This window comes from Pristiophorus japonicus, chromosome 19 (genome assembly GCF_044704955.1).
Source record: "Pristiophorus japonicus isolate sPriJap1 chromosome 19, sPriJap1.hap1, whole genome shotgun sequence".
NCBI lineage: Eukaryota > Metazoa > Chordata > Chondrichthyes > Pristiophoridae > Pristiophorus > Pristiophorus japonicus.
The window spans coordinates 57,784,991-57,840,256 of record NC_091995.1 but is presented as its reverse complement, the minus strand read 5'-3'; the positions used below and the strand labels follow the sequence as shown (position 1 = coordinate 57,840,256).

Genomic DNA, 55,266 nt, shown 5'->3' with positions numbered 1-55,266 from the left:
TCGATAGCCAGAACGTCCTTCCTCAGATTATGAGTCCAAAACTGAACACAATATTCCAGGTGAGGCCTCACCAAAGTCCTGTACAACTGAATTAAGACCTCCCTGCTCCTATACTCAAATCCCCTAGCTATGAAGGCCAACATACCATTTGCCTTCTTCACCGCTTGTTGTACCTGCATGCCAACTTTCAATAACTGATGTACCATGACACCCAGGTCTCGTTGCACCTCCACTTTTCCTAATCTAACGCCATTTAAATAATATTCTGCCTGCATGTTTTTGCCACCAAAGTCGATAACCTTACATTTATCCACATTATACTGCATCTGCCATGTATTTCCCACTCACCTAACCTGTCCAAGTCACCCTGCAGCCTCTTAGCATCCTCCTTACAGCTCACACCGCCTCTCAGCTTAGTGTCATCTGCAAACTTGGAGATATTACACTCACTTCCTTCATCTAAATCATTGATGTATATTGTAAATAGCTGGGGTCCCAGCACTGAGCTCTGCGGGCACCCCAAACATTCTGAGAAGGAGCTATTTATCCCCACTCTCTGCTTCCTGTCTGCCAATTAGTTCTCTATCCACGTCATTACATTACCCCCAATACCATGTACTTTAAATTAGCACACCAATCTCTTGTGTGGGACCTTGTCAAAAGCCTTTGAAAGTCCAAATACACCTCATCTCTTGTCCACTCTACTAGTTACGTCCTCAAAAAATTCTAGAAGATATGTCAAGTATGATTTCCCTTTCATAAATCCACGCTGACTTGGACCGATCCTGTTACTGCTTTCCAAAAGCGCTGCTATTTCATCTTTAAAAATTGATTCCAACATTTTCCTCACTACTGATGTCAGGGCAAACGGTCTATAATTCCCCATTTTCTCTCTCACCCCTTTTTTAAAAAGTGGTGTTACATTAGCTACCCTCCAGTCTGTAGGAACTGATCGAGACACTGGGGGAGGGGTGAGTGCAGACACTGGGGGAGGGTTGGGTGTCGACACTGGGGGAGGGTTGGGTGCAGACACTGGGGGAGGGGAAGGTGCAGACACTGGGGGTTGGGTGGGTGCAGGGTAGGTGCAGTCATTGGGGGAGGGGTGGGTGCTGACACTGGGGGAGGGGTGAGTGCAGACACTGGGGGAGGGGTGGGTGCAGACACTGGTGGAGGGGTGGGATCTGCCAATATCAGCGAGTCACCAGGGATCCCAGGATCATTTTCAATGATTTCTATCGGGAATCTAAGCCCAGCCCCGGTACAGGCATCATTTGATTCTGGATCAGCTCTTTTTTGAGAGGCGTGGGTGGCTCTGAAAAGAGCCTTTCGGTTCAGATGTTTACAAGTTGCCCTTTTTATTTACTTTTTGGTCGCTGCTTTCTTAGTCTTTGCTGATTTGGGCGTGGCCTGGCCCTCGGTTTCTCCACCTGTTTTGGCCGCCTTCACCTTTGCGCCTGTGGCCTTCTTGGGGCTCTTGTGCTTCTTCGCCGCCGCCTTCTTCCCAACAGCCGGTGCTTTCGCTGTCTTTTTTGCTGTTGGCGCCTTCTTGGTGCTCGTTTGCTTGGCTGCAGATTTCTTGGCTGCAGATTTATTCAGCATCCTTCCCACTTTCCCCGGGGTTTCCTTCTTATTGACTTGGAAGGAGCCCCGAGGCGCCCGTGCCCTTGAGCTGCTTCAGGGAACCATTTGTCACATTCTTCTTGATACTGAACCTGATCAGGGACCCACGCTTCTCCACATCGACGCCTTTGGCCGCCAGAACCCTGTTTACTAAAATTTGAAATCAAATCAGACTTTCTGTTTAATTCCCGCTTCAGGCCTGAACAGGGCAGCAGGGCGATCCTGTGACGGAAATCTTTGAATTTTACACAAGAGGGACTCTGAAATCCGGCGATGAGAGCGGACACACAAACACAGTGACATTAGTCTAACCCGCCTGCCCCTTTAACACACTCTCGCTCACACAATGCTGAAATCTGCACATTCAGACACAAACTGTTCCCAGATTTACAGTTCCTTGCACAGGTTTTCCTCTCCGCTCGGCTGTGCTGCGGATTCTCGGGTCAGTTGTAGTTTCCCAGCTCAGTAAGTGTTAAACACTCTTGAGGCCGGCGCTCCTCACAGTGTCTGTTCCCAGATTCAGGGGCAGGAGCCAATCACAGCTGTGACTGGTTTAACCATCTATGTTTTAAGTTGTTATATTGTTGAAAATACAAATGATGTGCTCACCGGCCCTGCAGCCTCTCTTTGTCTCTCTCTCTCTTCTCCGAAAACGAGGGACATATAACAGTAATTGGTGTCCTATCCATCCCATACTCAACACCCAGAGATGGCTATCAGAGAGAGTGACAGAGAGATAGACATAGTATCAGTCTTAAACTCCCAAACTGTGTCTCCATATTACGCTCAATAATAGTATCACACTTTCATGTACAGCCTCAGCGGAAAAGACAGAGAGACAGACACAGAATCAGTCTTGCACTTTGTATCAGTGTCTCCAGAATACGCTCAGTAACAGTGCCACACCTTCATGTATTGCACCTGGGAGAGAAACAGAGACATTATCAGTCTTACACCTCGAACTGTGTTTGCACATCACGCTAAATAACAGTATCCGCCTTCACAACCAGTGCAAGAGAGAGCGGTTAGCAACAGAGAGAGGGGAGAGGGCTGAGCGAGAGACAGGAGAGTGCGAGGTAGGGCGGTGAGACACAGAAAGACATGCACAGTATCAGTTCCAGACTGACCTGTGAAGTCCCGTTTTATCTTGAAAGTTCCCATTGGAGAGACAGAAGATGCAGTCTCCTCTCTCACGGATATTGTACCAGAGACAGACACATTATTAATCCCACACTGCGGGACAGTGTCAGAGAGTGAGAGAAACAATGGCCCACATTTAACCCTCACCGGCCTGTTGTAATCTCTGCAATCTTGCAGCTCAGGGCCGTTCGGTATTACTCTCAGTGACCGAGTGTTTTACTCTAATTAAACTGATCTCGGACTGTTTCTGTCAGATATTAACTCCTGCACGGTCCTAGCAAACACTCCCACTACCTCGTCCCTCCGATATTTCTGCAGGATTGCATTGTGAAGACAGGCTCATGGAGAGAAACACTCTGCACGGAATGATCCCAAATTGAGCATCTCCAAGGGACAAGGCTCCCAGCTTTAATCATTCTTTGTCCTTTCCCCCAGGCCCAGTTCTTTTGCTCAGATTCGGATAAAAGTAAATTGGGAAAAGTGCACTTTGATTTTTACAGGTTGAATTATTGCAAAGAGCTGCGCATGCGCGAATAAGCCCCGCCCCCGGTGTCGATTTCCAGCGAGCAGAAGAGCGCATGCGCCCTCCCCTCTCCCAGCCCTGTCTGTGATCGCCATTCACTCAGTGAGCGGAAGAAGATGGTTTAAAACAGCCGGGAATGGAGACACCGCGGCCTCGGGGTAATGCAGCGAGCAGCAGCCTCCTTACAGCAGCGCAGCGCTTTGGGAGCGTGTCCGCAGATGGGCTCAGAGATCGGCATTGAGTACGGGGGAGTCGGGGGCTGTGTGTAAGAGGCAGAGTGGACCAAGAACCAGTCTCAGTGTGTGGTGTCAGTGAGTGGGGGAAGGGAGAGGCCATTCTCGGGCTGTGTGTGGACAGCGTGTGTCCAGGGTGAGGGAGACATTGCTGCTTTCTCTCTCCAAACCAGTAGTGAACGTTCCTTCCTGGTTTAGTTCCGTCGGGGGCTATGTGTAAGAGACAGAGTGGATCAGGAAATTGTTCCGGAACATGGTGTGAGTGGGGGAAGGGAGAGGCCATTCTTGTGCTGTGTGGACAGTCTAAGGTAACAGAGAAAGTAAACCACCCGCTCTTTCAAATCATTGCTGCTTTCTTTCCGCAAATCAGTAGTGAATGTTCCTGATTCAGTTCCAATCTCTCCATGTCTGTTGTTGTTAGGCTGTGTTTCCACTGCTTACTGTCCAACAGTGAGGATGTGGGGAGTTTCACAAAGTGCATCTATTGCAGGCACCAGGAGAGGAGTGTGGGAGAAGATATTTTAAAGACTGGTTATATTGTGTCGGTGAGGTGAGTTCTCCAGAACAGTGTTGCTGGTGATCGAGAGATACATTGTCGTTCCCTCAGATACATCATATTCTCCCCTGCATCCATATCTTAGAACTAATAATGTTCTCGTATTATTGTTCTCAGAGCAAAGTTCTTCAACCAGTCAGAACAAATGTGAGCTTTCTTCCTCTACCCGGAACACAAGGAACAGTGCAGGCAGCTCCTTCTCACACACAGTAAGTAGATTATCACTCACTGAGCGTAGAGACACAGAACTGGCCTCAATCCTATTGTCACAGGCAGCAGAAGCTGTCAGTCCCACAGTGATCCGAAGTGGCAGAGTTACATTGTGAATCTTATAGCCACATGGAGCAGTAGAATCAGATGCTGTTTCACCATTGAAACAGATCACATTGACCGGTACATTAAACACCCACACTCACTTGCCAGAAACTGTCTGGTAGGGAATAAAACACACAATCACCTATCAGAAAAAATGCCAAACAGAAAGTATAAACCACACTCACATATCAGAAGCTGACAGGTACAGAGCAAAAGCCATATTCATGTTTCAGAATCTGATAGATTCAGTATTTAACCCCCCGAACATACCAGAAGATGACAGGTGCAAAATAAAACCCACATTCCTGTATCATAGACTGATAGCATGCAACACACACCTACATATATGAAAATGATAGTAACAATATAATTCGCACTTGCATACCAGAGAGTGACCGGTAAAGTGTAAATCCCATATGCACATATCAGAAAACTGAAAGGCAGTAAGTAAAATTGTTACTTGCATCGCAGAAACTGACAGGGGCAGAGTAAAACCCACACACACACATCAGAACAATGATGGGTAGAAGGCAAAATCTTCACTCACCCTATCAGAGAAATACAGGTAAAAAGTGAAATTGAAACTCACGTTCACATATCAGAGACTGGCAGATACAGAGTAAATTCCACACACTCATAGCAGGAACTGACAGGTATAGTTTAAAACATGCAATCAAATAGCAGTAACAAATAGGTACAGCTTAAACCCACACTAATGTAGCAGAAACTGAGACGCACAAATTAAACCTCAACATACATACTGACAGGTACAGAAAAATACACACGCTCGCATGTCAGAGACTTGGACTTACAGTATAAAACCCACACTCTCACATAAGAGACTGACATATTAAAATGCATATTCCCATAACATAAATTGACAGATACAGTGAAATGCCAATACTCACTTAACAGTAATTGACAGGTACAGGGTAAAGACCTCTCTTCCATACCAGAAACTGACAGGTACAAAGGAAAGCCCACTCTCAATTAAGCAGAAACTGGCAGTTATAGAGTAAGGCCCACAATCACATATCAGAACTTGACTGGTACAGAATAAAACCCAGACTCCCATAACAGAAATGGAGAGATACAGAGAAAGGCCCACACTCATGTACCAGAGACAGATAGATACAGAGTGAAACTCAGACTCATTTATTAGAGACCGACAGATTCAACATAAATACTCGCCTCCACAACAAAAATTGACAGTTGGAATGTAAAATGAATACTCTTTCAGGATTTGGTGGTACACAGTAAAACAATACTAACATACTGGAGAATGATGGGTATGGAGTAGAGCTCACATTCACATAACAGAGATGGACAGATAGAGCACAGAACACACACACACACACCAGGAATGGAAAGATACAGAATTAAACTCGCAGGTAATTACCAGAAATTAACAGGTACAGGATAAAACCTACACACTATCAGAAAATGACATATAGAGTAAAACCCTCATACCAGTCATGGACAGATAGAGTCAAACCCACACTCCCATAACAGACACCCAAAATATAAGAAAATAAGAACATAAGAAATAGGAACAGTAGTAGGTCATATGGCCTCCTCGAGCCTGCTCCGCCATTTAATATGATCATTGCTGATACGATCATGGACTCCGGTCCACTTCCCTGCCCACTCCCCATAACCCCTTATTCCCTTATTGGTTAAGAAACTGTCTATCTCTGCCTTAAATTTATTCAAAGACCCAGCTTTCGCAACTCTCTGAGGCAGCGAATTCAACAGATTTACAACCCTCTGAGAGAAGAAATTCCTCCTCATCAGTTTTAAATGGGCTGCTGCTTATTCTAAGATTATGCCCCCTAGTTCTAGTCTCCCCTATCAGTGGAAACATCCTCTCTGCATCCACCTTGTCAAGCCCCCTCATAATCTTATACGTTTCGATAAATCGTCTCTCATTCTTCTGAATTCCAATGAGTAGAAGCCCAACCTCCTCAACCTTTTCTCATACGTCAACTCCCTCATCTCCAGAATCAACCTAGTGAACTTTCTCTGCATTGCCTCCAAAGCAAGTACATCCTTTCATAAATATGGAAACCAAAACTGCACGCAGTATTCCAGGTGTGGCTTCACCGATAACATGTATAACTAAAGAAAGACTTCCCTGCTTTTATGCTCCATCCCCTTTACAATAAAGGCCAAGATTCCACTGGCCTTCCTGATCACTTGCTGTACCTACATAGTAACCTTTTGTGTCTCGTGCACAAGTAACCTCAGATCCCGCTGCACTGCAGCATTTTGCAATCTTTCTCCATTTAAATAATAACTTGCTCTTTGATTTTTTTTCTGACAAAGTGCATGACCTCACACCTTTCTACATTATACTCCATCTGCCAAATTTTTGCACACTCACTTAGCCTATCTTTGTCCTTTTGCAGATTCATTGTGTCCTCCTCACACATTGCCTTTCCTCCCATCTTTGTATCATCAGCAAACTTGGCTACATTACACTTGGTCCCTTTTTCCAAGTTGTTAATATAGATTGTAAATAGTTGGGTTCCCAGCACTGATCCCTGTGGCACCCTATTAGTTACTGATTGCCAACCCGAGAATGAACCATTTATCCCGATTCTTTGTTTTCTATTAGTTAGCCAATCCTCTATCGATGCTAATATATTACCCCCAACCCATGAACTTTTACCTTGTGCAGTAACCTTTTGGGCCTAAGTTTGTCCCCTCCCCCCCCCGGTTAGAAAGGCGCACCTCCATGAGGTCCGCTGACTTTCTAAAATAAAAGGGGTGCCGAAAAGTTAACTTAGAATTCTCCCTGCTCCTCAGCACTTCTTTGGCCTCGGCGTAGCGCACCATGTCCAGTGAGGGGCAGACTCAGGTCCCGGTGCTGAAAACAGTGCCAGGACCTCTGCACTAGAGTGCGTGCATGTGCAGTAGCTCCTCGCAGCCTGAACCTCTGCAGGCTGTGTGGGAGGGGCCCGAAGCATGCCGCCCCTAGCCCTGACCGAATGGGCTCCACGCCGCGACCTGTCAGGGAACAGTGCCAGCCACATTCAGCTCCGCCACCTCCCCCCTCAATGCCGCGTTCAGCCCCCCCCACCTCCAGAAAATGTTCCTAATTCTGGACTCCCCTGCCTCAGCCCAGCCTCGGTCCGACCTCCGGCCGCCCGACCTCACCCCCTCCCGACCTCGGCCTGAACTCCGGCCACCCGACCTCGGCCCGACCTCCGTCCACCCACCCTCCTCCTGGCTGCCCGACCTCACCCAATCTTGGGACGACCTGCCTCCCTAGCTCGACTGACCCCTGTCCAACCTCCGGCAGCCCGACCGAACCCCCACCAGTGCGACCAAATCCTCCCCCCCCCCCCCCCCCGGACCTTGGGCCGACCTTCCACCCCACCATCCCCCTGCCCCAGCCTCCGGTGGCCCGACTGACTCCCCCGACCTCGGCCCGACCGACGTCCCCAACCTCCAATGGCCCGACTGACAGACACAACCTCTGACCACGCGACCTCCTATGGCCTCGGCTCGACCTCCCTCCCCGGCCCAACCTTGCCCCTCCCCCCGCCCCTTTCCAGCCTCATCTCTGCCTGGCCCAACTCTTCCCCCTGTGCCCGGCCTTGGCCCGACCTTTCCCCCATGCCCCCTTCCGACCTCACCTCTGCCTGGCCCGACTTCCGCCCCCCCCCCCCCCCCCCCCCCCCCAGCCTCGGTCCAACCTCTACCCCCCGCCCCGCACTCAGACTGACTGACGACCCCCCACCCCCCGACCTCCGGCGGCCTGACCGACCCTCCTTGCGTCATACTGCCTGTAGCCCTGGCCAAATGGGTTCCCTCATCGGTGGCCTGCTGCCTTTCCTTCACATAAAGGTAGGACTTCTATTTATTATTTGTTATTGATTGGTTGCTTATTACTTTGGTCTTGGTGCTTTACGTGCAGGGTTCCTTCTATTTTTTTATTTGGTAATTAATTGCTTATTACTTTTTGTGCTTTGTAAGTGTTGGTGCTAGGTGCAGGTCTTCTCAGCTTCCTTGCATTTTTTATTTGTTGTTGAATGCTTATTTTTGAGCTTTATTTAGTGCTTAGTGCTTTAAATGTACTTATGCTTCTTTAATGTTGTTGTGAAGGAGTTTAGTGCTTTGCAAAATCCTCTCTTCTCTCTCTCCCCTTTCCGCACCCGGCCCTGGCTACCTCTGGCTACCTGCGCTGATTTCTTAAGTCTCCGCAAGGTTTTTCTGAGCGTACAAAAGTGGCCACACATGCTAGACTAAGTTGGTTTGGAGTAACTTTTCGCTGGTTAAACTTGCTTAAATGGCCAAAATAGGCGTAAGTGACTGGTAACGCTCTTTTTGGAAAAAAAACTGAACTAAAAAGAAACTGAACTAATTCACTTAAACTGGAGCAAACTAAATGGGGGGAATTGCGATTTTTAAGATTCTCCAAAAAAACCTAGTTGCTCCAAACAATAGGAGCAATTCCTGGGGAAACTTGGGCCCTTTATGTGGCACCTTGTCAAATGCCTTCGAGAAGTCCAAATGCACCATATCCACTTTATTCACCCTGTTAGTTACATGTTCAAAGAATTCAAGCAAATTTGTCAAACATGACTTCGCCTTCATAAATCCATGCTGACTCTGCCTGACCAAATTATGCTTTTCCAAATATCCTGGTACTGCCTCTTTAATAATGGACTCCAACATTTTCCCAACCACAGATGCTAGGCTAACTGGTCTGTAGTTTCCTGATTTTTTTGTCTGCCGCCTTTTTCTGCGAGTGCAGCTCTCAGGCCCCGAGTCAGAGCCGCCGGTTCACCCGCCGCCTGGGCAGCGCCGAGTGCGGTCCCCGGGCAGCGCCGAGTGCGGCTCTCGGGCAGTCCCTGGGCAGCGCCGAGTGCGGCTCTTGGGGCCCTGAGGCAGAGCCGCCGGGCCCGGCACCAGCAAACCCCGGGGGCAGCACCTCCCCCACACCAGGAAAACAACAACTTGCGTTTATACAGCAGGCCCAGCAATTCCCAGCCGCTCTGTGTCAGGGTGGGCGCTGGATGTGGAAGTTGCTCCCTGGCCGCCTGTGTGGGTCAGTTTGAACTGGAGTGGAGAGGGGGAGAAGCTGCTGGGTTTCACCCCCAGTAATTCTGGGCCTAGTGGGACCAACAATTTCCCATGTGGGACTGTCAAGGGAGGTGGTTTCCCTTCCCCGAAGGACAGTACTGACCCAGATGTGTTTTTACAACAATCCGGCAGCTTTCATGGTCACTTTTTTCTAGTGCCGGCCCCACAAATGACCAGATTCATTAAACTCAATTTCACAACCTGCCTTTGTGTTTCTGTGGCTTCTCTCTCACACTCCCTTTTTCCTGTTTGAAATTCACTTTACAGGGTGTTAAAAGGGGAGGATTTGTAGACTGGAAGCTCAAACCAAACATCACCTCAAAATCCGACAGTCACTCGATACATCGGGACTGGAATATCATCAGCTTTTGACCATGGAAGCAGAAGGCACCATTTACAGTGGGGAGAAATGGTACACGTGCTCTGTGTATGGACAAGGCTTCAGGTCATCCAACCTGGAGAGACACAAGCGCAGTTACACTGGGGAGAAACCTTGTAAATGTGGGGACTGTGGGAAATGATTCAACTACCCGTCCCAACTGGAAACACATCGGCGAGGTCATACTGGGGAGAGACCGTTCACCTGTTCGGACTGTGGGAAGGGATTCACTGCATCATCCTACCTGCTGACACACCAGCGAGTTCACACTGGGGAGAGACCGTTCACCTGCTCAGAGTGTGGGAAGAGATTCACTCGGTCATCCCACCTGCTGAGAAACCAGCGAGTTCACAAGTGACTGCAAGGTTTGTTATTGCTGCTGTTAATCACATCCCGGACTCGTTGTGTTCATTCTGACATTTGGGGTTTATAACTCCTGTAACGCTGATGTTAATAACTCCTGTAACTGGGCTGGAGTTTTAATATTTGGGATACAGACACATAAATTAGTGTTGCTTTCAACACATTGCTTTGGATTTTTGACTTTCCCACCTGAGTGTTTAGCATCACCTGGCTGGAGCTGAGAAAGGACAATCTGGGGAGAGGATCTTGCAGGGGGAACAGAACTTTAGCATGGACACAGTTCTTCAGGGCCACACTAAGATCGCCTCATTCTTCTGAACTCCAATAGGCCCAATCTCCTCAACCTATCATCATAAGTCAAACCCCCTCATCTTCGGAATCAACTCAGGAATCTACAGCAGACATGAGCAAGGACCTGAGGCTTATTAAAAGACACATATTTCATTATAGACAAGGTTACACTGGGAGAAATGTTCAGTTAGAACATAAGAACATGAGAAATAGGAGCAGGAGTAGACCATTTGGCCCCTCGGGCCTGCTCCGCCATTCAATAAGATCATAGCTGATCTGATCATGGACTTAGTTCCACTTCCCTGCCCGCTCCCCATAACCCTTTACTCCCTTATCGCCCAAAAATCTGTCTATCTCCGCCTTAAATATATTCAATGACCCCGCCTCCACAGCTCTCTGGGGCAGAGAATTCCACAGATTTACAACCCTCAGAGAAGAAATTCCTCATCTCAGTTTTAATTGGGTGGCCACTTATTCTAAGACTATGTCCCCTAGTTTCAGTTTCCCATATGAGTGGAAATATCCTCTCTGCATCCACCTTGTTGAGCCCCCTCATTATCTTATGTTTCGATAAGATCACACATCATTCTTCTGAACTCCAATGTGTTTAGGTCCAACCTACTCAATCTATCTTCATAAGTCAACCCCTCATCTCCGGAATCAACCGAGTGAACCTTCACTGAACAGCCTCCAGTGCAAGTATATCCTTCCTTAAATATGGAAACCAAAATACGGAGTGCATTACAGGCAAAATGCCGAGCAAACCAGCAGCACACTGGCATCTTAACAGTGTCTCATCGGCCTACAGGCTTTTCTTAAATAGATTTGCTGAGTGGATAGAAACTAATGTAACTCCACTTTTTTAAAAAAGGAGGGAGAGAGAAAATGGGGAATTATAGACCAGTTACCCTGACGTCGGTAATGGGGAAAACGTTGGAATCAATTATTAAAGACTCAATAGAAGTGCATTTGGAAAGCAGTGACAGAATCGGTCCAAGTCAGCATGGATTTATGAAAGAGAAATCATGCTTGACAAATCTTCTAGAATATTTTGGGGATGTAACTCGTAGAGTGGATAAGGGAGAACCAATGGATGTGGTGTATTTAGACTTTCAAACGGCTTTTGACAAGGTCTCACACAGGAGATTAGTGTGCAAAATTAAAGCACATGGTATTGGGGGTAATGTATTGATGTGTATAGAGAACTGGTTGGCAGACAGGAAGCAAAGAGTAGGAATAAACGGGTCCTTTTCAGAATGGCAAGCAATGACTAGTGGGGTACCGCAAGGTTCAGTGCTGGGCCCCCAGCTATTTACAATATACATTAATGATTTGGACGAAGGAATTGAATGTAATATTTCCAAGTTTGCAGATGACACTAAGCTGGGTGGCAGTGCGAGCTGTGAGGTGGATGCTAAGAGGCTGCAGGGTGACTTGGACAGCTTAGGTGAGTGGCAAATGCATGGCAGATGCGGTATAATATGGATAAATGTGAGGTTATCCACTTTGGTGGCAAAAACAGGGATGCGGAATATTATCTGAATGATGACAGATTAGAAAAAGGGGAGATGCAATGAGACCTGGTACATCAATCATTGAAAGTTGGCATGTAGGTACAGCAGGCAGTGAAGAAGACAAATGGCATGTTGGCCTTCATAGCGAGAGGATTTGAGTACAGGAGCAGGGAGGTCTTCCTGCAGTTGTACAGGGACTTGGTGAGGCCACACCTTGAATATTCTGTACAGTTTTGGTCTCCTAATCTGAAGAAGGACATTCTTGCTATTGAGGGAGTACAGCAAAGGTTCACTAGACTGATTCCCGGGATGGCAGGACTGACATATGAAGAAAGATTGGATCGACTAGGCTTATATTCACTGAAATTTAAAAGGATGAGAGGGGATCTCATAGAAATATATAAAATTCTGACGGGATTGGACAGGTTAGATGCAGGAAGAATGTTCCCAATGTTGGGGAAGTCCAGAACTAGGGGTCACAGTCTAAGGATAAGGGGTAAGCCATTTAGGACCGAGATGAGGAGAAACTTCTTCACTCAGAATTGTGAACCTGTAGTATTCTCTACCACAGAAAGTTGTTGAGGCCAGTTCATTAGATATATTCAAAAGGGAGTTAGATGTGCCCCTTACGGCTAAAGAAATCAAGGAGTATAGTGAGAAAACACTATACTGGGGTACTGAATGGGGTACTGAAGTTGCATGATCAGTCATGATCATATTGAATGGTGGTGCAGGCTCGAAGGGCCGAATGGCCTACACCTGCACCTATTTTCTATGTTTCCATGTTATACCAGATTTGTAGGCATGATGCTCTATTCAAATATTGAAGGTTAACGAGAATGCTGTGGGGTACATGCTAAGTCGAGTAGCTGAAAGTGATTAACCGACTGCATTTTGTGTTTAGTGATCCCGGGCTTGTTACCAATACCAGCAAAATCGAAGCCCATGGAATAATGGGGACAGTGGCAGCATGGATATGAAAGTGGCTAAGTGACACACACAAAGTAGTGGTGAACGGTTGTTTTTCAGACTGGAGGAAGTGGTGTTCCCAACGGATCGGTAGTAGGGCCACTGCTTTTCTTGATCTATATTAATGACTTAGACTTGGGTGTACAGGGCACAATTTCCAAATTTGCAGATGACACAAAATTGAGAAGTACAGTGAACAGTGAGGAGGATAGTGATAGATGTTGAAAGACATAGACAGGCTGGTGGAATGGGTGGACATGTGGCAGATGAAATTTAACGTAGCAAAGTTCAAAAGTGATACATTTTGGTTGGAAGAATGAGAGGAAATATAAACTAAAGGGTACAATTTTAAAGGGGTGCGTGAACAGAGAATCCCAGAAGTAAATGTGCACCAATCGCTGAAGTTGGCAGCGTAGGTTGAGAAAGCAGTTACAAAGACTTACAGGATCCGAGGCCTCATGATTAGAGGTAGAGAGTACAGAAGTGTGGATATTAGGATGAACTTGTATAAAATACTGGTTTGGCCTCAACTGGAGTATTGTGTCGAATTCTGGGGCATCATTGTCATCATCATAGGCAGTCCTTCGGAATCGACGAAGACATGCTTCCACTCTCAAAATGAGTCCTTAGGTGGCGGAATAGTCCAATATGAGAGCCACAGTCCCTGTCACAGGTGGGACAGATAGTCGTTGAGGGAAATGGCGGGTGGGACAGGTTTGCCGCACATTCTTTCCACTGCCTGTGCTTGATTTCTGCATGCTCTTGGCGATGAGACTTGAGCTGCTCAGCGCCCTCCCGGATGCACTTCCTCCACTTAGGGTGGTCTTTGGCCAGGGACTCCCAGGTGTCAGTGGGGATGTTGCACTTTATCAGAGAGGCTTTGAGGGTGTCCTTGTAATGTTTCCTCTGCCCACCTTTGGCTTGTTTGCCGAGAAGGGGTTCAGAGTTGAGCACTTGCTTTGGGAGTCTCGTGTCTGGCATGCGAACAATGTGGCCTGCCCAGCGGAGCTGATCAAGTGTGGTCAGTGCTTCAATGCTGGGGATGTTGGCCTGGTCGACGACACTAATGTTTGTGCATCTGTCCTCCCAGGGGATTTGTAGGATCTTGCCGAGACATCATTGGTGATATTTCTCTAGCGACTTGATGGCTACTGTACATGGTCCATGTCTCTGAGCCATACAGGAGGGTGGGTGTTCATGAGCTTGGTCATCAATTTGAGGGCCTGGTCTTCAAACACTCTTCCTCAGGTGGCCGACGGCTGCAGTGGAGGCAGTGTTGAATCTCGTCGTCAATGTCTGCTCTTGTTGCTAAGAGGTTCCTTAGGTATGGGAAATGGTCTACGTGGTCCAGGGCTGCGCCATGATGACTGAGGGGGGAGTGCTGTGCGGCGGGGACAGAGGATCTTTGTCTTACGAATGTTTAGCGTAAGGCCCATGCTTTCGTACGCCTCAGTAAATACATTGACTATGACTTGGGAGTTCAGCCTCTGTATGTGCGCAGACATAGGCATCGTCCGCATACGGTAGCCCGACGACAGAGGTTGGAGTGGTCTTGGACCTGGCCTGGAGACGACAAACTTTGAACAGGTTGCCACTGGTTGTGTAGTTTAGTTCCACTCCAGCAGGGAGCTTGTTGACTGAGGTAGAGCAATTCTGGATACCGCATTTTAGTAAGTATGCGAAAAAATTTACGAGAATGATTCCAGGGATGAGGGACTTCAGTTACGTGGATAGTCTGGAGAAGCTGGGGTTGTTCTCCTGAGACCAGGGAAGATTGAGAGGAGATTTTACAGAAATGTTCAAAATCATGAGGGGTCTGGACAGAGTAGATAGAGTGGGAATAGCTGAAGCTCTTGCAGAGAGCCGGCATGGGCTCAACGGGCCAAATGGCGGCCTCCAGTGCTGTAATCAGTCTCTCATTCAAAGATGATGAAAAGCCTGTTGCCCAAGATGCTCCATCTCCCGGACACTGGGACCCAGTTGGGAACAGAGACCCTGTAGCCCAGTCCACTCTCTGTTCCTGAACCAAGATACTCGTGCATGTGCCCTGATCCCGCCCTGTGCAAGATGGCAGCCAGTGACCCCGCTCACCCGGGCCTGTCACCACGGGGCATGTGGACTCTAATTAATTTGGGGCCTGAGATTTATTCTGTATCTAAGCTGAGCTGTACCTGCCTGGGATTATTTGATGAGACAGTGTAGAATGAGCTGTACTCTGAATCTAATCAGTGCTGTACCTGCTCTGGTAGTGTTCGACAGGACAGTGTAGAGGAAGCGCTTTAATACATAAGAAAAATGACGGACAGGTAAAGATCATCTGGTCCATCAAGCCTGTCCCACACAATTGTGATATATCACAGCATATACACTCCACTCCACCCGAAACCATAAGGTAATGAAGGTGAAAGAGAATGTTCCAGCTGACCGTATATTTCAATTAAGTAGGTTAGGCAGGACCAGAGGCACAAATTTAAGTTGTATAAGGCTAGATCGAGGATAGATATCAGGAGTGGTTCTTTTCCCAGAGAACAGTAGACCTCTGGAACAAGTTGCCCTCTCGTGGTAGATGCAGACACACTGAATTCCTTCAAGCAAAAGCTGGATTTGTTTCTGGCTGCGGTGGAGATTAACACTCTCCATGTGATCTCCTGGGAGAGGCAAAAAAGATTAAAAACAATCCTAGGACAATTTGGGAAAATAAAATCTGGGAAATTCCTCTCCAACGCATCTAAGCGATTGAAACTAGTCCAGGAGATCACTCTGACCATTAAATTTCCTGCTGTACCTACCTCCTGTAAGTGTTAATCTCCGCCACAGCCAGAAACAAATCCAGCTTTTGCTTGAAGGAATTCAGTGTGTCTGCATCCACCACATGAGAGGACAAATTGTTCCAGAGGTCTACTGTTCTCTGGGAAAAGAACCACTCCTGACATCTATCCTAGATCTAGCCTTATACAACTTAAATGTGTGCCCCTGGTCCTGCCGAACCTACTTAATTGAAATAAACGGTCAGCTGGAACATTCTCTTTCACCTTTATTACCTTGTACACCTCAATCTTTTTGCCCTAAGTCTACGCTGCTCTAAGGAAAAGAATCCCAACTCTTTTAACCTATCTTAAGATGCTTTAGACTTGGAATTAGTCTATTGGCTCTTTCCAGAACCTCAATATCACGCACGAGGTGAGGAGATCAAAACTGGACACAGTATTCCAACTGCGGCCTGACTAAGGTCTTGTATAAGGACAAAACAGTACGCCTCGGCTTATACTCAATTGTCCTATGGATACACCCCAACACCCTATTTGCTCTAGCTGTCGCTGCATGGCATTGCTCATGTACCTTTAAGGATGTATGCACTAGAATGCCCAAATCTCTTTCTATCTCCACTATCTTTAATGTCTTTCCCTAGAGGGTGTACGAATGTTGAGTATTTGCCCACATGCATAACACTGAACTTATCTAAGTTATACATAATTTTCCAGTCATGAGGCCAGTCTCCCAACACTTTAAGATCTGCCTGAATCAGATGAGCCTCAGCTGCAGTTCGAGCACTCGCACAGATCTTGGTATAATTTCAAAATTTGCAAATTGTGCCCCCAATCCCAAAATCCAAATCCTTAATAAAAATAGTGAAAGGCAACGGTCCCAACACTGATCCCTGCGGGACACCAATGATGACCGGTCTCCAAACAGATCCAAATCCATCTATAACTGCTCTTTATCTATATCCTGCCAGCCTGTTCTGTATCCAGCTCAATATATTATCACTAATACCAGAGGCTCTGATCTTCTAGAGAAGCCTCTTGTGCGGTACCCTTGTCAAAAGGTGTTTGGAAATCTAAGTAGACAATATCTACTGGGCTTCCCTCATCCATCAACTTTGTAACTTAAAAAAATACATTTAGAGTTGTGAGACAAGAACTCTTTATTATGGGTTGTGGTGTCCCTAATATATCCCTCCCTATCCAAGTATTCATATATTGCATCCCTTATGATTCTTTCAAGCATCTTACCTATTATTGATGTTAAACTAATGGGCCTCTCGTTACCCGGGTCTGCCTTGTCATCTTTTTTAAAAAATGGGGACTCCATTAGCTTCCTTCCAATCTGTAGGATCCATTTCAGAGTGAGCTATTAACCATACAGGTCAGGGGCTTGCACAACACATGTCCCATCTCCCGGAGGGGCTCACACAGCACATGTCCCATCTCCCAGAGGGGCTCATACAGCACATGTCCCATCTCCCGGAGGGGCTCACACAGAACATGTCCCATCTCCTGGAGGACCCTCAGGTGGATATCATCCAGTCCTGCTGCTCTATCTATTTTCAAGTTCTTAATTTTTTCTAAAACAGTATGCTTATGTATGTTAATGTTACTGATAAAACGAGTATTAAATTCTAATATTTGAGCATGATGTTAAAGAGTGAAGACTGATACAAAGTACTCATTAATATTTCCGCCATACTCAGTGAGTCCTATGTAACCTGTCCCCAAACACCCTTCAGTGGCCCAATACAATCTTTGATAGTTTTCTGACTCTTCACATAACTAAACAAGCTCTTCCCATGACTGCCACAGTTGTCCACAATCCTTTTATTCCGAGAGCCTTTTTGCTGATCGAATATCAGCATTCATTTTCGTTAGTTGTTCCTTGTACTCAACCCTATTTATTTGAGTGTTAAATTATTTAATTTATGGAAACATTTCTGTTTACATCTTATTTGTCTTTGTACAGAACCAGTTGGCCACCTTGGCCTTTTCTTACCCCATTTCCTTCTTTTGATTTTGGCTATGTTTGTTTACCACATTTTTAATCGTATTCTTAAAAACTTTCTGTTTATATTCAACACCGGTCGCATCACCACCGAGGAGGGTTGGACAATTTACCTGTTGCAAGTCCTCTGCCATTTTGGAGAAGTTGCCCGTCTGAAATGCGGTCCGAGTTGCAGGTTCTCAGTCCCTTTGGTTCTCCCGGCCAATTGGGACAGTATAAACATAGAAAATAGGTGCAGGAGTAGGCCATTCGGCCCTTCTAGCCTGCACCACCATTCAATGAGTTCATGGCTGAACATGAAACTTCAGTACCCCCTTCCTGCTTTCTCGCCATACCCCTTGATCCCCCTAGAAGTAAGGACCTCATCTAACTCCTTTTTGAATATATTTAGTGAATTGGCCTCAACAATTTTCTGTGGTAGAGAATTCCACAGGTTCACCACTCTCTGGGTGAAGAAGTTCCTCTGCATCTCGGTCCTAAATGGCTTACTCCTTATCCTTAGACTGTGACTTCTGGTTCTGGACTTCCCCAACATTGGGAACATTCTTCCTGCATCTAACCTGTCTAACCCCGTCAGAATTTTAAATGTTTCTATGAGGTCCCCTCTCATTCTTCTGAACTCCAGTGAATACAAGCCCAGTTGATCCAGCCTTTCTTGATAGGTCAGTCCCGCCATCCCGGGAATCAGTCTGGTGAACCTTCGCTGCACTCCCGCAATAGCAAGAATGTCCTTCCTCAGGTTAGGAGACCAAAACTGTACACAATACTCCAGGTGTGGCCTCACCAATGCCCTGTACAACTGTAGCAACACCTCCCTGCCCCTGTACTCAAATCCCCTTGCTATGAAGGCCAACATGCCATTTGCTTTCTTAACCGCCTGCTGCACCTGCATGCCAACCTTCAATGACTGATGTACCATGACACACAGGTCTCTTTGCACCTCCCCTTTTCCTAATCTGTCACCATTCAGATAATAGTCTGTCTCTCTGTTTTTACCACCAAAGTGGATAACCTCACATTTATCCACATTATACTTCATCTGCCATGCATTTGCCCACTCACCTAACCTATCCAAGTCGCTCTGCAGCCTCACAGCATCCTCCTCGCAGCTCACACTGCCACCCAACTTAGTGTCATCCGCAAATTTGGAGATACTACATTTAATCCCCTCATCTAAATCATTAATGTACAGTGTAAACAGCTGGGGCCCCAGCACAGAGCCTTGCGGTACCCCACTAGTCACTGCCTGCCATTCTGAAAAGTACCCATTTACTCATACTCTTTGCTTCCTGTCTGACAACCAGTTCTCAATCCACGTCAGCACACTACCCTCAATCCCATGTGCTTTAACTTTGCACATCAATCTCTTGTGTGGGACCTTGTCGAACGCCTTCTGAAAGTCCAAATATACCACATCAACTGGTTCTCCCTTGTCCACTCTACTGGAAACATCCTCAAAAAATTCCAGAAGATTTGTCAAGCATGATTTCCCTTTCACAAATCCATGCTGACTTGGACCTATCATGTCACCTCTTTCCAAATGCACTGCTATGACATCCTTAATAATTGATTCCATCATTTTACCCACTATAATGTGTTCACTATTGCCCAGATGTTCCTCACACGGAGGCGTGATCCGAGGTCAGGCTCACTTCCAAACACCAGATCCAATCTATGGTTTTCCCCAGTTACTTCATTAACATGTTGTCAGGAAACAGTGCTGTATATTTTCAATAAATCTTTCAGCTGCATTTCCACCAACAGCAGGTAAAGCCCCGTGGCCCTGAATGTCAGAGCAATGACAATAAGCTTCCCTCAGGTCCATTCTCTCTCTCTCCCCCCACACAAGCTGCCTGAGCGGCTGAGTGTTTCCAGCACCTTCTGTCTTTATTCTCTCAAATTGCAACATTGCCGCTGCTGAGCTCAGGGCTGTGTGGGCGGGGCCCTGATGTCACACACGGTGGGCGGGGACATCTCCCGCGTGTTGCCGGGCTCGCGGCGTGACAGTTCAACTGCCGCCGGTTCAAATCAGGAGCCACGTGACCCCCGCGCGCTTCTGCAGAACGCGGGGTGGAATTGCGAGTGGTGCAAGGGGCTGTCAATACCCTGTCTGCAGCCAGAATCATTAATTTATACAGCGAACGTGCGGAGTGGCCACAATGCGCATGCTTGGTGACGCCCTGCCCACACCGACTCCCCGAATACAGCTCGCTTTGCTGCAAACAGTGGTTGGGCAATGTGGGTAAATCGGGGGGGAACTGGACTGATGGTGGGCGGCTGGATCCGGGGCAGAGCGCTTGGCGGGCAGGCGGGCTTAGTGTCCGGGTTAATGGCCGATCGCTTCTCCTGTTTCTGGGGATCTCTCGGTCACCAACACAGCGACAATTCCTGGTGTGAGGCCCCACACTGAGCCCCAGGCAGTGCCCGGGTTTGGGGGGTGGGGGGGAATGTTGTCCTCCCACCGCTGGTATCCCGGTGGGCGGACTCTGCGTGTTGTGTCCCGTGGGGCGGTGGGTGAGTGACGGGCAGACACAGGATGGTTGCCCGGATTACAGGGGCGGGGATCTGAGCTCACAGAAGGTGGGCAGCCGCTCTTCAAATGTGGCGGATACTCGGACAGGAATTGAGAACGAGTTGGATCTTCAGTGTTGGCTCTCCGGACACAGAGAGAGTCCCAGATCGTGTGAGATAGAAACCCGTTCTTAATTAGTGTCATTAACGCCGGGCAATGCTCCAGGAAAGTTGCTGAGTTGTCTGAGCTGAATATATTGTCTGTCAGCTCGCTCTCTGCCTGAGGTGTCACTGAGAGAAAGCAAAACACGAGGGAAAGAAATACAGTTGGAGACTGGGCGGGTGTGTCTTGGATGGGCTTCAGCCAAGAATATAAAGGAATGGGCAGTGATTACAGATAGCGGAGAAAGTCCCCAATATGTGAGCTATTCCTGGAAAATGTGTGGCTGGTATATGAGGATTCTCTAACTACTCACTATAGAATTATTTTTATTTCAATGTTTTGTTTCTACCAATAACTACAGGGTAGGTTAACGTCACACTCTACTTCACACCGTCACTATTGTTCTCATTTTCTGCTTTGCCATATTAGATCTCCCGGTGAATGAAGGAGTGATTAAGAAAGGTGCAGAGCTGGAAGTAAACAGGGATTCAAGACTGAGGAACAACAGCAGGTGAACCAGCCCAGGATTGTGAGAGCACCAATAGAGAGAATTTTTCTGATTCACACAGCTTCCATAAATAGAGAGGGGCGAAAGGTAAGAGTGAGTCCCATTGAATCAGATACACACTGGTCCTGGGGATGGATTGGAGAGAAAGGTTAGAGAGAGTCCCATTGACTCAGATACACACTGGTCATGGGGATGGATTGGAGAGAAAGGTCAGAGAGAATCCCATTGACTCAGATACACACTGGTCCTGGGGGACTGGAGAGAAAGGTCAGAGAGAGTCTCAATGACTCAGATACAAACTGGTCCTGGGGGACTGGGGAGAAAGGTCAGAGAGAGTCTCAATGACTCAGATACACACTGGTCCTGGGGGACTGGAGAGAAAGGTCAGAGAATCCCATTGACTCAGATACACACTGGTCCTGGGGGACTGGGGAGAAAGGTCAGAGAGAGTCTCAATGACTCAGATACACACTGGTCCTGGGGGACTGGGGAGAAAGGTCAGAGAGTGTCCCATTGACTCAGATACACACTGGTCCTGGGGATGGATTGGAGAGAAAGGTTAGAGAGAGTCCCATTGACTCTCATACACACTGGTCCTGGGGATGGATTGGAGAGAAAGGTCAGAGAGAGTCCCATTGGCTCAGATACACACTGGTCCTGGGGATGGATTGGAGAGAAAGGTTAGAGAGAGGCAGATACACACTGGTCCTGGGGGACTGGGGAGAAAGATCAGAGAGTGTCCCATTGACTCAGGTACACACTGGTCCTGGGGACAAATATCAGAGAGTCCCATTGACTCAGATACACACTGGTCCTGGGGATTGACTGGGGAGAAAGTTCAGAGAGAGTCCCATTGACTCAGATACACACTGGTCCTGGGGATTGACTTGGGGAGAAAGTTCAGAGAGAGTCCCATTGGCTCAGATACACACTGGTCCTGGGGTTGGATTGGGGAGAAAGGTCAGAGCATCCAGTCGTGCCCTGGTAACTGCCCCCAAAGGAAGTGGAGTGTGGGAAATTGCACTCCGCTTCCATTGAGGGGTGGTAAGGCCAATTCTGCGGCGGGAGCAGGACTTTCACGCTGGGGGATAAAATTCCCTGCCCCAGAAAGTTACCGCCCCCAAGATGGGAGCCTGTGCGGGGAGGCAGAGGGAAGATGAGGGGAGACGGGGGCGGGGGATGGAGGGGAGAGTGGTGGAGGTGGGGGGTGCGGAGAAACCCAGGGCGGGGGACAGGAGGGGCCACATTGCAGTGGAGGTCTGGGGGGGGCGAAGTGTGTTGGAGGGGCGGGTCTGGGGGCTCTGTGCCTCACTCGGGGAGTGTTCAGAGTGGGCTGGACGGGTTGATTGCGCAGATGGCGGTTGGTGGATGTGGTGTGGTTGGCGTCGCGGGGGCGTGGGTCTGGGGTGGCTGGGACTGGGAGCTCGACATCCGGGGGTGTTCGGCATTTGGGAAGGATTCTGATGGGACGGGGTGGGTTGGGTGCGGGGGGGATGTTCCCGGTGTTGGCAGGGTCCGGAGCTGGGGGGGGGGGGTCACGCTCTGGGGATGGGGGGTGGGCTGTTTGGGGCTGGGATTGGGAGAGACTTCTTCACTCGGGGAGTTGTTGGCCTGTGGGGTTCCCTGCCGCGGAGAGTTGTTGATGCCAGTTCATTGGATGTGTTCGGGAGGGAGTTGGATGTGGTCCTTGCGGCTGAGGGGGTTCGGGGTGGGTGGGGGGAGGTGCTTGGGTGGGTGATCAGCCATGATCTTGTTGAATGGCAGTGCAGGCTCGAAGGGCCAAATGGCCTACTCCTGCACCTATTTTCTATGTTTCTATGAGTCTCATTGACTAAGATACACACTGGTCCTGGGGGACTGGGGAGAAAGGTCAGAGAGAGTCACATTGAGTCAGATACACACTGGTCTTGGGGGACTGCGGAGAAAGGTCAGAGAGAGTCCCATTGACTCAGATACACACTAGTCCTGGGGATTGATAGGGAGAATCGCCCTTCTCGTCTCTTAACAAGTCCGGATTCAACAGACGGATACCTTGGATTAGTTCCAACGACGTTTATTCCAACACGTGTAGAGGTGGTATCTCACTTCTCAGCCACCTGAGAGGATTTCCACCGAACTGTTCAAATTACACCTTAAATTATACAGGTTTTGGCACGAGTGTCCTCATCGACAGACCTTAACAGTGACGTGATTGGTTGTACCAATGCATGATCAAGTGCCCATTTGTTCCCTTCTTCCAGGTGTCACTCGCCTTATATTGTTACATGGTTGTATTAGTTCCTCTTTGGATTTTCTTTATTGCTCCCTTGAGCCCTAGGTCAATGAGTAGTCATCTTGTGGCTCTATTGTGTTTTATGCATACCTCTTGTTTAGCCAACTCAGGGCTTCCACTACAGCCAGATAACATCTTTGATAATGAATCTTGCTCTTCCAATCCCCCCTTTTGGCCCTTGGCTATATGCCCCAAGATAGGCCAATGTGTCTTCCCCTCATTATTTCACCCAAAGGGGAAGTGATATTGTCAGCTTAATCTGTCCATCTGGGTGGCCAAGCCCGTACTTTCGGATGGCTTCTCGTATCTCTTTCCCTTTACACACCATTTACTCATTTTACAGATTTTTCCTTAGATACTAAAGGTTGTTTTCTTCAAAGGCTTTTATGGTGGCCTGAGCTATGGTTTGCATTGCCCGTTGTTTACATCTCCAACATAATTCAGTTAACAATACCATTAAAACCACACATTGCACAATCACCAATACATGGGATATTATTCTTATCCTGCACATTTAGTCTAATGTTCCAAACCCTTGTATACCAGGATTGGTTTGCCAACCTTTCTTTAGTGTCCTTCCCGAGTTTGTCGATCTTCTTCATTAGAATTATGTACTTCTGCCTTTGTTCATGGATGTCCTGTTCCAACTTAGTTTGTTCTTCACTAAGTTTGGGTATATGTCATCCTTGTGGTTCCTCAAAACTTTTATACCCTGCTTTGATAGTGTCCACCACCGTCCCATTGACGGACTCTCCTTTCAATTCCGGATATACGATATATTCCTGAATATCGACTTCGTCTTTTGGCACAAAACAGAAGTCGGTGGTCGTGATAGGGCAGTGGGTAACTTCCCCCCACCATGATGTTAACCGCTGTGGTGCTCACACACCATCCTCCCTTTCCTTGTGAGGCTGCGATCATTTCGGAGTCCAGTGTCAGCGGTGTGACACTCGACACACGTCCTTCTGTTCGGTCGTATCCACAGTCGTTGATATCGAGGTCTGCATGCTCTCGGCATAAAACAACTTGATTATTCTTATAACAATCTTTAATATAGTTACCTTTGGTATTGTTTCCCTTTTTAATTACATACAGGTGCAATTTTGATATCGCATACAGGTCTGATTCCTTATTTCTCCTATATTGCTTACTTGGTCGTCTTGTGGTGTTGATAACACAAACCCTATTATATTCTGAGGTCCGGTTACACACCTGTTCTTGGGGACCCAGGCATGGCTATTCCTCTGGACCTCACAGGCTTGGGTGTCATTCTTGCCCAATGTCCATTCAGCAAATACTTCATTGATTATCAAATCCTGCACCTTCCCTTTCTGGAGTTGTTCTAGGTTATGTTCTACCGTATAGAGCATCCAAGCCCCATATCCCGCACAAACTATCTTGGCCTACATTCTTTTGCTCATAGTTTGCCCTGTCTGGTTTACCAAATTTATCATTTTTGAATGGTCTCGCAATGTATGGGCAACCTGTAGCAGTTCCCGTTATTTCTTGGCTGGCACTCACATAACTTTGCCTGCCTTTCCAGTGGGACATCTTGTTGCCATCCCTTTTTCTTCATTCCCTCAATTAGTTTCATATTTCTATCTGCTAACATTTTCCCTGTACATCCCTCGGGTCCCCAGTCATATTTGCTGGCCATTTCTAAGATCGCTAAGGGTCTACCTTTCCCTTAATGAGCTACTCGTATCTCCGTCGCATCTCCTGACCGATATTTGTTCGTTAGTACCACGGCCCGGTTGACCGCGTTAGAGCCTACTCATACCCCAAATTGTCCTTATTCCTTGGTCTCCGTCCTCCCGGTGGCTCGTTTATTTGTTCTTTCTACAGATTTCCTCCTTTCCCGTAAACAATGTTACAGCTCTAACTTGTAGGTGGTATTTAAAATTACTCACCCCAACAGCTGCCACATAATTTCGGGTCAACTGTATCCTGCCGACTATGCCAATTGATGGGGAGAATCGCTCTTCTGCTCCCTTAACAAGGCCGGATTCAACAGACGGATAGCTTGGATAAGTTTCAATGATCTTTTTATTCCACAACCTTTTTGGACACCCACAACCTTTCGAACTGTTTGATACTCATCAGGGACTGGCTGGCCCCCGTGTCTAGCTCCATTAATACTGGGATGCCATTGAGGAACACTTTCATCATTATCGGTGGCGTCCTGGTATATGTGCTCCACATGAACTCGCTGAACTTCAGCTTCCAGCAATTTTTCCCAGTATTCATTTGGCCTCGTAGGGCTTACATCAGGCCCGTCCTCCTTGTACATCAACCTGGCGGCAGGCTTCCTGCACATACACACCAAGTGACCGCTGACGTTGCAGTTTCTGCAGGTATATTGCTGATACCTGCAAGCTCTGGCTGGGTGTTTGCCTCCACACCTCCAGCATGAGCTGGAGGCCCCGTTGTTGGAAACAAAAGGTCCATTACCAGTCGATCGTCTCTGACTGTCTCTGTAACTGTCCTTAAGCGCACCATTAACAGGTGTTGATGGCCCCATTACTGGTCGCATTGTCCATTGCGATGACATGAATCGCCGTTCAGCTAGCCATTGTCTCTGTTGAATTCCCCCTTTGGGTTCGACTACATGCTTGGGGTATGTCCGATTGCTCTTGTCTGCCTAGAGAACTGTGTGTCGTGTTAACAATGTTGACTCCCTGGTCGTTTGCCGCATTTGAGCCGAGATTTTTGTCATGCATCATTCTGGTTTCTTCCTCCCCTGAGATAAATGTCTGGGCTATCAGAGCCACCGCTTCCAAGGTCAAGTCTTTGGTCTCAATCAGTTTCCTGAAAACCTCAGCGTGCCCGATGCCCTCAATAAAAAAAAGTCTCACAGCATCTCCGCTCTGCATGCATCTGGGAACTTACATAGGCTCACCAGTCACCGGAGATCTACCATGAAGCAGGAACGCTTTGCCCTTCTCGCCGCCAGTGCGTGCAAAACCGGTGTCTCACCATGTGCATGCTGCTCGCCAGTTTAAGGTGTTCCCCGATCAACTTACTGAGCTCTTCGAACATCTTGTCCGCCGACTTCGCTAGCGCTAGAAGGTCCTTCATCAGGGAGTACGTTCTGGATCCACAAACCGATCAGGAGATGAGCCTTGCGTTTGTCGGCCGAATCCTATCCCAACCATTCCTTAGTGACAAAACTTTGCTGTAGTCTCTCAATAAAGTCGTCCCAATCATCACCAACCCAGTATCTCTCTTCTGTGCTGCTAGTGGCCATGCTCGTGTGGTTTAAATCCCAGTTTCTCATCGCCAATGATACGTCCTTACTATACAGTATAAATGCACACGAGGCCCATACTTGAGAGAAAGTCACTCTGTGACCAGTTACCTTTATTACCAAGACCTCAAGTGATGAAGGTGGGTGGAGCTTCCCCTTTTATACCTGAAAGTCCAGATTAGGAGTGTCTCCCTCAAGTTCACCTCCTTGTGGTCAATGTTCTCAAGGTGTACAACTTAGGTCAGCTTATACATGGGTTACAATGATAGTTGAATAAATGACAGTATCTGTCCATCTCTGCTATGTGAATGAGGGTTTTACTCTGTATGTCAGTTTCTGACATGAGAGCGTGGGTTTTATCCTGTACCTGTCAATTTCTGGTTACTGCCTGTAGGTTTCATTCTGTATCTTTCCATTCCTGGTGTGTGAGTGTGTGTTTTGTGCTGTATCTGTCCATCTCTGTTATGTGAATGTGAACTGTATTCCACACCCATCATTCTCCAGTATGTTAGTATTGTTTTATTCTTTACCACCAATTCCTGATCGAGTATTCGTTTTACTTTCTAACTGTCAATTTTTGTTCTGGAGTTGAGTGTTTATGCTGAATCTGCCGGTCTCTGGTAAATGAGTCTGAGTTTTATTCTGTATCGATCTGTCTCTGATATGTGATTGTGGGCCTTTCTCTGTACCTGACAATTTCTGCTTAATTGAGTGTGGGCTTTCCTTTGTATCTGTCAGTTTCTGGTATGGAAGAAATGTCTTTATCCTGTACCTGTCAATTACTGGTAAGTGAGTATGGGCATTTCACTGTATCTCTCAATTTATGTTATGGGAATATAGATTTTAATATGTCTGCCTCTTGATGTGTGAGAGTGGGTTTTATACTGTATCTCTCAGTCTCTGATATGCGGGTGTGAGTATTATTTTGTGCCTGCCAGTTTTTGGTATGTGCCTCTAAGTTTCTGGTATGTTAGTCTGCCTTTAATTTTATTTATTAGTCTAGATGGTTTTATGTTTTACACTGTACCTGTCAGTTTCTGGTAAGTGAGTGTGGTATATAATCTGTACCTGTCAGTCTCTGGCAAGTGAGTGTGGGTGTTTAATGTACCCGTCAGTGTGATCTGTTTCTGTTTCAATGGTGAAATAGCATCTGATTCTACTGCTCCATGTGGTTGTAAGATTCACAATGTAACTCTGCCACTTCGCATCACTGTGGGACTGACAGCCTCTGCTGCCTGTGATAATAGGTTTGAGGCCAGTTCTGTGAATCAGGTGAATTTATTATGGGGAACAAAGAAATGGCAGACCAATTGAACAAATACTTTTGTTCTGTCTTCACGAAGGAAGACACAAATAACCTTCCGGAAATACTAGAGGACCGAGGGTCTAGCGAGAAGGGGGAACTGAAGGAAATCCTTATTAGGCAGGCACTTGTGTTAGGGAAATTGATGGGATTGAAGGCCAATAAATCCCCAGGGCCTGGTAGTCTGCACCCCAGAGTATTTAAGGAAGTAGCCCTAGAAATAGTGGATGCATTGGTAATCATTTTCCAACAGTCTATCGACTCTGGATCAGTTCCAATGGACTGAAGGGTAGCTAATGTAACACCACTTTTTTTTTTAAATGGAGGGAGAGAGAAAATGGGGAATTATAGACCAGTTAGCCTGACATCAGTAGTGGGGAAAATGTTGGAATCAATTATTAAAGATGTAATAGCACCACAATTGGAAAGCAGTGACAGGATCGGTCCAAGTCAGCATAGATTTATGAAAGGGAAATCCTGCTTGACAAATCTTCTAGAATTTTTTGAGGATATAACTAGTGGAGTGGACAAGGGAGAACCAGTGGATGTGGTGTATTTGGACTTTCAAAAGGCTTTTGACAAGGTAGAAAGGCGGTGCGGGACGTCGGAGAGGCCTATAAAGGCCCAGTGACTGAGAGCGGAGGCAGCATCGAGTCGGGAGGCGGTGTGGGACGTCGAGGAGGCCTGTTGGCACAGCTGCAGGGAGAGAAAGCAAAAAAGAAGTAGAAAGAAATCGAAGGGTGATGTCACCGCCAAGGGGGTAAGTGATTGGCTGGTGATTGGTGAGTAGTCTTTTTCTTTTATCAGTAGGTAACCTTTATCATTGTTGTTGCCAAATTAAGTTAATCGAAGGGTTAAGTCATGGCAGGAGAACTCGGACGCATGTCATGTTCTTCCTGTGCTATGTGGGAACTCGGCGATGCTTCCAGTGTCCCTAACGACTACATGTGCAGGAAGTGTACCTGGCTGCCGCTCCTGATAGATCGCATTGTGGCAGTGGAGCTGCGGGTGGATTTACTATGGAGCATCCGCGATGCTGAGGATGTCGTGAATAGCACGTTTAGTGAGTTGGTCACACCGCAGGTAAAGGTTACACAGCCAGATAGGGGATGGATGACCAACAGGAAGAGCAGTGCAAGGAAGCTAGTGCAGGGGTCCCCTGCGGTCACCCCCTGCAAAGCAGATACACCACTTTGGGTACTGTTGAGGGGGATGACTTATCAGGGGAGAGCAGCAGCAGCCAAGTTCATGGCACCGTGGGTGGCTCTGCTGCACAGTAGGGCACGAAAAAGAATGGGAGAGCTATAGCGATAGGGGATTCTTTTGTAAGGGGAATAGATAGACATTTCTGCGGCTGCAATTGAGACTCCGGGATGGTATGTTGCCTCCCTGGTGCAAGGGTCAAGGATGTGTCAGAGCGGCTGCAGGACATTTTGAAGGGGGAGGGTGATCAGCCAATTGTCGTGGTGCATAAAGGTACCTATGATGTAGGTAAAAAACGGGATGAGGTCCGACAAGGCGAATTTAGGGAGCTAGGAGCAAAATTAAAAAGTAGGACCTCAAAGGTAGTAATCTCAGGATTGCTACCAGTGCCACGTGCTAGTCAGAGTAGGAACAGCAGGATAGCTCAGATGAATACGTGGCTTGAGGAGTGGTGCAAAAGGGAGGGATTCAAATTCCAGGGACATTGGAACCGGTTCTGGGGGAGGTGGGACCAGTACAAACCGAACGGTCTGCAACTGGGCAGGACTTGAACCAATGTCCGAGGAGGAGTGTTTGCTAGTGCTGCTGGAGAGGGGTTAAACAATTATGGCAGGGGGATGGGAACCTATGCAAGGAGACAGAGGGAAGCAGAATGGGGGCAGAAGCAAAAGATAGAAAGAAGAAAAGTAAAAGTGGAAGGCAGAGAAACCCAAGGCAAAAAGGAAACAGGGCCACATTACAGTAAAATTCTAAAGGTGCAAAGTGTGTTAAAAAGACTAGCCTGAAGGCTCTGTGCCTCAATGCGAGGAGTATTCATAATAAGGTGGATGAATTCACTGCGCAGGCAGCAAGTAACGAATATGATATAATTGTCATCACGGAGACATGGTTCCAGGGTGACCAAGGCCGGGAATTCAACATCCAGAGGTATTCAACATTCAGGAAGGATAGACAGAAAGGAAAAGGAGGTGGGGTGGCGATGCCAGTTAACTAGGAAATTAATGCAATAGTAAGGAAGGACATTAGCTTGGATGATGTGGAATTGGTATGGGTGGAGCTACGGAATACCAAGGGGCAGAAAACGCTAGTGGGAGTTGTAAACAGACCACCAAACAGTAGTAGTGAGGTTAGGGACAGCATCAAACAAGAAATTAGAGATGCGTGCAATAAAGGTACAGCAGTTATCATGGGTGACTTTAATCTACATATTGATTGGGCTAACCAAGCTGGTAGCAATTTGATGGAGGAGGATTTCCTGGAGTGTATTAGGGATGGTTTTCTAGACCAATATGTCGAGGAACCAACTAGAGAGCTGGCCATCCTAGACTGGGTGATGTGTAATGAGAAAGGACTAATTAGCAATGTTGTGTGAGGCTGCTTGGGGAAGAGTGACCATAAAATGTTAGAATTCTTTATTAAGATGGAGAGTGACACAGTTAATTCAGAGACTAGGGTCCTGAACTTAAGGAAACGTAACTTCAATGGTATGAGATGTGAATTGGCTAGAATAGATGGCGAATGATACTTAAAGGGTTGATGGTGGATAGGCAATGGCAAACATTTAAAGATCACATGGATGAACTTCAACAATTGTACATCCCTGTCTGGAGTAATAAATAAAATGGTGAAGGTGGCTCAACCGTGGCTAACAAGGGAAATTAAGGATAGTGTTAAATCCAAGGAAGAGGCATATAAATTGGCCAGAAAAAGCAGCAAACCTGAGGACTGGGAAAATTTTATAATTTAGCAGAGGAGGTCAAAGGGTTTAATTAGGAGGGGGACAATAGAGTATGAGAGGAAGCTTGCTGGGAACAGAAAAACTGACTGCAAAAGCTTCGATAGATATGTGAAGAGAAAAAGATTAGTGAAGACAAACATAGTCAGTCAGAATCAGGTGAATTTATAATGGGGAACAAAGAAATGGCAGACTAGTTCAACAAATACTTTGGTTCCGTCTTCACGAAGGAAGACACAAATAACATTCCGGAAATATTAGGTGACCGAGGGTCTAGTGAGAAGGAGGAACTGAAGGAATTCCTTTTTAAGCAGGAAATTGTGTTAGGGAAATTGATGGGATTGAAGGCTGATAAATCCCCAGGGCCTGATGGTCTGCAACCCAGAATACTAGAAATATTGGATGCATTGGTGATCATTTTCCAACAGTCGATCGACTCTGGATCAGTTTCTATGGACTGGAGGGTAGCTAATCTAACACCACTTTTTAAGAAAGGAGGGACAGAGAACACTGGTAATTATAGCCTGACATCAGTAGTGGGGAAAATATTGGAATCAATTATTAAAGATGAAATAGCAGTGCATTTCGAAAGAGGTAACAGGATGGATTTATGAAAGGCAAATCATGCTTGACAAATCTTCTAGAATTTTTTGAGGATGTAACTGGTAGAGTGGACAAGGGAGAACCAGTGGATGTGGTGTATTTGGACTTTCAAAAGGCTTTTGACAATGTCCCACACAAGAGATTGGTGTGCAAAATTAAAGCACATGGTATTTGTGGTAATGTACTGACGTGGATAGAGAACTGGTTGGCAGACAGGAAGCAGTGAGTCGGGATAAACGGGCCCTTTTCAGAATGGCAGGCAGTGACTAGTGGGGTGCCGCAGGGCTCAGTGCTGGGACCCCAGCTATTTACAATATACATTAATGATTTAGATGAAGGAATTGATTGTAATATCTCCACGTTTGCAGATGACACTAAGCTGATTGGTGGTGTGAGCTGTGGGAGGATGCTAAGAGGCTGCAGGATGATTTGGACAGGTTACTTGAGTGGCAGATGTAGTATAATGTGGATAAATGTGAGGTTATCCACTTTGGTGGCAAACACACGAAGGCTGAATATTATCTGAATGGCGGCAGATTAGGAAAAGGGGAGGTGCAACAAGACCTGGGTGTCATGGTACATCAGTCATTGAAAGTTAGCATGCAGGTACAGCAGGCGGTGAAGAAGGCAAATGGTACGTTGGTCTTCATAGCTAGGGGATTTGAGTATAGGAGCAGGGAGGTCTTCCTGCAGTTGTACAAGGCCTTGGTGAGGCCACACCTGGAATATTGTGTTCAGTTTTGCTCTCCTAATCTGAAGAAGGACGTTCTTGCTTTTGAGTGAGTGCAGCGAAGGTTCACATACATAGAAACATAGAAAATAGATGCAGGAGTAGGCCATCTGGCCCTTCGATCCTGCACCACTATTCAATAAGATCATGGCTGATCATTCTTTCACTACCCCGTTCCTGCTTTCTCTTCATACCTCTTGATCCCTTTAGCTGCAAGGGCCATATCTAACTCCCTCTTGAATATATCCAATGAACTGGCATCATCAACTCTCTGCGGTAGGGAATTCCATAGGTTATCAACGCTCTGAGTGAAGAAGTTCCTCCTCCTCTCAGTCCTAAATGGCTTACCCCTTATTCTAAGACTATGTCCCCTGGTTCTGGACTTCCCCAACATCGGGGACATTCTTCCTGCATCTAACCTGCCCAGTCCCATCAGAATTTTATAGAAACATAGAAAATAGGTGCAGGAGTAGGCCATTCAGCCCTTCGAGCCTGCACCGCCATTCAATGAGTTCATGGCTGAACATGCAATGTCAGTACCCCATTCCTGCTTTCTCGCCATACCTCTTGATCCCCTTGTAGTAAGGACTACAGCTAATTCCTTTTTGAATATATTTAGTGAATTGGCCTCAACAACTTTCTGTGGTAGAGAATTCCACAGGTTCACCACTCTCTGGGTGAAGAAGTTTCTCCTCATCTCGGTCCTAAATGGCTTACCCCTTATCCTTAGACTGTGACCCCCTGGTTCTGGACTTCCCCAACATTGGGAACATTCTTCCTGCATCTAACCTGTCTAAACCCGTCAGAATTTTAAACGTTTCTATGAGATCCTCTCTCATTCTTCTGAACTCCAGTGAATATAAGCCCAGTTGATCCAGTCTTTCTTGATATGTCAGTCCCGTCATCCCAGGAATCAGTCTGGTGAACCTTCGCTGCACTCCCTCAATAGCAAGAATGTCCTTCCTCAGGTTAGGAGACCAAAACTGTACACAATACTCCAGGTGTGGCCTCACCAAGGCCCTGTACAACTGTAGTAACACCTCCCTGCCCCTGTACTCAAATCACCTCGCTATGAAGGCCAACATGCCATTTGCTTTCTTAACCGCCTGCTGTACCTGCATGCCAACCTTCAATGACTGATGTACCATGACACCCAGGTCTCGTTGCACCTCCCCTTTTCCTAATCTGTCATCATTCAGATAATAGTCAGTCTCTCTGTTTTTACCACCAAAGTGGATAACCTCACATTTATCCACATTATACTTCATCTGCCATGCATTTGCCCACTCACCTAACCCATCCAAGTCACTCTGCAGCCTCATAGCATCCTCCTCGCAGCTCACACTGCCACCCAACTTAGTGTCATCCGCAAATTTGGAGATACTACATTTAATCCCCTCATCTAAATCATTAATGTACAATGTAGACAGCTGGGGCCCCAGCACAGAACCTTGCGGTACCCCACTAGTCACTGCCTGCCATTCTGAAAAGTACCCATTTACTCCTACTCTTTGCTTCCTGTCTGCCAACCAATTCTCAATCCATGTCAGCACACTACCCCCAATCCCATGTGCTTTAACTTTGCACATTAATCTCTTGTGTGGGACCTTGTCGAAAGTCTTCTGAAAGTCCAAATACACCACATCAACTGTTCTCCCTTGTCATGACACCCAGGTCTCGTTGCACCTCCCCTTTTCCTAATCTGCCGCCATTCAGATAATATTCTGCCTTCGTGTTTTTGCCCCCAAAGTGGATAACCTCACATTTATCCACATTATACTACATCTGCTATGTATTTGCCCATTCGCCTAACCTGTACAAATCAAACTGCAGCCTCTTAGCATCCTCCTCACAGCTCACTCCTCCTCACAGCTCACACCTCCACCCAGTTTAGTGTCATCTGCAAACTTGGAGATATTACACTCAATTACATCATCCAAATCATTAATATATATTGTAAAGAGCTGGGGTCCCAGCACTGAGCCCTGCGGCACTCCACTAGTCACTGCCTGCCATTCTGAAAAGGACCCGTTAATCCCGACTCTCTGCTTCCTGTCTGCCAACCAGCTCTCTATCCACGTCAGTACATTACCCCCAATACCATGTGCTTTGATTTTGCACACCAATCTCTTGTGTGGGACCTTGTCAAAAGCCTTTTGAAAGTCCAAATACACCACATCCACTGGTTCTCCCCTGTCCACTCTACTAGTTACATCCTCAAATTATAGAACATTTGTCAAACATGATTTCCCTTTCAGAAATCCATGCTGACTTGGACCAATCCTATCACTGCTTTCCAAGTATGGTGCTATTTCATCCTTAATGATTGATTCCAACATTTTCCCCACTACTGATATCAGGCTAACTGCTCTATAATTACCCGTTTTCTCTCTCCCTTCTTTTTTCAAAAATGGTGTTAGATTAGCAACTCTCCAGTCCAAAGGAACTGATCCAAATTCGATAGACTTTTGGAAAATTATCACCAATGCATCTACTATTTCTAGGACTACTTCATCAAGTACTCTAGGATGTAGACTATCAGGCCCTGGGGATTTATCGGCCTTCAATCCTGTCAATTTCCCTAACGCAATTTCCCGCCTAATAAGGATATCCTTCAGTTCCTCCTTCTCAGTCGACTTTCGGTCCCCTAGTACATCCGGAAGGTTATTTGTGTCTTCCTTTGTGAAGACAGAACCAAAGTACTTGTTCAATTGGTCTGCCATTTCTTTGTTCCCCATTATAAATTCACCCGAATCCGACTGCAAGGGACCAATGTTTGTCTTCACTAATCTTTTTCTCTTCACATATCTATAGAAGCTTTTGCAGTCATTTTTTATGTTTACGGCAAGCTTCCCCTCGTAATCTATTTTCCCCTCTGAATTGAACCTTTTGTCCTCCTCTGCTGTATTCTAAATTTCTCCCAGTTCTCCGGCTTGCTACTTTTTCTGGCCAATTTGTATGCCTCTTCCTTAGATTTAACACTATCCTTAATTTCCCTTGTTAGCAACGGTTGAGCCACCTTCCCCGTTTTATTTTTACTCCAGACAGGGATGTACAATTGTTCAAGTTCGTCCATATGATCTTTAAAGGTTTGCCATTGCCTATCCACCGTCAACCCTTTAACTATCATTTGCCAGTCTAATCTAGCCAATTCGCACCTCATACCATCAAAGTTACCTTTCCTTAAGTTCAGGACCCTAGTTTCTGAATTAACTTTGAAACTCTCCATCTTAATAAAGAATTCTACCATATTATGGTCACTCTTCCCCAAGGGGCCTCACACAACAAGATTGCTAATTAGTCGCCTCTCATTACACATCACCCAGTCTCGAATGGCCAGCTCTCTGGTTGGTTCCTCGACATATTGGTTTAGAAAACCATCCCTAATACACTCCAAGAAATCCTCCTCCACCGCATTGCTACCAGTTAGGTTAGCCCAATCAAGATGGAGATTAAAGTCGCCCATGATAACTGCTGTACCTTTATTGCACAGATCCCTTATTTCTTGTTTGATGCTGTCCCCAACCTCACTACTACTATTTGGTGGCCTGTACACAACTCCCACTCGCGTTTTCTGCCCTTTGGTATTCCGTAGCTCCACCCATACCGATTCCACATCATCCAAGCTAATGTCCTTCCTTACAATTGCATTAATTTCCTCTTTAACCAGCAACGCCACCCCGCCTCCTTTTCCTTTCTGTCTATCCTTCCTAAATGGTGAATACCCCTGGATGTTGAGTTCCCAGCCTTGGTCATCCTGGAGCCATTATTACGTGATGCCAATCACATCATACCCGTTAACTGCTATCTGCGCAGCTAATTGGTCCACCTTATTCCGAATACTCCTCGCATTGAGGCACAGAGCGTTCAGGCTTGTCTTTTTAACACAGTTTGACCCTTTAGAATTCTGCTGTAAATTGGACCTTTTTGTCTTTTGCCTTGGGTTTCTCTGCCCTCCACTTTTACTATTCTCCTTTCTATCTTTTGCTTCTGTCTCCATTTTATTCCCCTCTGACTCCCTGCATAGGTTCCCATCCCCCTGTCATATTGGTTTAACTCCTCCTCAACAGCACTAGCAAACACTCCCCCTAGGACATTGGTTCCGGTCCTGCCCAGGTGCAGATCGTCCGGTTTGTACTGATCCCACCTCCCCCAGAACCGGTTCCAATGTCCCAGGAATTTGAATCCCTCCCTTCTGCACCACTGCTCAAGCCACATTTTCATCTGAGCTATCCTGCAATTCCTACTCTGACTAGCACGTGGCACTGGTAGCAATCTGAGATTACTACTTTTGAGGTCCTACTTTTTAATTTAACTCCTAGCTCCCTAAATTTGTCTCGTAGGACCTCATCCCGTTTTTTTATCTATATTGTTGGCACCTATATGCACCACGACAACTCCCTTTTCAGAATGTCCTACACCCGCTCCGAGACATCCTTGACCCTTGCACCAGGAAGGCAACATACCATCCTGGAGTCTCTGTTGCGGCCATAGAAACGACTATCTATTCCCCTTACAATCGAATCCCCTATCACTATTGCTCTCCCACTCTTTTTCCTGCCCTCCTGTGCAGCAGAGCCAGCCACGATGCCATGAACCTGGCTGCTGCTGCTCTCCCCTGATGAGTCATCCCCCTCAACAGTACCCAAAGCAGTGTATCTGTTTTGCAGGGGGATGACCGCAGGGGACCCCTGCATTACCTTCTTTGCACTGCTCTTCCTGTTGGTCTTCCATTCCCTATCTGGCTGTGGACCCTTTACCTGCGGTAAGACCAACTCACTAAATGTACTATTCACATCATTCTCAGCATCGTGGATGCTCCAGAGTGAATCCACCTACAGCTCCAGTTCCGCAACGCGGTTCGTCAGGAGCTGGAGGCGGATACACTTCCCGCACACGTAGTCGTCAGGGACACCGGAGGCATCCCTGATTTCTCACATGGTACAGGAGGAGCATAACACGTGTTCGAGCTCTCCTGCCATGACTTAACCACTAGATTAACTTAATTTGGCAACAACAATGCTAAAGGTTACTTACTGAAATAGAAAAGAAAAAGAAAAGCTACTTACCAATCACTTACCCCCTTGGCTGTGACATCACCTTTCGATTTCTTTCTACTTTTTTGCCTTCTGTCCCCACTGCAGCTGCACAAGCCCCGCCTTTATAGGCCTCACTCACACTACTCCCGCCTCTCGCCGACTGCCACTGCCTCAGGAACTCCCGCTGGGCCTTTATCGGCCTCACTCACGCTGCTCCCACCTCTCGCCGACTGCCACTGCCTCAGGAACTCCCGCTGGGCCTTTATCGGCCTCACTCACGCTGCTCCCGCCTCTCGCCGACTGCCACTGCCTCAGGAACACCCGCTGGGCCTTTATCGGCCTCACTCACGCTGCTCCCGCCTCTCGCCGACTGCCGCCAGACTGATTCCCAGGATGGCAAGACTGACATATGAAGACAGACTGGATCGACTGGGCCTGTATTCACTGGCGTTTAGAAGAATGAGAGGGGATCTCATAGAAACATATAAAATTCTGACGGGACTGGACAGGTTAGATGCAGAAAGAATGTTCCGGATGTTGGGGAAGTCCAGAACCAGGGGTCACAGTCTAAGGATAAGGGGTAAGCCATTTAGGACCAAGATGAGGAGAGTTGTTAACCTGTGGAATTCTCTACCGCAGAGAGTTGTTGATGCCAATTCACTAGATATAGTCAAGAGGGAGTTAGATATGGCCCTGACTGCTAAAGGGATCAAGGGGTATGAAGAGAAAGCAGGAAAGGGGTACCGAGGCGAATGATCAGCCATGATCTTATTGAATGATGGTGCGGGCTCGAAGGGCTGAATGGCCTACTCCTGCAACTATTTTCTATGTTTCCATGTTTCTATGTCTCTATATTATGCTCAATAATATAATCACACATTCATGTACAGCACCAGCGGAATAGACAGAGAAAGACAGACACAGTATCAATCTTACACTTTGTATCAGTGTCTCCATATTACGCTCAGTAACAGTGCCGCACCTTTACGTATTGCACCAGAGCGAGAAACAGAGATGTTATCAGTCTTGCACCTGCAACACTGTTTCCACATCACGCTAAATAACTGTATCCCGCCTTCACAACCAGTACTGTCATGTATCCAACCAGCATTGTAACCCATGTATAATCTGACCTAAGTTGTACACTGTGAGAACACTGACCACAAGATGGTGAACTTGTGGGAGACACTCTTAACCTGGACCTTCAGATATAAAAGGGGAAGCTCCACCCACTTCCATCACTTGAGTGCTAAGGAATAAAGGACAGGTCACAGACTGACCTTCTCTCAAGCATGGGCCTCGTGTGCATTTATACTGTATAGCAAGGACGTATCAAGTACAAAAGAGAGCACAGAGAAACAGAGAGAGGGGAGAGGGCTGAGCGAGAGGCAGGAGAATGCGAGGTAAGGCGGTGAGACACAAAGACATGCACAGTATCCGTTCCAGACTGACCTGTGAAGTCCCGTTTTTCCTTAAAGATTTCATTGGAGATGTTGTGTATGTATGCATGCCTGTTTACTGTGTGATGTCTGTAACACTGTTGTGCAACACTGAATGTACCCTTACACTGTACACACGTTGCCTGTACACCAGAAAGTGCTGCTGCTGGAGACCTAAGGGTTACCTGCACAGTGCAGGTAACTCAGTATAAAAAGGAACACACAGCTTGTTGTCTGCACTCAGGAGCTGCAAATAAAGGATTACAGGTCTGCACAGTTTAACTATCATACCCTGCCTCGTGGAGTCATTACTTAAGGTGCCTACATACACTACAACTCTTCCACACTAAGCATTTTTTCATTTCCTTATTGTCATGCCCAGGAGAGGTGATCAGTGGTGGGCTATGGGAGGTTGTGGTGAGGGTTGTGGGGTTGCCAGGTGTGACCCTTGTGCTTGAGGCTGGCCTCGTCCATTTCCCCTCCCTCACACACAGACCATGTGGGTGTTACTGTTGTGGGATCCCTCGGGCGGGGGGGATAGCCACAGCAGCAGTGGGTAGTGTGTATACACTGTGATGTGGGCAGGCCACAAGACTGGGTAGGCTCCTTGTCCACCAATTGGGATGAGGGTCAGGTCATCCCAGGGTTTGCCAGGGAAGCTGGAGGGTATTGGCCTAAGGGCAGAAACGCTGCCCCGAGTCCCGCAACCCTGAGTCCGCCACATGGGGCAAACCGGCTGACCCTGTGCTGGCGCTGTGGAGGAAACCACGAGGCCCACTAGTGCCGCTACAAAGACTATGCATGCAAAGAGAAAAGGCACCTTCAAAGGATGTGCAGAAAAAGCTTTACTCACCACATCTCTGATGAGCTGGCTGATCACCGGGGCGCCGACACAGAGGAAGGTGAAGTTGCTCAACCCCTGGAAGAAAAGTATGGAACTCATACCTGCTCCACCGAAAGTTCTCCGTGGACGATGAAAGTAGACATCGACGGGGTCCCAGTTTCTATGGAGAGCAACACAGGGGCGAGCCAGTCTGTGATGAACCAAGCGACCTTTGAAGAACTTTAGATGAATCCTGCCAATCAACCACAACGGCATCCTGTCCAAGCGAAGCTGCTCCCCAGGCCTCCGGGCTCCGGCAATTGACCTCGAACATGGATCCATCGCAGCATCCGGAGGTTCCACTGTCCAGCTCGACTGCCCACAGTACCCCGGCAAAATCTCCGAGACCGAGGATCCAACTCCACTTTCCAGGCTGGGGCAGCACTCCAAGAGGTGAACATCGATGAAAGAAATGGATTCCCAACATCCAGGATCGAATCTGTGGAAGAAAAGAGCACCACAGCCTACCTGCAACAAGACCAGAAAATGGCTGCTGCAGCACAAGCAGCAGAACCTGCAATCAAAATGGCCTCCGCCATGCCAGGAGTGAACATGGAGGAGCATCATGTGACATCGAGCGGCCAATCGGATTTGAAGGCTCCCTTAAAGGAGACCGGTAACCAAAAAAATTTATAGGGGAAGTTTCAACTATTTGAGTACACGGACTTTAAAGCTAAAGATGCCATTAAAGGGTGCAAGTATGAAAATGTATGCAATGTAACCATGAATTGCAATGCTGGTTTAACTAATGTGACTAATGAGATGAATGCAGGTGTCAGTAAGGTTAAGAACAAGTTTATTATGCTTAACAATGATAAAGAATGTGAAATGCCTAATGTAACCATGTCTGTTGAAACCAGAACACCCAAAAGTGATGCAAATGCTAGAATGTATAATGCAGGCTCGACTATGTGTGATCAGAGCCAAGTTGCCAATGGAATCCACCTGTGGGAGACCCCCAAGTCCAGCAGGCTACTTGACCATGTAGCCTGGACCTTTGGAACGAATGTGATGCCCCTTGCAGGACACACACAGCCAGTGGGAGCAGATCCACTACAGGGACAGTGGTCAATGGGCAGCCCAGCCACCACCAATGGCAACCTGCACCAGATCAGCCCTACAACCCCTGGCCACCAGGGCCAATACCAGGAGCATGAGGCCAATACCCTCCAGCTTTCCTAACAAACCCTGGGATGACGAGGAGCCTACCCAGTCTTGTGGCCCAGCCCACAACTACCCACATCACACTGTATACATACCACCCACTGTTGCAGTGGCTATCCCCCCGAGGGATCCCATAACAGTAACACCCACATGGTCCGTGTGTGAGGGAGGGGAAACATACAAGGCCAGCCTCAAGCACAGGGGTCACACCTGGCAACCACACAACCCTCACCACAACCTCCCACAACCCACCACTGATCACCTCCCCTGGGCATGACAATAAGGATATGAAAAATGCTTAGGGGGGAAGTGTTGGTGTGTATCCATGCCTGTTTACTGTGTGATGTCTGTAACACTGTTATGCAATGCTGAATGTACCCTTACACTGTACACACCTTGCCTGTACACCAGAGGGTGCTGCTGCTGGAGACCTAAGGGTTAGTATAAAAAGGAACAGACAGCTTATTGTCTGCACTCAGGAGCTGCAAATAAAGGACAACAGGTCTGCACAGTTTAAGTATCATACCCTGCTTCATGGAGTCATTACTAAAGGTGTCTACATACACTACAGGAGTGACAGAAGATGCAGTCTCCTCTCTCACTGATATTTTACCAGAGACAGACACATTATTAATCACACACTGCGGGACAGTGTCAGAGAATGAGAGAAACAATGGACCACATTTAACCCTCGCTTGCCTGTTGTAATCTCTGCAATCTTGCAGCTCAGGGCCGTTCGGTATTACTCTCAGTGACCGAGTGTTTTACTCTAATTAAACTGATCTCGGACTATTTCTGTCAGATATTAACTCCTGCACGGTCCCAGTAAACACTCCCACTCCCTCGTCCCTCCGATGTTTCTCCAGGATTGCTTTGTGAAGACGAGCTCATGGAGAGAAACACCCTGCACGGAATGATCCCAAATTGAGCATCTCCAAGGGACAAGGCTCCCAGCTTTAATCATTCTCTGTCCTTTCCCCCCAGGCCCAATTCCTTTGCTCAGATTCTGATCAAAGTAAATTGGGGAAAATGCACTTGGATTTTTGCAGGCTGAATTATTGCAGAGAGCTGCGCACGCGCGGATAAGCCCCGCCCACGGTGACGATTTCCAGTGAGCAGAAGAGCGCATGCGCCCTCCCCTTCCCCAGCCCTGCCTGTGATCGCCATTCACTCAGTGAGCGGAAGAAGATGGTTTAAAACAGCCGGGAATGGAGACACCGCGGCCCCGGCGTAAGGCAGAGAGCAGCAGCCTCCTTACAGCAGCGCAGCGCTTTGGGAGCGTGTCCGCAGATGGGCTCAGAGATCGGCATTGAGTCCGGGGACAGTCGGGGTCTGTGTGTAAGGGGCAGAGTGGACCAAGAACCAGTTTCAGTGCGTGGTGTGAGTGGGGGAAGGGAGAGGCCATTCCCGGGCTGTGTGTAGACAGTGCAAGGTAACAGAGAAAGTAAATCACCTCGCTCTTTCAAATCATTGTGCTTTCTTTCCCCAAATCAGTAGTGAACGTTCCTGATTCACTTCCAATCTCACCGTGTCTGTTGTTCTTGGACAGTGAGCAGTGGAAACACAGCCTGACAGTGAGGATGTGATGAGTTTCACAATGTGCATCTTTTGCAGACACCAGGAGAGGAGTGTGGGGGAAAATATTTTAAAGACCAGTTATATTGTTTTGGTGTGTTGAGTTCTCCAGAACCGTGTTGCTGGTGTTTGTCGCTCCCTCAGATACATCATATTCTCCCCGCATCCATATCTTAGAACTAATAATGTTCTCGTATTATTCTCAGAGCAAAATTCTTTAACCAGCCAGAACAAATGTGAGCTTTCCTAAATGTGAAGTCATAACGGGGAACAAAGAAATGGCAGACCAATTGAACAAGTACTTTGGTTCAGTATTCACTAAGGAGGACACAAACAACCTTCTGGATATAAAAGGGGTCAGAGGGTCGAGTAAGGAGGAGGAACTGAGGGAAATCTTTATTAGTCGGGAAATTGTGTTGGGGAAATTGATGGGATTGAAGGCCGATAAATCCCCAGGGCCTGATGGACTGCATCCCAGAGTACTTAAGGAGGTGTCCTTGGAAATAGCGGATGCATTGACAGTCATTTTCCAACATTCCATTGACTCTGGATCAGTTCCTATCGAGTGGAGGGTAGCCAATGTAACCCCACTTTTTAAAAAAGGAGGGAGAGAGAAAGCAGGGAATTATAGACCGGTCAGCCTGACCTCAGTAGTGGGTAAAATGATGGAATCAATTATTAAGGATGTCATAGCAGCGCATTTGGAAAATGGTGACATGATAGGTCCAAGTCAGCATGGATTTGTGAAAGGGAAATCATGCTTGACAAATCTTCTGGAATTTTTTGAGGATGTTTCCAGTAAAGTGGACAAAGGAGAACCAGTTGATGTGGTATATTTGGACTTTCAGAAGGCTTTCGACAAGGTCCCACACAAGAGATTAATGTGCAAAGTTAACGCACGTGGGATTGGGTGTAGTGTGCTGACGTGGATTGAGAACTGGTTGTCAGACAGGAAGCAAAGGGTAGGAGTAAATGGGTACTTTTCAGAATGGCAGGCAGTGACTAGTGGGGTACCGCAAGGTTCTGTGCTGGGGCCCCAGCTGTTTACATTGTACATTAATGATTTAGACGAGGGGATTAAATGCAGTATCTCCAAATTTGCGGATGACACTAAGTTGGGTGGCAGTGTGAGCTGCGAGGAGGATGCTATGAGGCTGCAGAGTGACTTGGATAGGTTAGGTGAGTGGGCAAATGCATGGCAGATGAAGTATAATGTGGATAAATTAAAGGTTATCCACTTTGGTGGTAAAAACAGAGAGACAGACTATTATCTGAATGGTGACAGATTAGGAAAAGGGAAGGTGCAACGAGACCTGGGTGTCATGGTACATCAGTCATTGAAGGTTGGCATGCAGGTACAGCAGGTGGTTAAGAAAGCAAATGGCATGTTGGCCTTCATAGCAAGGGGATTTGAGTACAGGGGCAGGGAGGTGTTGCTACAGTTGTACAGGGCCTTGGTGAGGCCACACCTGGAGTATTGTGTACAGTTTTGGTCTCCTAACTTGAGGAAGGACATTCTTGCTATTGAGGGAGTGCAGCGAAGGTTCACCAGACTGATTCCCGGGATGGTGGGACTGACCTATCAAGAAAGACTGGATCAACTGGGCTTGAATTCACTGGAGTTCAGAAGAGTGAGAGGGGACCTCATAGAAACGTTTAAAATTCTGACGGGTTTGGATAGGTTGGATGAGGAAGAATGTTCCCAATGTTGGGGAAGTCCAGAACCAGGGGTCACAGTCTAAGGATAAGGGGTAAGCCATTTAGGATCGAGATGAGGAGAAACTTCTTCACCCAGAGAGTGGTGAACCTGTGGAATTCTCTACCACAGAAAGTAGTTGAGGCCAATTCACTAAATATATTCAAAAGGGAGTTAGATGAAGTCCTTACTACTCGAGGGATCAAGGGGTATGGCGAGAAAGCAGGAAGGGGATACTAAAGTTTCATGTTCAGCCATGAACTCATTGAATGGCGGTGCAGGCTAGAAGGGCTGAATGGCCTGCTCCTGCACCTATTTTCTATGTTTCTATGTTTCCTCCTCCACCCAGAGCACAAGGAACAGTGCAGACAGCTCCTTCTCACATACAGTAAGTAGATTATCACTGGCAAAGCGCAGCGAGACAGAACTGACCTCAATCCTGTTATTACAGGCAGCAGAAGCTGTCAGTCCCACAGTGATCCGAAGTGGCAGAGTTACATTGTGAATCTTACAGCCACATGGAGAAGTAGAATCAGATGCTGTTTCACCATTGAATCAGATCACAGTGACAGGCACATTAAACACCCACACTCACTTGCCAGAAACTGACATGTAGAGTGTAAAACATATAACCACATAGACTAATAGATGCAAATTAAGGGCAGACATACATACCAGAGACTTAGAGGCACAGCTTAAACCCCCCTACCGCCCCCCCCCCCCCCCCCGCACACACACACCTACTTATCAAAACCTGTCCAGCACAGGATAAAACCCACACTCGCATATCAGAGGCTGAGATACAGTATAAAACTCACACATCAGAGGCCGACATATTAAAATCCATATTCCCATAATATAATTGACATAGTGAAATGCACATACTCACCAGTAATTGACAGGTAAAGACATGTTTTCCATACCAGAAACTGATGGGGTACAAAGTAATGCCCACTTTCAATTAAGCAGAAACTGGCAGGTATAGACTAAGGCCCACAATCACATATCAGAACTTGACAGGTACAGAATAAAACCCAGACTCCCATAACAGAAATGGAGAGATACAGAGAAAGGCCCACACTCACATACCAGAGACAGATAGATTCAGAGTGAAACTCAGACTCATTTACCAGAGGCCGACAGATTCAGCATAAACACTCACCTCCATAACAAAAATTGACAGAAAGTAAAATGAATATCTGTTAGGGATTTGGTGGTACACAGTAAAACAATACTAACATACTGGAGAATGACAGGTATGGAGTAGAGCTCACATTCACATAACCGAGATGGACAGATACAGCACAAAATACACACACACCAGGAATGGAAATATACAGAATGAAACCCACAGGCAATTACCAGAAATTGACAGGTACAGGATAAAACCTGTACTCTCATATCAGAAACTGACATACAGAATAAAACCCTCATTCACATACCAGAGATGGACAGATACAGAGTCAAATCCACACTCCCATACCAGACAACAACAATATTAATTCTATATTCACCTGTCAGTGGATCAGTGAGTGAAAATGGCAGTAACCTATAATCACTGCTCAGTCCCACACTGACACTGCACAGGAGATTGAAAGTGGCAGTATCCATCTTCCACTCACCTGTCAATCAGAATCTGTCACATAGTGCCAGAAAATGAGAGAGGCAGTATCTATCCAACACTCACCTGTCATCAGAATCTGTCACATAGAATGAGAGGAAAATAGGGGCACTATCTACTTTAAAAAAAAACTCACCTGGCAATCCAGCTCTGCCTCACTGTACCAGAGATTGAGAGATGAAATATCTATCCTATGTTAACAAATATATCCCATACTGATAGCAGTATCAGAGAATGAGAGGTACAGTGTCTATCCCATATTCAGCAGTCAATCCTACACTGACACACAGTACCAGAGAGTGACAGTGGCAGTGTATTTCCTATATTCTCCCTCAATCCCACACTGACACACTTTATAAGAGAGTAACAGATACATTATGTACCAGTTAAATTGGTCACACTGTATTAGAGAGAGGGAGCTAAATATCTATATATTGTATTCCACTGACAATTAAACCCTGCCACACAGTAACAGAGAGTGACAGGTACACTATCTATCCTATAGTCAACAACAATCCCCAAACGGAGATGTTTGACTAAAGAGTGAGTGGCAGTGTCTGTCGTATACACACCTGTCAATCCTACACTGACCACAGTACCAGAGAGTGAGCGGCAGTGTCTGTCCTATACACACCTGTCAATCCCACACTGACATACAGTACCAGAAAGTGACAGATAACGTGTCTAGTCTATCCTAATCAAGTAATTTAAAACTGTCCAATTGTACCAATGAATGCCAGAAACAATATTTATCCCTTTTCACCGGACCAGTGAGTGTAGAATTGACCCCAGCAAGAGTCAGCACCTTCAGGGGAGGAGAGGGAGGGGGCCAATGAATGTAGAACTGAACCCAGCCAGAATCAGCACATTCACTGAAGAGGGAGGGGAACCAGTGAGTGTAGAATTGAACCCAGCCAGAGTCCGCACCTTCAGGGGAGGAGAGGAAGGTGGACCCATGAGTGTAGAACTGAACCATTCAGAATCAGCACCTAATAGGGAGGGGAACTAGTGAGTGTAGAACAGAACCCAGCCAGAGTCAGCAACTTCAGAGGAGCAGAGGGAGGGGAACCAGTGAGTGTAGAATTCAACCCAGGCAGAGTCAGCATCTTCAGGGGAAGAGAGGGAGGGGATGCAGAGTGTGTAGAACTGAACCCAGCCAGAGTTGATGATGAAACTCAGCATCAAACAAGAAATAAGGGATGCGTGCAATAAAGGTACAGCAGTTTCCATGGGCGACTTTAATTTACATTTTGATTGGGCTAACCAAACTGGTAGCAATGCAGTGGAGGAGGATTTCCTGGAGTGTATTAGGGATGGTTTTCTAGACCAGTATGTCGAGGAACCAACTAGCGAACTGGCCATCCTAGACTGGGTGATGTGTAATGAGAAGGGACTAATTAGCAATCTTGTGCGAGGACCCTTGGGGAAGAGTGACCATAATATGGTAGAATTCTTTATTAAGATGGAGAGTGACACAGTTAATTCAGAAACTAGGATCCTGAACTTAAGGAAAGGTAACTTCAATGGTATGAGGCGTGAATTGGCTAGAATAGACTGGCAAATGATACTTAAAGGGTTGACAGTAGATAGGCAGTGGCAAACCTTTAAAGATCACATGGATGAACTTCAACAATTGTACATCCCTGTCTGGAGTAAAAATAAAATGGGCAAGGTGGCTCAACTGTGGTTAATAAGGGAAATTAAGGATAGGGTTAAATCCAAGGAAGAGGCATACAAATTGGCCAGAAAAAGCAGCAAACTTGAGGACTGGGAGAAATTTAGAATTCAGCAGAGGAAAACTAAGGGTTTGATTAAGAGGGGGAAAATAGAGTACGAGAGGAAGCTTGCCGGGAACATAAAAACTCACTGAAAAGCTTCTATAGCTATGTGAAGAGAAAAAGATTAGTGAAGACAAACGTAGGATTCCGGTGAATTTATAATGGGGAACAAAGAAATGGCAGACCAATTGAACAAATACTTTGGTTCTGTCTTCATGAAGGAAGACACAAATAACCTTCCGGAGGTACTAGGGGACCGAGGGTCTAGAAAGAAGGAGAACTGAAGGATATCCTTATTAAGCGGGAAATTGTGTTGTGGAAATTGATGGGATTGAAGTCTGATAAATTCCCGGGGCTTGATAGTCTGCATCCCAAAGTACTTAAGGAAATGGCCCTACAAATAGTGGATGCATTGGTGATCATTTTCCAACAGTCTATCGACTCTGGTTCAGTTCCTATGGACTGGAGGGTAGCTAATGTAACACCACTTTTTAAAAAGGGGGGGGGAGAGAGAAAATGGGTAATTATAGATCGGTTAGCCTGACATCAGTAGTGGGGAAAATGTTGGAAGCAATCATTAATGATGAAATAGCAGCGTATTTGGAAAGCAGTGACAGGATCGGTCCAAGTCAGCATGGATTTGTGAAAGGGAAATCATGCTTGACGAATCTTCTGGAGTTTTTTGAGGATGTTACTAGCAGAGTGGACAAGGGGGAAACCAGTGGATGTGGTGTATTTGGACTTTCAAAAGGCTTTTGACAAGGTCCCACACAAGAGATTGGTGTGCAAAATCAGCACATGGTATTGGGGGTAATGTACTGATGTGGATGGAGAACTGGTTGGCAGATAGGAGGTAGAGAGTCGGGATAAACGGGTCCTTTTCAGAATAGCAGGCAGTGACTAGTGGAGTGCCACAGGGCTCAGTGCTGGGACCCCAGCTCTTTACAATATACATTAATGATTTAGATGAAGGAATTGAGTGTAATATCTCCAAGTTTGCAGATGACACTAAACTGGGTGGAGGTGTGAGCTGTGAGGAGGACGCTAAGAGGCTGCAGGGTGACTTGGACAGGTTAGGTGAGTGGGCAAATGCATGGCAGATGCATTATAATGTGGATAAGTGTGAGGTTATCCACTTTGGGGGCAAAAACACGAAGGCGGAATATTATCTGAATGGTGGCAGATTAGGAAAAGGGGAGGTGCAATGAGACCTGGGTGTCATGGTTCATCAGTCACTGAAAGTTGGCTTGCAGGTACAGCAGGTGGTGAAGAAGGCAAATGGTATGTTGGCCTTCATAGCTAGGGGATTTGAGTATAGGAGCAGGGAGGTCTTACTGCAGTTGTACAGGGCCTTGGTGAGACCTCACTTGGTCTCCTAATCTGAGGAAGGACGTTCTTGCTATTGAGGGACTGCAGCGAAGGTTCACCAGACTGATTCCAGGGATGGCTGGACTGACATATGAGGAAAGACTGGATCAACTAGGTCTTTATACACTGGAGTTTAGAAGGATGAGAGGGGATCTCATAGAAACATATAAGATTCTGACGGGACTGGACAAGTTAGATCCGGGAAGAATGTTGGGAAAGTCCAGAACCAGGGGACACAGTCTTAGGATAAGGGATCGGCCATTTAGGACTGAGATGAGGAGAAACTTCTTCACTCAGAGAGTTGTTAATCTGCGGAATTCTCTGCCGCAGAGAGTTGTTGTAGCCAGTTCATTGGATATATTCAAGAGGGAGTTAGATATGGCCCTTATGGCTAAAGGGATCAAGGGGTAAGGAGAGAAAGCGGGAAACGGGTACTGAGGGAATGATCAGCCATGATCTTATTGAATGGTGGTGCAGGCTCGAAGGGCTGAATGACCTACTCCTGCACCTATTTTCTTTGTTTCTATGTTTCTATGAAAATTGGGAGCAGAGGACAAGCTGCCTTCAGACGTGCGATGTGTTTGAATTTCAGGACAGTGAGGGGGAAGAGTGTATGGGGCAGGGATTTACAGCTTTGTAGGAACAAGAGAGGAAAGAATGTTCCATAGAATCTAGAATTGACTGTTCTGAATTTCTGTCCTGTACTTGCAGTAATGATTTTTGTAAAATCCTTTTGCAGGGTATCAGCGGGATTTGCAGCCAGGAAACTCATACCAAACATCACTCAATTCCTCAGGACCTCAATATCATCAGCCTTTGAATGTGGAAGGAGAAATGTTTCTGTTCTGTCTGTGGGAATAGAGTTCAAACATCAGTGTGACTGGACAAGCTCCGAGACACACACACATCCGAGTGAGAGTGTTCCAGTGAACTGACTGTGGAAAGAGCTTTAAGCAGTTACACAGCCTGAAAAATCATCGCACCATTGACAGCAGGGAGAACCCGTACAAGTGTTGTGTGTGGATGAGGCTTCAACTGATCGTCCAACCTGGAGAGACACAAGGACACCCGCACCACGGACAAACCGTGGGAATGTGGGGACTGTGGCAGTGGATTCAATTACCCATCTGAGCTGGAAATTCATCGACGCAGTCACACTGGGGAGAGGCCGTTCACCTGCTTCAACTGTGGGAAGGGATTCACTACCTCATCCGACCTGTTGATACACCAGCGTGTTCACACTGGGGAGAGGCCGTTCACCTGCTCAGAGTGTGGGAAGGGATTCACTCGGTCATCCACACTTCTGAGACACCAGCGAGTTCACACTGGGGAGAGACCGTTCACTTGCTCCGACTGTGGGAAGGGATTCACTGTGTCATCCACCCTGCTGAGACACCAGCGAGTTCATACTGGGGAAAGGCCGTTCACCTGCTCCAACTGTGGGAAGGGATTCACTCAATTATCCCACCTGCTGAGACACCAGCGAGTTCACACTGGTGAGAGACCGTTCACCTGCTCCGACTGTGGGAAAGGATTCACTCAGTTATCCGACCTGTTGTTACATAAGCGAATTCACACCGGGGAGAGGCCATTCACCTGCTCTGACTGTGGGAAGGGATTCACTGCCTCATCCCAGCTGCTGATGCACCGGAGACTTCACACTGGGGAGAGGCCATTCACCTGCTCTGAGTGTGGGAAGGGATTTACTGTGTCATCTGACCTGCTGAGACACCAGGGAGTTCACACTGGGGAGAGGCCATTCACCTGCTCTGAGTGTGGAAAGGGATTCACTCAATCATCCAACCTGCTGATACACAAGGGAGTTCACACTGGGGAGAGGCCATTCACCTGCTCTGAGTGTGGAAAGAGATTCAGTCAGTCATCCACCCTGCTGAGACACCAGCGAGTTCACAGCGGGGAGAGACCATTCACCTGCTGTGAGTGTGGGAAGGGATTCACTCGATCATCCAACCTGCTGATACACCAGCGAGTTCACAGTGGGGAGAGGCCGTTCACCTGCACTGTGTGTGGGAAGGGATTCACTCTGTCATCCAACCTTCTGATACACCAACGAGTTCACAAGTGAATGTAGGGTTTGGACTCACCTGTTATCCCAGACTGAATCGTGTCCATTCTGACAAGTTGGGGTTTCTTTCTGCTGATACTGATTACTCCTATAACTGGGTTGGAGGTTATTCTGGATATTTGACCAATTAATCAATGGGAAAAGGGTAAGATGAAAAAAGTAATGCTGATTGTGGTTGCATCCATACTTCACCCTTAATTTTCTCTCAATCGGGTCATAGAATATCTCTATTCACGAACCAATCATGGTTCAAACAAGCATACACCAATATTATGACATAAGAAATAGGAGCAGGATTAGGCCATTGGGCACTCGAGCATGCTCTGCCATTTAATATCATGGCTGATCTGATCTTGGGCACAGCTCCACTTCCCTGCCCGCTCTCCATAACCTTTAACTCTCTTATCGCTCAAAAATCTGGCTATCTCTACCTTAAATATATTCAATGACCCAGCCTCCACAGCTCTCTGGGGTAGAGAATTCCAAAGATTTACGACCCTCTGAGAGAAGAAATTTCTCCTCATCTCAGTTCTAAATTGGCGACCCCTTATTGTTAAACTATGCCACCTAGCTTTAGATTTCCCCACGAGTGGAAACATCCACTCTACATCTACCTTGTCAAACCCCCTCAGTATCATATGTTTCAATAAGATCACCTCTGATTCTTCTAAACTCCAATGAGTAGAGGCCCAACCTGCTCAACCTATCCCCATAAGTCAATCCCTTCCTCTCAGGAGTCAAACTAATGAACCTTCTCTGAACTGTCTCCAATGCAAGTATATCCTGCCTTAAATAAGGAGATCAAAACTGTATGCAGTACTCTTAGGTATGGTCTCACTAATACCCTGTACAGTTGTAGCAGGACTTCCCTGCTTTTATACTCCATCCCCCTTGCAATAAAGGCTAACATTTCTTTTGGCCTCATAATTACTTACTGTACCTGCATAATAACTTTTTGTGTTTCATGCACAAGGACACCCAGGTCCCTCTGTACTGCAGCATTTTGTAATATCTCTCCATTTAAATAATTTGTATTTTTATATTTCCTGCCAAAGTGGATAACCTCACATTTTCTCACATTATTCTCAATCTGCCAAATATTAGCCCACTCACTTAGCCTGTCTACGTCCATTTGCAGATTCTTTGTGTTGTCCTCCAATTTGCTTTCCCATCCATCTTTGTATCATCAGCAAATTTAGTTGCATTACACTCTGTCCCTTCATCCAAGTCATTAATATAGATTGAAAATAGTTGAGGCCGATCCCTGCAGCACCCCACTAGTCACCGTTTGCCACCCGGAAAATGATCCATTTATCCCGACTCTCTATTTTCTGTTAGTTAACCAATCCTCTATCCATGCTAATATTTTACCCCCAACCCCGTGAACTCTTATCTTGTGCAGTCACCTGTTATGTGGCACCTTATCAAATGCTTTCTGGAAATCCAAATCCACCACATCCACTGGTCTCCTCCTTATCCAGCTTGCTCATTACATCCTCAAAGAACTCTAGCAAATTTGTCAAAAATGATTTCCCTTCTATAAAACCATGCTGACTCTTCTTGTCTGTATTATGCTTTTCCAAATGTCCTGCTACTGTTTCCTTAATAATGGCCTCCAACTTTTTCCGAACAACAGATGTTAAGGTAACAAGTCTATAGTTTCCTGTTTTCTGTCTCCCTCCTTTTTTAAATAGCGGTGTTACATTTGTGCTTTTCCAAACCGCTGGGACTCTTCCACAATGCAGGGAATTTTGGCAGATTTCAACCAATGCATCCACCATCTCTGGAGCCACTTCTTTTAAGACCCTAGGATGCAGGCCATCAGGTCCTGGGGACTTCTTCACCTTTGGTCCAGGGGACTTGTCAACCTTTTAATACCATTATTTTACTGAGTACTTTTTCTTTAGTGTCAGTGATTGTTTTAATTTCCCCCTTCCTTATCGCCCTTTGATTATCTATTATTGGGATGTATTTAGTATCTTTTACCATTAAGACCGATAGAAAATATCAAAAGGGTTTTATTTAAATACTGAAAGCTGCAACAAATGGAGCTAAAGTTTGTTAAGCAATTGACAATGTAATGAATTGAATCTTCAGTTTGGTTTTGGATTTCTCTGGGATGGAGCCAGTCATGATGTGCCTTGAAATACCACCAGTGTCCATAGATGACGCTGTCTCTCCATTTAATTCGGACTGATTGGAGCATGACTGCCCCCTGGAGCAAGAGGAATGAGGGCAGATCAGGGTCAGTCAGTGAACATACTGCACCCCACAGGGACATCACACACTGCACCCCCCGGGGCAGCTCAGGGTCAGACACTGAACTTACTGCACCCCACAGGGACATCACACCAAACTGCCCCCTCGCTGGGGCAGCTCAGGGTCAGACACTGAACCTATTGTACACTATTGGGGTTGCATGAACTGCCCTGTCTCTCGGGGAGTCGCTGCTGGAGGGTCCACAGACAGAAGGGGAACTTCTCCAAACCTTCTGGTAATGAATCCTGAGTCAGATTGATGCCGAATCCCCACATTCTGCGCTGCAATGTGAGAAGCCACAGAGACCACGTGGGACCTCACGGACCCTGGAGAAGCCCCCAGACCCCAGATACATTTATCCACCCCTCTCCTCTCCTGAAAATGCTGCTCACTTCCGCTGAAGCTGCTGACTCTGGCTGGATGCACAAATACATAGCAATCATCTTCAATTCCCAACACACACTTGGGAAATGTGCCCCACTTACTGGGCACTGAACAGGACTGGAGCAGACAACACCTCACTCAATTGTCCGGGTCCCAGACTGACCCAGAACCAGACGCCGCTCACCTCCCCTGTCCCAGAGTGAACCAACCCCCACTAACCCTTTCCTGTCCCAGATTGACACAGGACAAGACACCCCTCATCCTCCCCTATCCCAGACTGAACCAGACCCCCCCCCCATCACCCTCCTCTGTCCCAGACTGACCCAGAACCAGACCCCTCACGCCCTCCCCTGTCCCAGACTGACCCATATCCTCCCTCTCTCCCCTACCCCAGACCCCCCTCACCCTCCCCTGTGTCAGACTGAACCAGAACCCCCCACCCCTCCCCTGTCCAGACTTCCTGAAAGTTTTTGGTAAGGTGCCGCACAAGGGGCTGCTCTATCAGATCAAAGCCGAGAACATAAGAAATAGGAGCAGGAGTCGGCCATTTGGCCCCTCGCACCTGCTCTGCCATTCAATACGATCATGGTCTATCTCATCATGGACTCAGCTCCACTTTCCTGCCCGCTCCCTATAACCCTTTATTCCCTTATCGCTCAAAAATCTGTCTATCTCTGCCTTAAGTATATTCAATGACCCAGCTTTCACAGCTCTCTGGGACAGAGAATTCCACAGATGTACGACCCTCAGAGAAGAAATTTCTCCTCATCTCAGTTTTAAATGGGTGGCATTTATTCTGAGACTATGCCCCTAGATCTAGATTCCCCTAAGAGTTGAAATATCCTCTCTGCATCAAGCTTGTCGAGACCCCTCATTATCTTATATGTATCGATAAGATTACCTCTCATCCTGCTGAACTCCAATGAATACAGGCTCAACCTATCTTCATAAGTCAACCCCTCAAGTCCGGAATAAACCGAGGGAACCTTCTCTTCTGAACTGCCTCCAATGCAAGTATTACCTTCTTTAAAAATGGAGACCAAATCTGAACGCAGTACTCTAGGTGTGGCTTCACGAATACCCTGTATAGTTGTAGCAGGACTTCTCTGATTTTATACTCCATCCCACTTGCAATAAAGGCCAACATTTCATTTGCCTTCCTGATTACTTGCTGTACCTGCATACTAACTTGTTGTGTTTCATGCTCAAGGACCCCCAGGTCCCTTTGTACTGCAGTATTTTGCAATTTGTCTCCATTTAAATAATAATTTGCTTTACTATTTTTTCTGCCGCAGTGGATAATCTCATATTTTCCCACATTATACTCATACTGCCAAAATTTTGCCCACTCACTTATCCCTTTGCAGATTTCTTGTGTCCTCCTCAGAATTTGCTTCTCCACCCATCTTTGTAGCATCAGTAAACTTGGCTACATTACACACAGTCCTTTCATCCAAGTCATTAATATAGATTGTAAATAGATGAGGCCCCAGCACCGATGCCTGTGGCATCCCACTAGTTACTGTTTGCCAATTGGAAAATGACCCATTTATCCCGACTCTGTTTTCTGTTAGTTAGCCAATCCTCTATCCATGCTAATATATTACCCCCAACCCCGTGAGCTTTTATCTTGTGCCATAACCTCTTATGTGACACTTTATCAAATGACTTCTGGGAATTCTGCTCCACAATTCAATAGGATCATGGCTGAACAGCCAAAAATCCAGGCTCTGCTTCTGACAAAGAAATCCAATGCTGGGTCCAGCAAGAGCAAGTAAAGTGGACAAGATTTAATCTAATAACGCATTGGCTCTGAAAAGAACCACTCACATTGTCTGTGAAAGGGCTGCTTACTGTCTGAAGAAATTGATCGATTGATCACAATCTTATCAGCTGTGCTTCAGTTTTTAGCACTCTCGCTTCTGAGCC

General features: G+C 46.7%; 1 pseudogene; it reads left to right on the top strand.

Annotated features, from left to right (window-relative positions):
- Positions 1-3,472: 3,472 nt before the first annotated feature.
- On the top strand, positions 3,473-54,493 carry LOC139229883 (zinc finger protein 229-like; annotated as a pseudogene).
- Positions 54,494-55,266: the final 773 nt, after the last annotated feature.